We start from the raw sequence: 62,038 nt of genomic DNA on the forward strand, positions 1-62,038 counted from the left end.
AACTCCATCTCTTAACACATATTCGTCATCTTACTTTAGACAAAACAACAGATCTCTCTTTAGATCAAAGACTTTGACTAATCATGGGGTATATGTAGGCCTCACTTTCGTTAGAGCGCCTAAGCCGATTGATGAAAAATCATCATCAATACAGTCATCGAGTGCCTTATCGAGACCGTGTCTTCCCAATATCTTTTTCTTTGGATGTTGATACATATTGGCATCTCTTGATCCATCAAGAGTCCATGTAAATCCGGAATGAACACGCAAATGCATAATTCACCATATCCCCTCCAAATCAAATAGAGTCCATTTGCGTTTCAATACATTTAGCAAACGCGTGCTCCTGTGGTCTGGAGCCACTTGATTCAGATGAATGAAATCTGTTTAAGACTTTCATGTATATCTCTGATCCCGTAGAGATGATATTATGACCACATTCATAGGCTGCATGTTCAGTTATTCGGAAACTACCAAACTGACAAAGTAGTGGAGTGCAATGACATCCATTACGAGAGCATATCTCATCGTAGTCGATCCCAGTGCGTGTTAGTGAGAGACTTTGCGCCATAAGGTGAGTCTAAACTTTTGTTCTCACTACGTTATCTAACAAAGACATAGTTGATAGGGTTTAGCTTGCGGTGTCGGCATCACCTGCCTAATGACCTATCTCTTTGTTAATACTGGATCACATCTTTCCATTAGGCCAATCAACTAAGTTGATATCCATCAACGAAGGGTGGTTCGATAGTAGACTAATTATCCTACGTCTTCATGTACACTAGTGTAATACTTGTAGAGATCTCTATATGGATTGGATTTGACATTGAGGCGTCCCCCAACGATAATCACAATTCAGACTTCATGAGACGAATTTGAGTATCACTGATCAATGGATCAGGTTGTGCCAAGCTCGCTTTCTTCCTAGTGCGAGAAAGTATCAAACCTAAGGGCCTCCCTCCTTTTGGGGAGCCACACGGCCTTGTGACACTAATTTTGCCACTATATGACGTCACTATATCACCATCCATGGTGATGGCATCAAGACCAACACCTTTTGGTCGCTCCATGTCCTCTTGATGGGACATCAATCCTTGCAGACATATTTGCAGCATGTGATCTCGTCACTTTAACATTTTAAGCATTTGGGATCAAGATGAGACTTAGTGGGGACAAACCACGATAATTCACGTCGTTCCACTTGAACATTTTGTGTTCTTATCTCCCCCTAACGACGAGAATATTGTCTCATCAAAGTGACCATCCGTAATATAGCGGTGAAAGAGATTGCCTGACAAGGTTTCTACATATGCGGATTATAGGTGGAGGTTCACATCCAACCTAAATACTTATTCATCTCAAATGACCCATCATTGTACGTAGTGGTAATGCGATTTGACACCTAGAAATAACATTTAGCCGAGCTCAAGGATTTGAGATTCGTTTCAATCTTGTTTGAGCTCAAGGATTGCAATCCTGGTACACAGTCACGAGCTGTAGTACAAAAATATTCAATGATGGTGGTCGTAAAAGAATAGTAAAGCTGCATGCAAATATTGCATAACCCCAAGACGCAATAGAAAGATTGGTGCACATCAATAATGTTCGAGCGACAAGCTAAAGTTGCTTAGTCGTAGCCTCGGTGAGACCGTATTGCGTATGAACGTGGGGTACAGGACATTTCAACTTACATCCTAATAAACTTCTTTAAAGAATGGGTAGTGAGCCCGTAGAAATATAAGCAGCATAAGCAGTAGATAATAGTGTAACACGTAACCAGTGTGTTAACACTTCAACCAACACCATAAAGCATAAAAAGGTGTCCGCAAGTTGGTTGTATCTATCTACATAATTTGATGTAAGAATGGAATGTTCTCTTTTGTGTCATTTAGCGTAGGAGGGTCTCACTCCTAATTTAGTTAAAAATAGGCTTTCAAAATGAGCAATGAGCATTGTAAGGGGCCAATGCGATATCGAGGGAAGGCTGGTGCACCTCAATTGCTTGAGGAATTAACCGGATGACCTCCAGGAAGTTAGAGTTGTGTTCGGGTGACGTCAATGTCCCCCGGGTCACCACCATGCTTCATGGTGATGCTAGATCTCGAATGTCTTCGTTTTGAGCGGAAGAATGGATGTCCATGAGAATTTCTCAAAATTTGGACCATTATATCTCTTCCAGGTTGACCAATTTGGTCAAACCAAAGCCTATATGAGTCGGTGTCCCAAATATTATATTTGGCGACAACATGAGATTCGATATTCGAATCGTAGTGACATACAGTCCACTAGATTGACTCATAAATTTATCTAAGATGCATTTCAGTCCGCATTCATGAGAAGGTATACACAAAAGAATTCTTGTTCATTCTCACAATTTGTTTTCAAATGAAAACTATTAGCAGGAATGTCTTTAAAGCTCAATATGGTTCGATTGCCTCTCAATGCATAGAAGGTATCTGTAACATTGATCATGGTGCCATGAGGCATCAAGATTCAAGCTAAACCGCGTCCCTGAATGACCGGTATGATTCAATCATTGTAGTCACTAAAGATTTACAAAGGCACAAAATCTAAAGATAGTTGTCGGTTCCTTGGAATATTGTGGATAGTTCCACTGTCTGCGAAGCACTCAATGTCCCTATGAGACATATCTACAAAAAGGAGTAGATAGACGAGTAAATAGTTCCACTTGAACCATTTAGAAGGATTGAAGGAAGCTACAAAAAGATGCAATCCCGAGTGCATAAAAATTTCCGCGCAGAATGACCTTTGCGCACTAAAACAGCCATAATTTCTTCGTTAAAATAGATATGGACAAACCGTGAAAAGTTCTGAAAACTAGACTCGTAGAGCTTTCCAATGATATAAAGCTCACTGTCTGGTTCATCCGGAGCTGTTCACAAAGCTCAAACGAAGTTGACTGTCCAGAAGGGACAGATTACTGTTTTTCGCAGAATTGGCATGTGCGAAGCTGTGAAGTTTTCAGGTGGTGTGTAGGCTTTTGCCTTAGCCAAAAGTGACGTGTGTATGATCAAAATCAAGTCCATTCAGTCGTTTCAAGGTCGTAAACTCCATGACTAGTTAGCAAAAGCTCCCTGACATGGACAAAAACTAACTCAGAGGACCTAGAGGATTCGATCATGATGATAATTTTTCGGTTTTGATAAGTCTTCAACATCTTTTGTAAGACGGCAATTGGTTTAATAGCGTAGGGGGATCCAGAATCAAAAGCTTTCTGTAACTCCAAGTCAGTATGACTAGGCATGTCCGTGGAGGATCGGTAGTGCGAGGCACACTTGAAACCACTATCTCCTTAATTTCGGACAATTCTAAGACATCACACTGAGCTTGGATAAGCCTAGTTGAACAATTGATGATGGAAAATCCGCTATAGGGTAGAAGACTTAACCGGAAACACGTTAGCGATCCTTCTTGAGGATGCAAGGCCGTGCGTCATCTTCACTTGGAAGAGACCAAAACTGCACAATCTAACCATGTAGATTGTAAATATGCCATGCTTCTAAGGACGATGTAAAAATGTACATCTTGTTTGTAAATCAATACGAACCATAAGGGGAGAATAGTTTCATAACTTCGAAAAAATTCTCAAGGCATTCATTATTGCTAATGTGAGTACATCGAGGTCTCAAATAAACGAAGGACGTCGATACAACGCCTTAGTACATATAGCTTAGAACGAAACTCAATATCTAGCCGATGACGTCAAAGTCATGGGTAGCTAGAGCAAGATCCGAATCTTTGAAATTCGTGATCATGAGGATGACGTTCTTGTCCTCATATTGATTTTTCGTACCTTAATGTATGCATTCACAATTTGAAGGAGCTGGACAATCTTGAACCAGTGATCCGAAGATCCACAACGGTTGTATTGTCATAAGCTGACGTGAGTAGTTTTGACAAAATGGTGTCTAAACCGGAAGTGTCTCTATTAGAGCCGGTGACACCTCCCCCTCTTTTCTAGACATCAGCACAACGTTTTCTGCCGTTGCCATGACCCATATTATTGTCCCCACATTAGGGGATAATCCCAAATAAGTTTATCACATTAGCGTATATACAATTTCAGTTTGTATGATCAAAATCAAGTCTCGTTGGTAATTCCAAACCAACTTGGAAGACCTAGAGAATTTGATGATGATCGAATCCGCTAAAGATTATGGATCATGATGCCACAAAAGATCATCGACAATATGTATCAATTAAGGTGGTAAGTAATCCACTTGACTAATAACTCAACAAGTATAGTTATATGAACGTTTCGAGAAACGCTCTATGAGTGCATTCCACAGTACTTTGTGGTCATTACTTTTTGCACAGATTGTCATTGAAGGCTTTTATCGATGTGGCGCTTCAAAGACTTTGAGCACATGAGATGTGAAATCTCGGCATCTAGGCTTGTTAGTCTGGGGGTCAAAACATGTGGTTTAATTCTTTCCAATGAAAGGTTCCACAGATACCAAGCAAAGATTCGCCTTAGGCATCGAGTACGTCAAAACTCAAAGGAGCAAAATATTACATTGCTCTTGCATATAAAACCAAACTGTTATGAGACTCGATAAAGGTCACAAACAATACTTTTAATGGTTTGTCTTTCGGATTGATCACACATAATCTGGAAAAGCCGCGAATTGATCAAACACAATCCAGAAAATGCCTCGGATTGATTAAACACAATTCGGTGATAGGTCGGGGTTGATCATACACAACCCGGACAAGGAAACAAGAGTGATCAAATACATTCTTGACCCGCGAATAAAATTTTGGGATTTTTGATACCTGCATATACACCGACACAAGCATAGAATGAAGTAGAAGAATGGGAGAAAGCACTTTATCTCCCCCGAGGTTATTGAACTTGGAAGAGTTTTAGGGTTGTAAAATAAACATACCGTAAACACTTGGATGCTTGATCAGATGAAAAGAAAGCAGCGGAGTGGACGGCCGGGAAGCGACGGCGGCAGCGGCGGCGGCCGAGGCAGGGCCGAGAACCTCCGGTTTTGGCTTTTAGGTTTTGGAAAAAAAATGGTGGGCTATTAGTTCTAGGGTTAGAACAAAGTGCATGATAACGTGATGAAGTATAAAGTGTAGAGAAAGAGAGATAGCAAGAGAATCATCATCTTATTCATTGATAGGAGCCCTTTATATAGGGAATACACAATACCGATATGGTAAAGATATGAATACATAGATCTAGTCAAACTACATATCCTATTGGCATAAGGCCAAGACACACATAGAGAATATCTAGAAAGATACATAATTTCCTAGTACAGAGAAATTTTATTCACACATGACTAAATACTAAATACACATCTCACGCTTAATACACCATCAAATAACTTTATAATATTAACATTTAATTAGATACACATCTTTAAACTTCATAAACTACCCTCATTCAAAATATATCGATACTGCCATATATATTTTCTAAATACACATTCATTCCTTTTTTATATCATCTCGACGTGGAAAGAAAATAAAAACTTTTTATCTCCTTGCTAAACAAGAGAAATTTTTAAATGCTACGGGAGGACCACGTGACAGTCTGACGTGGTCCTACGTTCCAATCAAATTTAGAAATGTGGATTTTTTACAACTAAAATATAAACAAATATTTTCTATTTTTTGTGAAATGACATTCATGAGTATTTAGCAAGTTCAAACTAGGGTCTAGGGTATAGAGTTTAAAGTTTAGGGTTAGGGTCTAGGGTCTAGGGTCTAGGGTCTAGGGTTTAGGGTCTAGGGTTTAGGGTTTAGGGTATCGGGTTTAGGGTATAGGGTTTAGGGTTTGGGGTTTAGGGCTTAGGGTTTAGTATTAAAAAAAACAACAGAAAACCTAAAATGGTCTTTGACAAAATAGCTGAAATAATTTTTCGTGAAGAAAATCTACATGTCTAAATTTGATTGGAAAGTAGGACAACGTCAGACTGCCACGTGGTCCTCCCGTAGCATTGAAAAATTTCTCGCTAAACAACGAGAAGACTATTTTTTCTCAAAAGCATTCAAACTGATCCACCATAATTAATCAATATATGTAGAATTCTTTGACATATTCATTATTTTGGACGTTTTGCACCCAAACATGTTTTAGATCATTGCAAAACAGATGTCAAACTAGATCATCAGTCTCTTTTGCATGGATACTTCACTTGTTTGTAGGATAGACAATACCATTCTAAGTCGAAGCCAACCAAAAACCTTCATTTGCTTGTGGGAATCCATTATTATGAATCATTAAGCTCTTGCCCATGAGACCATGATTAATCCTCGATCAATTCGGTTAAAAATATGTTTATTGTTAAGTTTTAAGATTTAAATTTTATTCATGTAAAGAGAATAAAACGTTAAAGTGAGATGTATTTCAAGTTTTCACTAATATTATCTAATTAATATATACATTTTTTGGTAATTTAATATGCTTAAACTTTTTTGATGTTAAATATATTAAAAAAGGTATGTGCATTTAGTATTTAGGAGTATGTGAATAAAATTTCTCTGTTATAACTGAACGTTTTTATTTTATTTTTAGAAAGATGTACTTATGATTCAAAGTTGTGTTCATGTCAATGTCTAGGTTTTGTACCTAGGGTTATTGTGTTTACTACATTTGAAATCGATTTCTACGCACACTTTACAGTTATCGTTTCAAGTACTAAATGGTTGAGCCAAAACGAGCATCAAAAACATGACTCGTATACTAGATCCAGTTTCAAAAGGTCTCAATAAGCTTGGCTTGGTCATCTTTGTTCAAGATCTAGCTCGGGTTGTTCAATAGCAATCTTTGTATCTCTTCGAGCAACTCTAGCGGAACTGCCACCAGAAGGCCTAACGGTAACAAATTCTCAAACTGACAGTCTAATCCCTGACATTGGGAAATTTCCTGTCTTCTGTTCTTGTGTGTTTCTCTCTCATTCTCCCTCTTTCCTTCTCTTATTTCTCTTCCTACTAGACCAAAATGTTAATCTTCATAACACTTTTCTCCTACCCAGATTCAATTCTCTTCTCTCACCTATCTTTTGGACTGAATCAAAATCAAAATAGTATGTTAACCAACAAAAGATAATTAGCAAATTATTATCTCGGGTTCATGACATCCTTCATCAAGTTAAGCTTTTGAACAAAGCAAGCCAAAACATTCAACAGAACACGAACATCATCTTTTCACAGACCAAAACATGGCCCATGTTTAAATGTTTTGGGCCTGACGAGCTGGGTTAGATTATAGTTTTTAGCCCATGTCTTACGGAAGAGACAAAATATAACCGAACCATTAACCATTTCGGCCGTTACAGTTGACACAAGAAACGTACAGAAAAAGGAATTGGTTGAAACCGATCCAGACAAGCTTCACTACATCAGATTCTCAGTCTACTTCAACTTTCAACCGTCCCTTCCCTAGGTTTCCAATCTCCTTTTGGCCCACCACTATGAAAATTTTCTTGAAGAAGGTAAGAACAAATTAAACGAAGCAACCCCGAAGATTCTTTGCTGTGCAAACATCAACATTGCTCCAAAAGAGACTTGGTTACGCGTCAATCTTTGTAAACGAGCCGGTGTGAGTGGAATGTGTTCGATAATTTGTCTCAAAAAGTTTATATGACTCTTTTTTTTATGGGACCAAAGTATATATCGAATAACATAACTAATCGAAACTCTCATTTTCATTTCTGCGAATCAAACAAAACCTTAATGACCGGTGCTGTTACGTTTTTTTATGATAATCTCTTGTTCTCCTTCGAGCCTACATAAGCATGTTTTGGTTTATTAATCACCATAGACAAGGCCATATTTGACTAGGATCCGGTAACAACCTATGTCTCTTGTGGTGAAAATTCAAACACATGAAAAGTAATGTTGGCTTCATTTGCAGCTCCAGTCCAACTGAGAAAGAAAAACAGTACGGAAAGATTTGCTAGTCCTTGTCTGATGGGATAGGGATTCTGGGATTAACTGTATTTAAGTCAAAAATATAGGTGAGGTCTTTACCAAGCATACAATCTTCACAGTTTAAGTTCCACACGGCAGATCTTCTAAGATAGCAACCCTCTGGTCGATCATGGTTTTCTGATTTGAGGGAGTGGTGCCAACATTTAAAGGTTGGTCTCTGTCTACTTCAGTGTTTTCTTTATTTCAACAACCTTAATCATCTCTTCAAGAACACATGGTCGAGTTAAGTGAGTGCAACTCAAGTTTTCCATATAATACATCTCAAAAATAGATCCGGATTCAACTCATCTCCGATCAATCATGTGTTATTGTATATAACTAGATTGGAAAATGAGAATACATAATCACAATTTCAATGCTAAATTACACTCAATCGCGGAAACAAGTCACTGCCGAACAATGATCGATTATTTGGCGTGCCATCGATTTCCCCTAAGCTCATCCATCACTTCATAACTCCAATTCAGCACTCCAAAGCTAGGTTAAAGTATACCTAGATACAAATGAAAGTAAAAAGATCTTACACTGATGATCCCATTTGATTCTTTCCTAGTGCTTCTCCTAAAATGCAATCTTGCTTTAGTACTGGTGAGTACTCATCTGCCGATCTACAAAACTAGCTCTTACCCACAGTTCCTTTTATGCATGAGTTGGGTGACACGTTATGTATGTAGCTTTGTATGGAAAAAGTGATATCAACCTCATAATTGGGTAAGAGCTCACTCAACAACCTAATTGGGCCTCCTCTTGCTCAGAAAAGCTCATACATCTTAGGTGTCTACCATTTGAGCTCGTAAAAGAAGAGGGACTACTAAGACTCCACCCAGATTGAAAGAGATAAGCATTGCAGGCGGCTTCTCCAGAGTCCTACTTTTACCATTGAGGCTTTCACAAGTGACAAAACAAAGCTGAAAACTGAATTATGAATTCTATTTTTTTTTTTCCTTTTTCTGTTTGATAAGAACATGGAATTGAATTACTCACCAACCTCATGCATCAATGATATGGGATCTAATATAAAACCTTGGCCAACCATTGATGATTTCCACATGCTGATCGTGAGATGCTTTCATCCAGTCTTCTTTGGCTAACTTTCTGCGTCTTGTACTAGACTACTAATACTCGTTTAAGCAAAGTTTTGATTCTATGTCATTGTTATATTATCGACCGACAAATTAATTCCGTCTAAATCAGTTCTTACATAGTCAGAACTTCTCACTATGTTTTAATGAAATAAAATGACTTTTGTTCATGCTTCAAGTTTTATTGTCTGTTTTTATGTTGTGGAAGTTATCTAGCTAAACGAGATTCATACCTAATACTAAACGGATTTCTTTCCAAAACTGAAGAAGGATCCAGGAATACAGCTAATGCGCATTTCTGCATGATTTGATGTATGGAATTTTCATTCTTGCTTTCACATTTTCCGATCCAAAATAAGTTTGCCTCTTTCCCTCAGTTTCTTTATTCCCAAGTAAACAAGGCAAAAGCACAAGACAAAGGTCGAAATCGCTCCGTAATGCTCACCACCGAGACGCTAGACCCCACTCTCATTTCCGTACCATGGCCCGGACACTTAAGTGTACTCTTTACACGTACCCAGCTCCCCCCTCTATTTCATTTTATAAAAACCCTCCCTCCCTCCCTCCTTTCCCATTCCCAAAAACCCAACTCTCCTTTCCCTTCTTCTTCTTTTTCTTACCTCATCCTCCTCACACATGAGTGAAGGAAGAAGCGGCTCGTCATCTTCATCTTCGTCGTCGTCGTTGTTGTTTTCTTTGTTGGGTTTAAGGGATGGAGAGCCAGAATCTTTCGCCGCCGCACGTGGATGCCTCTCGTCCGTCCTTGGGGTTCCCTCTCGGCACCGCGCTCCTCCTCATCATCATCTTCAGCTTGAGCGGCGTCTTCTCCTGCTGCTACCACTGGGATAAGCTCAGATCACTCCGCAGGTCGTTCGCCGAAGACTCCAACCCCGAAGCCTCTGACGACATCGAAGGCCAGCCTCCCTCCAAATCTAAACCCGCTCATCTGGTAATTAATTTTGCTAATTCTCTCGAGATATATATGGACAGTCTAACATTTAGCTGACATTGACGTCTTTCGGTTTTTCTTAGGACATGAAGCAGACCCAAAAGCAAAGCGTGCCGGTGATAATGCCCGGAGATCAGATTCCGAAGTTTATGGCATTGCCATGTCCATGTGAGCCGCCGAGGGAGGAGAAGATAGTTGTCAAAGTTCAAAAACCGCCCAAGCCACCTCGCTTTCCTGTACCTCTGTATTGAGCAATTTCACTGTGTACATAGTAAATGTAATTAATATCAATTCAATTATATTTTAGTCAGTTAAATCTATAAAACAAAGATTTCCACCAGTGTTGATGCTTCTTCTGGGAATATATCAAACTGTTCCTAAAAGAGGTTAGGGGTCTGAAGATCTTCATTTTTTTATTTATTTTTGTTAATAAATTTTAAAATTTCTCTTGTGACAAAGTGAAGAACTGAATTATGATCAAACACTCAGTCGGTGCAATAATTATGGATGCCAAATTCAGACACCTGGATTGCCATTTGGAGTGACTTTGGACGGCCAGCTTTTAGAGAAGAGCATCTGTGAGTGTTTGTTCTTATTTGATACCAAATTAGGATTTTGGAGGATAGCAAAGTATGGTTTTTACTTTTAGCTTGAACCATACGAGTGAACTATATTTTTCCAGGAAATGTACAGTAATGATTTGCTCTTTCCAATTTAGGAAAAAACACAGATTGCTACGGGAAATGTACTCCATGTAATTTGTTGTGTTTACTCGTGGAGTTATGGTGAATGATTTAGGGATGAATGAAGAAACCTCTGAAAGGTATGAGAATCAAGTACCTACCACATCATGTAATCGAATCTTTGACACAATAAGAAAACTTATCAGATTCAAGTGTATTTTTCATTATTTTGTGTATGTAAAAGTGCGGGAATACTCTGATTATTTTACGTAAATAAACGTGTCATATCTCATCATTTGTGTGTTTGTATAAACACAAAAGTAGCGTTTCATTGATGATTGTAGAGTTTATATGAACATGTTTGATGTTATTGATATTAGACATATCTATCGTGAAACAAATGGTGTTGTTTATAAATTGGCATACTTTGCTAGCCTAGGTTACTGTGTTGATGGGTGTCTTTGAGACCCCCCTGATTTTCTTCAAGATATACTCTATGAGGACATATGTAACGCTTTTAGTGATGACCGGGGTCAAGGTATTATGTCTCCCTCAGTCAATCACTAATTTATTTATATAAATAATGGAAGTTGAGATGAGCCTCGTATGTAGGTAAGTTTCCTCTACCCGATTAAAAATAAATAAAAAATAAACACATAAGCAGCGTATTCGAATATTCTTTTGGCTTTAATTTGTCAAATAAGCCGGTGTACATGTCCTGTTTCTCATAATGTAACGCTTCCACTTTAAGCACAAATAAAAAAATAGAAAATGTATAGAAAGAGATGTGAGCTAGAATGAAAACCGATGAAAAATGGTATACAACAATCACCTCTAACAAATTAAACGAGGATAGTTTTGTCTATTGAAGGATTTGAAAGCAGACAAAGGAAGGAACTTGGGTGCCAAGTGACAAGCCCTTGTCACCTTGTCACCTCTAGGTGACTGATGACATGCATATGTTGTTTTAGACTTGTCAGTAAAAGAGGCTCAACATTGCTAACAGAGAGTTAAGTGGAACATGGATGTAATCTGTTAGTGAGAATTACAGACTAGCAAATCTCAGAATTCTTGCCTCATGCTATCATATATTGATTGCTGGAAACTAATGTCACGACACTAAATTTTCATGGCTCAATCATACCTACCCATCAATTTGTAATTCAGGACCCTTCGGTGTCACTCAATACCAAGTCGGGGATCGAGTCGATCGAACTAGGATCGAGAGAGAGACATGAGAAGGAGGGGGAGCAGATCGGTGAACGCAAGGGGTTTGTCTCTATTCCTCGATTTTTTGGCGAGGAATTTGAGAAAGGAGAGTTTGCCTCTACGGAAGTGATGGTTTGGGTCTATGAGAAATTTGAGAACAAATAGTTGGATTCCGCTTACCTCTCCCTCTAACAATTGTAAGCTTTTCTTCTTTACTTTTTTCTATGTCTAAAAATAACAGATGTCGTCTTCTTATTGATGTTGGTCACCTAGAGGTGACAAGGCCTAGAGGTGACAATGACTTGTCACCCAAGTTCTATCCACAAAGGAATTGGCAAGAGCGTTTGTAGCTCTCTTTTCTTGTTGTCCTACATGCAATGTGATATGAATTCATATCTTCTGTTGGTGAAGATTAAGATTAATGTTCACTTAGCATTATTCTAAGATTAATCATTTCTTATGGGCAATTCTAAGATTTTACTAATAAAATGCCTATTTAGGGAAACAAACCCGAATTTAGAGAACTTTAAACAGTTAAAATTTACATATAACTGAAGCAAATTAAGGAAAAAAAAAAACTTGAAAGATAAAAACATTTGTATATATGCTTCACTTTCAAGCATATATATTGGGTTTGCTGATGATGGGTGAGTGGGTGACAGGTACATGAAATCTTTCAAATTACCATATGGGCATGCATGGTTGTTTCTACACAGAAAATCCTATTAGCTGGTGCTGTGTAAGAGTCTTACATAAAGTGCAGAAGACAGTAGTTTCACTCTTTAGCGATCAACTACTCAAAAGCTTCCAGATGTGTTTATGGATTCACCGTGACTCGATCTGTGGACAGCTACCCAAATATTTTGGTGGAAAAAGTGTCTTGCGTGTTAAAACCATGGCATAGTACCAAATCAAGACCAACAAGTACCATTGCAATTTTTCCATAAACAAAATGAGTGCACAGTTTTGTGCATTACAGAACATAAAGCCGCCCACAAAATGATAATGATCATCATCAGCATCCTGGTAACTTCCCACGGTACTCCTCCACTTTCCCTTGTTCTGTCTAAATCAATTAGGTATGGAAATGCAATCAGTTTTGACGACTGACGGCTCCATCAGTTTATTATTCTTTCCTTGGTCACAGAAGAAGTCTAATTTCCGATTTTACTTAGTCTTAATATATAGATAACATGTCTTCATTCACTCGCTAGTAGATCATGGAATTAGTCTTGTAAGCAATCATTTTAGTTCATCCTCAAAGGTTTGTTAGGCTTAGAAACTAATATGTGTCAGGAGATCATGTCAGAAAATTTTATCTTTATTGGTCACCAAGAATTGATTGGAATTTAACTCCAATCAACGTTGATAGCAAGATTCGAACCTGCTGAGTATGAGGATTCCACACTCTTAATTACTAACCCGACCACATGTTTGAAATTTCTCTCGATGAGTTATTTTGATGATGAATTAAACTATACATCAAAATATCAATACTTTTAAATTGTTTCTTTAGTAGCTAGCTAGGCGTCCATTATGATTATTAACCATTAATTTAATTTGACTCCGCTGTTGATTAACAGAGAAGAATCATACACACGGCTTATCCGCGCATTGCTTTTTTCTATAGTTTTAGTTTGATGCTGGTGTTTTTTTTTCTCTTTTTCCAAAATGCAGAATCCATAAAACCCCAACAACCAAAAGATATTTGTAACCAAAAAAAAAAGATATTTGAAAACAGCGGGAAACAGATAATGGTATGATAATGACATGTTGCAGAAAGCAAGAAGTTTTCATAATCAAAACCTTTAAAAAGATTTTAGCCGATTAATTTGACGTCATGGAAAAGTGAACTAGCTTGATCATCATGGCCAACAAAGACGACGCTCTTCCTTCTTCAACTACAAGTCTCTCTCTCTCTCTCTTCATGGCTAGAGAGAGAGAGAGCGCCTTCATATTCATGTCCTAACTTCACTGTTTCGATGGACCCTGTTGGTGCTGATCGCTTTAAACTTCAAAGCCACTACTATGATGATTTCATCACCACTTTCTTTCTATTCTTTCGCACTCTCTATCTCTCTTGAGTTTAATTTCAGTACTCGATCAGCTTTCCTCATGTAGTCCAGCTTGATCTTGTTGCCCTATAATCACTTTTCCAGTTCCATCATCACGTACCCTTATTCTTAATTTGTTTTCGTCAACAGTGCCTTCGATCGATCAATTCCTCCAAATTTTAGGTGGTGGTGTTCTGAAATATACCCTTAATCACATTCTTGAGTGACACACAATCTAAGGATATGATCATTCATAGAAGGACAATCAAAATATCTTTCCACTACAAATATCTTTCTACTACTCTTGCCGCTTACAAGGAAATCACATTTTCTATTTCTTTTCTAAATATTTTTGAAATGTCATAGACTCGGACTTTCTGTCCTCTCGCTTTTCGTAAGGACGGATTTAATGGTCTCCATAGCTAGAATATGGCTCTTCTTGACATATCAACACATTAAGCGTACGTTGCCTATGAATCTGAAGGCTTACACATCAACGTTTATGTAATCTTATAAGTATTTATAGCTAGCTGAAACATAATCACTTTAGAAGTAAGAAACATGTTATAGTATTGTTGCCTAAAACTAACTAAAACTAAAAGTTACTCCATATATAGGTGCTTTCTATCTTCCATTTGTGCTTTCCAGTTTCATTCAGGAGAAGCATTTATAAGGACTTAACTTATATGGTAGCAGCACTTCTAACAAAAGACTCGTATATTTAGAAGCTAAAGTAAATCACTAAACATGTCAACATTTTGGTTTTAATTTTGAAGAAATTAAACCACTTGGATTATGGTCATATATCATAATCAAAACTCACCTCAGTACAAGATTCCTGCATATATTTACACAGTAGTTACTTGTAAGCACACTTTTCACCACGATGATCCAAGTGACTTTGAATTTTCCAATTCAAGTATGCTATACATATAAGCACAATTTAGTCATTGCTTGATTATTATGATATATACAACCCAACTGCCCAACTGAATTTTTCTTACTAGCTCTCATTGGAAATTTTGGAGTCTTTGTATGCCATCAACTCCATTACAAATTAAGCAGCAGCCTCTCTCTGCTTACCTAATTTGTTTCCCAAGAAATTCAAAGAAGAAAATCAAGTGAAAAGTAGATTTGGCAAAACGTACGGATGATAAGCAAGCAAGCAAGAGCTGTGTATCAAATGGGGTCTCAAGTGCACTAAAAATCACATGGCATGGAGACAGAGATGGACAACTGCTAGTGGAATCCATAGTGTTCTTATCTCAACAATGCTTGCTGATGTAACTTGCAGTTTTGTTCTTAGGCTTATTAGCTTGACGAGCCAAAGAGATAATGTTAAGTAAGGGACTAATTATATGTCATCCTAATTAATCAAAGATTGTTTGATTAAGATTGTCTTGATTTACTGCTTTAACAGTGGTGGGGTTAAGCATAATTCACGGATATGTAAGAGGAGTGGTTGATATCATATTCTTGGATCTTGATGATCTGCTATACTACTATAATATCACCACAAGAATCAACAATGAATCTAAGCATGAATCTAATAGGCAATGGAAAGAGCTGCATATATTGCTCCTAGCCTTTAAGGCTTTAAGCTCGAGCAGTGCATTGCTGATATGTATTAATGTATTTAAACGCTTTCATGTTTCTTGCAGAACCTTATTTTACACACACACAGGGGGGGGGGGGTTTCATTTTTTTATTAAGTCATATTGTTATCTAATTTGTCAGTTGAAATGTGATGTTGGCACTATTTTAACTATTCTAACTAATTAAAGAAAATTTTAGCATATATTAATTACAACAATCAATTTGGACAGAGGAATGTTCAACTCCTCACGTGTGTTTGTTACGTGTGGTTCTCTTATTTTTTTTTTAATATAGGTTTCTAATCCGAATCAATAATTGATTACATCTCCCTTTAATATTACAATTAAAACATATTCCTAGTCTTTTTTTTTTGTCTTTTTAATTAATATATTTTCCTAATCAATCAATTATTGTGATTGATTTCTCGTGCACCTCTATATAAACAGTTTTAGTCGCTTATTTACGTATTTCTTTTTGTTATCCTTCAATAAATTTTTTCATGTCGTCGACAACCTTCATAATTAAAAACTTGCAATTATGGATGTTTTAGTTTTATTTGAAAAGTATCGTAAGATAAAAACAGCAGAACAGTCGACTCCATCTGAAGCTCCTCCAAAATTTCAAAATATGAGCAATCGTCGAGGACGATTATAATTACTTTAGTGAGATTTGTTATTTTATTTAGCTTTTGTTTTCAAAGTATTCTAATGATTTATATTTATATTATTCAATAAAAATTATATTTTATTTTGTGTGGCATTATTGTTTAAACTCTTGACCATTCTACTTGTGGTTTCTGGCTACGCCACTGCGCACACACACATATATATTATACAATTAGTAACAAAAGTAAAGACTTACATAAAATATGGGTACATAGATCACAGATTTAGATATTTTGTACTGTTCGTATGAAAAAACGATAGAGATCGAGACCATTCACTCGTCTTTTGCCCTGGTATGAATCCGAAACATACTGTAGAAAACCAGCCATTAGTAACAGTAATAATTAACAAGGGACATCAGTCCGGCTACTTAATCAGAATCTAGCTAGCATATATATATTGAAACATTCTCAGACAAAAGTTTCTTCAGTAGAATGTAGCATGGAATAAGAAGATAACAATATTCTTAATCTCAGCACACAGTTTTTGTAGCTTAGATTCGGAATACTTTGATATAACATTATTCTTAATCTCAACTATATTAAAGTCATACTCAATTTTTTTAGTTTTTTTTTATATCGAATACGTTAGAGAACTTTATTGAAAAAATCACCGATTACACGGAGGGGATGCAAGCAAACCCTGTAACTCCCCAGGAGGGGCACCGACCCAACGGGAAGGAGAAGAGCAACTAAGAGCCAAACGAGCTAGCTTATGCGCTACCAAGTTGGACTCCCTGAAAACATGACTAAAAGAAGAAGAATTAAGAGACAACAGATCATGTTTAATATCCTCAACGATCATGCCGAAAGCAGAATCCTCCACATCAGACTGAGTAGCCTTAACCAGATTGAGACAGTCTGACTCCAAGACTAAAAGAAAAGGCTGTAACTCCCTAGCCATCTCACAAGCCAATCTACCAGCATAAGCCTCCACTAAGTCAGGGGAAGTAACATTAGCAACTCTCCCATAGTATCCACCCACAACAACTGATTCATGATCGCGAAATATAATACCAATTCCACCACTACGAGAAGAGCTATCAAAGGCACCATCAAAGTTGGCCTTCAGCCACCCCTGCGGGGGAGGAACCCACGGTTTGAACTGTCTCCTACCACGGCCATGTCTTGATCGACAAGAACGCAAAAGAGCCACCTGAGTCCGAACTTGATAAAAGAGTTGGGAAACCGGTCGTGCTTTCCCCTCCCACAACCTCAAATTTCTTTCCTTCCAAACCGCCCAAAGAATGACCAGAAGAACAGCAAAACTCTCCTTAGACACACACTCCAAACATAACACCAACCACTCCATCATAGACATTGGGTGAGAAACAACCTGAAGGACAGCATGAAGCTCAGGAAACATCATCACTAAATCCCGAAAATAACAACAACCACGACACACATGCGTAGTACTTTTTTTAGTTAAAAGTACAATTAGCATCAAATTATATAGAGAGAACTCTAGTATTCCCTCACACGGTTTGCTATCGTTAATCTACTGGCCATAAATATTAATGCACATTTAATTTCAATGTAATTTCGCTATATGCATGATCGATCATGAGAATATTTCAAACAAAGTTGATTTTCATAAGGGCCATGATTTCGATTTTGGAAAAACTATAACAAATCTCATCAGAACACAATGCAATCATATCATGAAGAAGGCAACCCAACATTAGCAGATGGGAAGGTTAGGTCTTTGCTGTTGAAGCCAATGACTCGAAGCTCGCTGATGTTGATATTAGTGGGGTTAGTATTAGTAACCAGGCACAAGAAACCCATCAAGTGCATAATCTATCCCAGGATTAAGTTAGTGGAATCCCTGTAGGAAGTTAGGTTTAAATCATAAAAAGAACTTAAACTATGGGTCTTGAGCATTTTCCTTTTGACCTTTTCTCATCACCCGGCTTCTTTCTTCTTCCATTTCTAGTGGTGCTGCTGATGCAAATATAGTACGTTCTTTGTTCTTGCAACCAACCAAAACGCTCTCTCCTAGTATATCCAATGAGTATATACATATATGGATATCTTATAGTACTCTTATCTTATACTTAAATGGCCATTTAGGTTTTGATTTCAGATCATATGGGGTTGCCTAGCCAATCATAAAGCTAAGCAGATAAGTGTCATATTCTCATCAAGTATTTTATAACAAGATTTCAACAAGTTGTATGAGTGGGATACTACTTGATGCACTAGCTATACAGATATATACAATATATATACTTCAATAATAATAATAAAAATGTTGGGTAGGTTCTGTGACTTCTGTCGATCTGTATATTTCTTCTTGTATTGGCTTTGCTTGACATGAAGATGGAACTAGCTTGTTCTTGCATGCATGCCAAATCTTACGACTTGATCGATCAATTCAACAAGTATATACAAATCCACAAGCTGTTGCGAGCTACTGAGATAATTGGCATGCTGAGCATCAAAATATATATGTTTACCCAAAAATATGTAAAGGTAAGAAATACATGTTACCAAAAAATGATGCTGCATCAACAAGAATTGATTCTAATCTCAAAAGCCTCTCATTCCAAAACTTATCAAGAAGCTATTTTTGTTTAAGACTTAATAGCTACACTAGGCATGTATAAGAAGATTTTGATTAATTTGCTCCATTGATGTTAAAGTTCTCCAGCTTTTGATTTTGTACCGAGTAGTGTTCACCTGGTCAGTTAATCACCAAGAGATTTATGGTCAATCACTCTTGTATGTAAATACAAGGGTCGGGAGAATTATTTGTTTTTAAAATTTTCTCTTTTAATGACTTAAATTTTGTTTTTTTGTGATGTGTTACCTGTAAAAAAATTAAAAAAAAAGATTGTGGATTTCACATAGAAATTAACACTTTAATAAGCCTTTGATGGTTTTTGGTCCACTCACTATTTTTATACAAATGGACCTTGTACAGAAAAGCCCACTTTCCACAATTTAAATTTTTGAATATCAAATCAGATCCAATTTCCCTCTTGCTGTTATATGAGGAACGCCCACCAAGTGTTTGTGAAAATGCCTGGGAGAGTCTCAGTGGCCTCCACACCCCAACCATGCACAATTCTCCGCAGATCTCCCAGATTTCTTTACCCCACCACCACTCCAGAGCCACAGAGACTCTCCACACCGTCCCGGAAGCCTCGGAGAAACACCGCTGCTGAATTCGAAAACCCGAAAACCCCCAAATCCAAATCCGAGCAGCCGGCCACGATTCTCCGAAAGTCGCGGCGGCTTGTGGAACTGAAGGAGAGAGCTGAGCAGTTGGGAAACCATGTAAGCCCCAAATCCAAATCTAGAAGCAACAATGCGGTAAGGTGTTTGAAGCTTTCGAGTGAATCGAAGAAATTGAGTAAAGAAAATGGTGGGTGCAGAGAATCTAGGGTTTTGAATGAGGATTCCACACCGGAGAGAGTGTCGAAGAAATTGGGGGTTTCTGGTTGTGGGTCAGAGAATTGCGAGAAATCGAGGTCTGGGTCGAGAAAAGCTCGAAGATTGGACAATGTGAGTACTGGGTTTCGGACTCCTAGACGATCTTCGAGGTTGGTTGGTAAGCAAAATGTGGTTGAGAAACAAACTGATAAGGCAAATTGTGGTGGATCGAAGAGTAAGTCCAAAATTTCTTTGGATAAAGAGAAGGTCTCTGGTGCTGGTAAAGATGGAGCTTGTGTGGATTCAGGTGGAATCGTTTCGGAAAAGAGCAAAAGGGTGAGTAAGAAAAGTTCAGTTGGTGGTGTTGAAACAGTTAGTGTGGAATGTGGAGAAGGCAAAGGTCAGGAGTCGGATTGCGGAGATAAGAAAGTTCCGGTTAGGAGGAAGAGAAAGAGAGGTGAGGAAGATGTTAAGGTGGCTGAAGGCTGGACAAAGGAACAGGAATTGGCCTTGCAGAGAGCTTATTTGCTAGCAAAACCGACGTCCGGTTTCTGGAAGCAGGTTGCTAAACTGGTATGCTTTTGTTCCTTTTCTGATCCTTTAATTCTAAAAGATTGTTTTTATGTCAAGCTGCATATAGGATTCTTGCATGTTAATAAGAAGAATAAGCTTTGATACATTTTAGAGTTCTTATAGTTTTGCCTCAATTTCCCTTTTTCTTTTCTAAGTCATTGTTATAGTCTGCTAGTATTCCTTCACATTGTTTGAGAAAAGGATGAACTGTTCCTCTATTTTATCGAGTGGAAACCTAATGTGACAGAGCTATGGCATCAGGCTATGATGAAATGTCAATTAGACTGTGTTTTGATTACTTTGTTAACCAATGTGACAAAAAGGCAAACATGGACCAATTTAAAGAGTATTAGGATCAGAAGTACAGTTTTAGCCTAAGTAGAATATGACTTATGTAAAGCTCGAGATCTATATCATCTCATTTATGAATATGCCAAACTTTTGTCATTGGCTTGACAATGATTTTCCTGTTTTATGATATGCTGGGGCTCGAGTGTTCCTGTTGCTTTCAGTTGTTTACTCCAGCAATTATAACAAACCGAAAGCCACTGTACTGCAGCCAAATATTGTAGTGCATGTGAAAACTCATATATCAAACATCATAGAAGGTAATTCTGACTCCTGGAATGAGACTTGTAAGATGTGTCATGTAGGGACATAATCTTTCCGGTTTCTTACAGGGAGTTTTCCTTGACACTTCTGCTCAATATAGTCTGATCTCTTATTGGTTAGACATTTGATTTGGAGGTGGTAGGATGAACTTGATAGTATTGCTAAGGAATGGTAGTCCCTCGCAGCTTAACGGATGGGGTTACCTAACTGACCGGACCACATACTATTCACTCCTAAGCTTTAGATATTTGTTTGTTTTGGAGTTGTTCATGAGACCTAGTCTGACAAGTCCGATATATACTGTTTGTATTTCATAGAACCTGGAATGATTTCGAGTGGATTACATCAGGTAGCATAGTGATTTCTATCCAGGACCTAGTAGTAGAGATTAGAGTTCATGTTGGCTTTGCCCAAGAGTAGGTCCTGCTTCCGAATTCCAGACACCACATTGCCACATTGATTGAGTGAGAGTTTGTTGACAATTTTTCTTAGAAGAAAAATCATAAATCACAAAAGGTGTAGGAAATAATTTTTTCTTTTCATAAATATAATGTGATGTAAGACCAGACAGGGAGAAAATTACTATAGTTAAGAAGGGAGTTATCCAGTAATCAAGTATTTCCACTTAATCTATAAGCTTCATATCTGCACCGCCTAAATGACTCCTGGACATACGAATTTAAAAATCGTGTTCCAATCAGCTGTAATTAAAGTTTCCAGCTATTGGTTTTTGTTAATTGAGACTTGCTGTAGTAACAGACATCTTTTCCTGTGACATACCATTGCTTATTCAAATACTGCAACTTATGTTTCCATACAAACTCAATCTCAGGTTCCTGGAAAAACTGCACAGGATTGCTTTGATAGGATACATTCTGACCATATAACCCCTCCTCACCCTCTTCCTCGGTCGAGGGCAAAGATAACAACAAACTCATCCCCCCTCGGAGGATTTTCACTCTCTGCAAGTAAACTGCTTAATCCCATCGAGTCAAAGGCTAAAAGACAAGGTTGCAATAAACAGAGAAGCCATCTTGCACAGAAAACCGTCAGAGCGTTATTACACAAGCATTATCAAGTGCACCAAGAGTTTGAGGCAGATCTATTTTCAGTACTTGAGCCTAGTGTAGGTCCATCTACTGAAACTTCTGAGCCTAGTGTTATACCTTCTACTCCAACAAACTCACAAGTGAAGCAGGGATTTCTTCACAAGAGCAGTCAAATATCACCTGCAGGTCAGAAGAAGCCCCTTTCAAGGTTTAGTAACCCATCTGACACATCTCTTGTTAGTCCTCCGGTATTAAAGAAGGTCAAGAACAAGATCTTGCATGAGAAATATATTGACCAATTGCAAATCAGGGAAGCTAAGAGAAAAACTTTAGCCAAGAATGCTAAAAAATCCACTGGTGGAATCAATGAAATAAAAATGAGCCATATTCAAGAAGTGGATCTGAGATCTGCAAAAATTGCCCTAGTTTCTGATGCAAGAGAAGCTATCAATAAGCTCAAACATCTTGAGGAAAATTCTTCAGAGTCAGATGATGATGGAATTGCAAGGGACGATGAGGAAGATGAAGATGAGACTTTGTAATGTTTTCCTCCTCTCCTTCTCTTAGAGATGTATACCATTCACCAACATGTAGAATTTGTATCCCTGTAATTGTAGTTGCTAACTTAGCTGCTGACTCTGGACCCTTTCTTGGTTGTGTAATCATCCAAATGGATAAAATGGGAATAGAGGTTGTAGCTCTAAATCTCATTGTATTACTCTTTCTCTGTTGGTAGACTGTCACAAATCTCTGTTTCTTTTTCTGTGGCAAATATCATATTTCCTTGATATGGAATATTGTTCGATTAATGTCTCAAATATGCTTGAGCAAACAGCTTTGGAGTCTTACTGCTTCCCTATGGAAAAATGAAATTCCTAGATCGATCATTCTGCTTCTTATCATTAGGGTCATCACATTTGAGTATCTTCACATTTGAACTAGAGAAGTGCAGAAATGGAAGTAGATTTTGCATTGTTAATATAAAATATAGATTCTAATCTGGTTGGAGGAATTTGTTATTCGTTTTCATATACTTATGCAATGCATTCAAAACTCATCTGTTTGCATCTTGATGTGATTCTAAGAACCTGAATTTCATGTCGGGTTCAAAAAGAGTGGCTGAATGTTTGCTGCAAGTTCCTCATCCAAACTCACTGTATGTCTCAGGAAGTCAGAATGTCTTTCTTATTGGTAGAGGTTAAACATGGAAGATCGAACTTGGGCCTTAGGTGTGGAGGTAAATGCTTCATACCAGTTCTAGTTATGTGTTCTAAATTAGCTAGAGGTTTGCATCCCACAGATTGATCAGAAGCACAAATCTAGCTCAAACTAGTTCTGGTCCTACAAAAAAAAAAAAAAAAAACTTCTGGTGATTTGATGGAGCTTAAAATCTTAAATCAAGCTTTTTACTTCATCGAACATGTACTTTCACTTCTTCACAACATAATGATCTGCATCTAATCAAGAGAACTGCAGATTAAGGAGGCTTCTTTGGCCCAGTTAAAATATTAATCTGGGGGTAAAATCAGAGAAAATGAGAAATTGCTTTGGCTTGAAGGGACATGGAGGTAAAAGAATATTTTGATTACTACCTGTCAGCAAAGATATGTCTATTCAATTTTGCATTGTTTTCTCGGTGAATGAATTCCTCTTGTTGCTGTCAATGGTTTCTGTGTAATTTGTTTTTTCTGGTGTTTCAGATATTCTTCATAGATTTTGTGACAAGAGGTCTGCATCTGTATTCCTAAATTCAACTAAAATTATTCACAAATTCTGAGCGTCACACATGAAAAATGAAGAACAATATAAAAAAATTAAAAATTAAAAACAAGAAGAAGAAATCTTTATTATCTATCTGATATCAGCTTTGTTAGATAAGGAAGTAGTGACCCTTCTGGAAGACATATATTTTCCCAAATTTGAGAGTTTATGATACAAAATTAGGCTAAGCGATGGATCTGATAAGGGCACGATTATTTATCAAAGACAATGTTATTACAACTTCTAACTTGGAAATTCCTCTTCATTTTTCCTACTAGCATCTCCCTCCATACCCTGCATTTCTGAATAGTGCTTGCTTTATTTCCTCAGAATTAATCATTGTTCTCTGCTCTGCATCCTGAAGCCATGAAAGAAACACAAGGCAAATTAAGCATGCACATTACTTAAAAATAAATTTGACTAACCAACTGAGTTGTATGCATACCTCTGAACATGAAGCTTGCAATGAAAAATCATTGAAGCAGCTTATAACACACTGTTGAATCTCAAGGCCAAGTGCTTCTATAGTGCTCACTGTTGAAAGCAACAATCCTGGCTTCGCTGCACAGCAGATGTCTATTCTGGTGCCCATGTCTCTCCTCTCCACATCAAACTGCATATATGGGCAATGAGGCCAAAATCAAAAGGGATTTTGGTTTTGAGGTCATAACATGCAAAATGGAACATCAATTTTAGTATTTTACCTTGGGAGAATTTCTCACCAAGACCTCACTTGAGTTTAGGTCCTTGTTGATGCCCAATAAGCTTAACTGATTTGTATTCTCCTCAATTTTCTCTTCTTGCAACTTATTGATTCTTTCCAAAAGCTCTTTCATGTAGTCTATTGTGTCTCCAAGTATAGATGTTCTGTCCATCTGCCAGTATTTTCACATCAAATTGTTCAATAAATCCTCATAACTAAGAAAAGAAAGGAAATTTGAACAAATGCACAACATAACTCACCTTGCTAATCTTGGGGACAATTGATCTGAGCATAGAAAGGCGGTCATTCAAGCGCTTCCTTCTTCTCCTCTCTGCCATTAGATTCTTTGAAGGCTGCCCTTCTATCTTCTTAGACTTGCTGCTGCAGTTTCTCTTTCCACCACACAATCCCATATTGAAAGCCACAGGAATGTCACCATGATCTGAAGTGATAGCAATGCCTTGTTGCTCCATCTCAACTTTGCAAGTACTGTTCTTGCTCTCTTCCATCTCCAAACAGCTGCTCTGGTTTTCACTCCCAAGGAAATTACCAAACTCCTCATCCTCCACCATTGAAGGGTAGTCTTGATCTTGAGGTGGGAATGGAGGGGTGTTGCTGTCATTGTTGTTGGTGTATGAGGAATCAATCTCAGATGGGACTGTGAGCACTCCACCTCCATCAACAAAAGGGAAGGATGAGCCTTGTTGCTCAGTGAGTAACGGGCATTCAAAGGTTGACTCAGCTTGTGTAGAGAACCCACCAAATTGAGGGTTTGATGAGGAAACCAGAGCTGGGTTCTCTTCAAAATTGGAATCAAAGCTCCACCCATTATTCATAGGAAAGAACTCATTAAACCCAGAAGAGTATGTGTTCCAACTCTCTCTTCTAATTGGAGCTAGTAGCTCCTCCAAGAACCCAAGTTGAGTAAGCTCCATCTCTCTCTTCTCTCTTCTCTCTTCTCTCTTCTCTCTACTACTGTTTAATGAAGAAGGCTTGTTTTTCTTGAAGAAACTCAAAGCAAGAGAAGCATTATAGGAAGCAATAGAGTGTTGTGTATGTTGTGTGTGAAGCAGCAGAACCTAAAAGAGGAGGTAAGCAGAGCTACACCACCCTAACAATGAAAAAAGGAATCTGCTTTTACATCTCATTTCTCTTTCTCTCTCTCAATCTCAAGGTGAATTTATGTCTTTTTCACCCAAATTATTAAACCAGACAAACTTGTAATTTTTAATATCAAAACCTTGAAAAAGCTTTGACCCACGAATCTGTCTGAACCCAAAAACTGATGCACTTAAAAGACTGTCAGGTATATTTTGTTTACTAATTTTCTTTCACTAATTTTCCTGCAACTTCTTGAATCTAACCGGATGAAAATAAGTCGGTAAGCAGTGATTTGATTGATTAAGGTTTTTAACTAACAATTTTGAGGTTATGGGTTTAAATCTTACTGACATACATATGTAAAGTGTGTGAATTATTAATAAAAAAGATTAAAAATAAAAAATAAAAATAAAAAAACTGGATGAACATGCAGAAATCATGCACTCTCTTTCAACCTTTCTACCTCACTCTAATCACTTAGCTAGAAAAGACTAGGTAGGCGTGGATAAATACGCCTTAAGTTGTCTCTACGTGGGATTAACAATGTGCTAATCTAATTTGTTCTATGTGATTAGTGCATGTAATCTGATTAATTAATTCTCATTTCCTGAAAAGGAATATTCAAGGAACAGAAAACAAATTCCTATTACGGAAGCTAATAATCTAATATTTTATCGTTTCTCTCACTTTTGGAATTTCTTGCAACTGTTGGATCATATCATGTGAAGGTGGTATTTCTCTAAGAATACAAGTACATTCCCACATAGAATCATATTAGTCTAATCCAAGATAGAATCATACTAATCTAATCCAGAAAAGCTTATCATTAATTTACAATAAAAAAATCTTTGGCACCGATAATTGTCACCATTTTCTCTAAAAATTCTAACCGTATATGTTAATTCTGAAATTTTAATGTTATGTGTTGAAGTTGTTCGTGTTCTTCAATACAAGAGGATGCAAACACATTTGACCTCCCATAATTTTAAGTCTATAATTTTATACATATTTAAGTGACTAAGTTGGACGACAACAAAAATTATAGCAAGATTTACTAACGAGTCGCCGTATCATAGAAAGTTAGTTCTAAATCATAATGTGTTGTCATGTCAAACATTTTCTCACGGGGAATGATCCTTCGTTACATGTTTTCTTCGACTATAGAACACCTAAAAATTGCATATAATTTACAGCAAGCTAAGCACATGCCAAAAATGTACTACATGCTAAAGAATAATAATCTTTACATGCGTTACCTGGAGAAACTTTTTATATTTATTGGACAAAGCTGCAGGTTCGATTCCTGATGTGATTAATTAAGTAATAATTAATCTGGTATTAGAGTCAAACAATTAATTCTCTAGGGCGCATCTTGTCTTATGTTTGTCTCAATTGAAAATGAGATGATTATGTCCTTTGTAATATGTTGGAAGGACCATTAATAAATTGTTAATCAACCTCAACGTACTGCATGTATGACGAGACTAATAACAATTAGTATATATATATGTTGTTCTTTTTTGTTTAGAGAAAGGTCCGTGTGAATGTGTCTTTAAATCTTGATTAGTGAAACAACATAATATAAAAGGAGACATACATATATAAAATCCTTAATGCAAGTACTACAAACATTAAAATAACGTCTACAAATAAGATTAGAAATCGATCCAATTAACGTGTTGCATGTAAGATTAGAAATCGATCCAATTAACGTGTTGCATGATGAACCTAAATTTAGTGCCGACGTACTACTCTAATATTAGAAAAATTCATTTGTTCGTTAAATTAAAGTTCTGCGCAATTGAATAATGTGAATCAAATATGTATAAGAAGGTTGAGACAAATTAAGATTACCTTAGAGTTTTTTTTGTTTTTTGGTGGCATTTCGTCCTACATGCCCGAGATTCCGGCCACCTTTATTTTATATTGTTGATAATATCACCGATTTGATGAATTATATTCCTGCTGAATTATGAGGATATTGCTTACGGGGATAAATGTCTTGAAAGAAAGAAGACTGATTATGGGTTGTTTTGGTCTTACACATTCGCGGTTCAACATCGATGATGGATCATTGGCACAACATCATTAGTGTTGAGAGTGACTGATGATATATACACTCTTGTTATTGCCTGTCATAATAACGTAGATAAATATATTTCATTAGCTTGCCAAACAGTGACAAAAATACGAGCTCATGTTTCTTAGTTGTATTCAACATTGATTGCTCATCATGTTATCAAAATACGGGTGTGTTTGATTGTTCATTCACTTTGCTTCTTTTCTTCTTTAGAAGATTTTAATCATTTTGTTTCGTTTCATTAGATGATCCATAGCTAAATGATGTGTACTTGATGACATTTCACCGTCACGAACAAATGAACATGCATCATCACCATCAAGCTAACATTATTCACTCATCCGAGTAATGATTTTAACACGTACGTTCGCATGCTCTAGTCCATTCTTCTTAAAATCGTAAAGTGAATTATAACCTTTCGTACTCTCTGTGACTAGAACCAACGGCTTTGTACTAGGATGATAACAACGTGGCCATGGCTGTAGGGTGGGGAGGTAGGACTTGACGTCTGGACGGAGGAGGAAAACAACGGCGGTGGCTGTGGCTGACGACGCCAAAAGATAAGCGGTTTTCGCAGATTCTGATGGTGACGAGATAAAGAAAATGACCTAGCTCGTTCACCTTACTGGTTAGTGGTATTCGTATGTACCCTAAACTTCGATGGGAATATATAAAACAGGTAGCAGCGGATCCAGTTTTGTCGACCAGTAAGGATCGGTGGTCATAGAGACCATCCAATCGACTCTTTCTCTCTTTCTCTCCCTCTCTCTTCTCTCTCTTGGATGGTCTTCATGACCATCAGATTGCATCCAATCAACTCTCTCTCTCTATTTTTCTCCCTCTCTCTTCTCTTCTCTTTCTCTCTCTCTTGATCGGATGGTCACGTCTTCTCTTTCTCTTTCTCTCTTGATTGGATGGTCTCCGTGACCACCAGGTTTCTGGTCGGCAAAACTAGATCCGGTAGCAGCCGAGTCTGATTGAGATAACCTCACCAGGTCCCTGAAACCCCGCCCACAATATTTTACCTCTCTGTCTCTCTCTCTCACTCTGAAACCAAACCGCTCTAGCTTTCTTTTCTATACGAACCCGTCTTTTCCAATCTCGCTTTCCCAATCTCTGTCCTTTCCCCAGATTTGACCAAGACCCCACTCCAGACCCCCTCGATTATCAGCTGCACTTTTGCATGAGACGAGCAGCTCAGTCAGTACCAGTAGATCAATCACTTATTTCCAGATTTACCCTTGCCATAGACACACATCTCTCTCTCATTAGTCCTTGGTTCCAACTTCCAACAGATCCAAAAAAAATGTATTAGAAAAAAAAAAAAACAAAGATCCAATTATCAGAGACACTGCTTTGAGATGTTGTACTGATCCAACTTTCTATCTCTTTCTCTTCTTCTTGGTGAAGATGGTTCACTTTTTTTATTTTTTGAATCTACCATCCTCTGGTTACAAAAAAATATCAAATCCTATAGATAAGAAAGAAAGCAGAAGAAAGTTCTAAGATGCGGGACGTTTAGGTTCTTTTACGACGTGGTTCATGAATTATGATGGTTCAATTCTAAGATCTGATGCGTGATCTTTTACAGATCGAGCAAGGTTGGTTCTAAACAGAGGAGGACAAGGAGAGACGAGAGAGAGAGCTAGGTCTCATGATTTGCGTTAACGACGTGGTGGACTGCGTGTGTACGTTAGCATTGCCCGGCCCCGTGGGGTTTTGGCCACCCCGTCGTTGTCGGAATTGTTTAATACGGATACTTATTCACTTTGATTCGAAACAAATGCGCCCGGACGTCAGTTTCCGGTTGCCGGGAAAAAGCTATATAAGTTTAATGATCTGTTTAGTTATTTAAGGCAGGTTATTGGGACAATGCCGGCATCCGGCATCGTAAGGCCGCCTGCCGGGAGGCGGGGATGCGTATGTCAAAGCTTGCAATTGCATGTGATAAGGATTAAAAAGGATCATATATGTCATTGTGCAGCAAAGTTGGGTCAGAAAAAGGCAGGCATATGTGTGTTCTCACTGACGATCGAGTGATTCGAGTCTAATCAGCACAAGAAAACTAGGGAAAGCCAAGACGACTACTGCTCGATCACCATAGAGCGGAGCCCTAGCTTTGCTAGCTTCATCAAAAGACGTGTAATTTGACAAACCTTCACTAGTCACAGTTATTCTTTCTAACAGTAAACACTAGTACACTACCACCTCATTTCTCATCAACTTCATTATCCACTCAGACCAAAAACTTGAGTGCTCTTTTTTTATTGAACTTCAGTGCTCTTGTTTCTAAACCATCTCGTCATTCTCGTGTAATTTATTCCCAAAAAATAAAAAACACCATCGTGTAAAGGTAGTCGCGATCGTATGGTGCTACACTGTTACCTTGTATGTGGCCAATCTAGGTGTTACCTTGTATGTATTTAGTATATTGTATATATAGTAGCAGTTTCACGGTAATCTTTTAAACGTCATGAACTTTAAACAAAATTTAGAGTCATAACGTTTAATTTGCTTCCGAAAATGTCATAAAAACAACATACAATGACTTTATCGGATAAATGTTATAAAATTGTTGTCATTAAAACCTTTTCTATAGTAGAGATCGAATCAAAGTTCATTTTCCACTGTATATATCGGTTTGTATGTGTCCGTACACAACTTCAACAACACTAAAGAAGAGATGCATATATATATATATACACACACACACACGGAGCCGTTCGAGAGTGGATGTCCGCACTCGGCTTAAAGTGTGGACATCTCTCCGTTTTCCACTGTCCGGCACTGACGAGGGCGCACCTCCACCCCAGCGAAAACTGGAATTCGGCGAACTCGCCGGGGAGAGAAAATGGTCGGGGATGCTGCTGGAGTCCGCTGGGGTAGAGGCACGCCCTCCCCGGTGCCGTACGGTGGCGAACGGAGGGACGTCTGCACTTTAGGGCCGATGCGAACGTGCGCCTCTGATCCAGCCTATATATATATATATATCGATCTTAATTATTATTCACTTTTACAGGATCTGTTTTCTGAAGCTAGCTCCCCTTGATCATTGAAGTGTTTAACAAGGAGATTCTATCTGGTACGCAAAAGTTAAGCACATGTGACAAGAATTGGAAGATGAAGACATGTACTATATACTAAGTTGTTACTCTGGCTTTGATAATGACATAACACTTGATCCAGATTTGGATTGTAATTTTGCAACATCACGCCATATCCATCATTAAGATATTGCTGCCTTGCCTATATATTTTTGCAAGTGACCATTTGCTTATGGTCAATAATTCAGCTATATATGGAAATATAAAAGAGAAAGCTAGCAGCTAGTTTCAATAATTGAGACACACGTATTAGAAAATGATGCTATTAATTCTGTATTATTAGCTGAATTTGGATTAAGCAACAAACACCGGCTGCATTAGCTTGGTTGGTTGGTATGAACATCAGAAAAGGACAATGGTATTATAGACTTTTAGGGAAAGATACTGTTTCCCGCAACATCTAAAATTCTAAATCAACTGGAATGTCCATGATAATAATTTTGTTTAATCAGATTAATTTGCACCGAAATATTTTAGTTTCTAGCTAGTTAGACCTGTTTTCTGGAAAAACATTGTCCCTACGTACGTGCCTTGCGGAGCAAATTACTCACAAGACAATATAACTAATGAGACTGATCGAAGAGAAGGAGGTGAATGGTTGTAAGCAAACTTGAAGCTTCAATTCAGCAGTGTGAATGATCGATACATAATTGGCTCATATGTGTCGAGAGACTGAAAAGGGACAGGACAGTTCATCGTAGATATCCAATGAAAAATTGTTGTCCCAGTATAATGTATACGTTTCTGTATATAGCATGCAGATCCAAAGAATGATTATAATGTATGTTACGAGAGTGAAGACAATTACTTATACTGATATACATTGTTGGATGCAGTATCGATCATCATCATTCAAGCTATTGCTTTTGGGTGAAGCAATCAAATTATACATGAACTTTACTTGTCAATCACTCACTAATTAAAAGTCAAATGGTAAAATCATGTATATATACAGCATGCCCTTCGATCTGGGTTAATGATGATGAATCATATCAAATCGTCTTAACATTCACATTTCCAACTGGGTTTTTGTTCCTGGCTAGGAATATATAGTTATCTCTGTTACTCGTAAAGTTTATATATCTAGCGGTGGAAATTTACCTAGCTAGGGTTTGTAGCACACTTGAAACCTATCTTAACTTTATCGAATCTAATTGAAATTTCCATGTCTTCTAATGTTTTACATTCACGTGTCAAAGTTACCAGATATATTCTGATCATCATTGCCATGAGTTTTGTCAAATTCATTATTATGAATTCACGATTCTTTTGCAGCCGATCAATAAGGATGGACAATGTTCCACAAAGGAAACCACACAATCCTATCAAGCACATAAAGTTGGATGTTAAAAGGTACGGAAAATGAGAGCAATATTGAGATATAAATCCTACGTTGAGAAAATGAGACATTGTGTGTGAGTTTATATATAAGAGTTTAGACAACTTCATTCATTACCGATTGGTTTTTAATATAAACCCTAAATTACTTCATCATGGTATCAGAGTCAGGTTACCTACGTCCACGTGTGAAGCCTAATAACCACACGAACGCCACGTCATCAAAAAAGTTGTCAACTTGTATGTCTTGAGAATTCATCACACATACGGAGACATGTTGAGATATGAATCATACATCATGAAAATAAGATATTGCTTGTGGGTTGGCGTCACCAAGAGCAATCCCTAGACCAAAATGAGATCTAGGAGCTCTGGCCGTCGCAAACTCTGTCACCTCTAAGCTGACCCTCGACGACTTAAAGATGTCAAGAATCGCAACCTCAAGATCGAAAAAGGCTGGAACAAGTTGCTGACCTGACTCGAGCTAGAGTCTCCCCTCAAGACCACCACACTCACCGAATACCGCCGCATTCGTATATCAAACTCAGGTCTAATCTGACACCTTAAAAACTGCAACCTCGACTAATGTAAAACAACAACAACTAGAGCTTCCCGGATCATAAGCCACCACAAACGAAAACGAAGCCTGCAGACGCGCCATACTCCCTCGTCGTCGTCCTCCCACTGCTGATCCTCTACCTAATCGGGGGACCGCAAGGTTACAGTCACTAGCTACCGAAACCTAGGTTTCACATCTTGAGGTCGATCCGATTGTAACTTCGAATATGAAATTCAAAGGGATCAAATAGGAAATGATGTATCTTAAGCACAAGGGCTATAACTCAGTTAGGTAGAGCTCTTATACGGTTGGGTGCCAACCTTAAGCCTGCTCAATATTGTTCCACTAGTTTTCTTTCTAGTGTTTGGAAACTAATCGGAAAATGTATTATACTTTCATCTCTTACGGTAAAATTTTTAGTAAATTAACTGAAAGTTTAAAATAAAGTAACTAATTTTACTCCCTCATCCTCCTTTTTATTTTCCCTTCAATATTCATTTGGATTAAATTCATTTTACCCCATAAGGTTTGAGATTAACTTCATTTCAGTCTCCGTTCTCTCAATTTTGAAAATTTACCCCCTAAATTTTCTAGAAAAAAATTCAGTTTACCCCCTAAATCTTTGGTGTCAAAATCAGTTCAGTCCTGATTTTTTTAAAAAAATCAGTTCGCCCCTTTAACTTTCGTAAACATATCAGTTGGTCTAATTTTTGAATTCCCCTTGAAATGTGACGTCACATAAGCCGTTGGAACTGACAAAGGGACCCATAATTCAGCCTTATCCTCTCATTTTTAATGAAATGTCTGAAATACCCTAAGTGTTTTTTATTCATTTTGCCAAATAGATGCTTTTTTTTATATTCTTTGATAATATTTTGTCAAATTAGCTATTTTACCCTTCTAAAAAGGGATAAAGATGAATTACAGGTCCCTTTGTCAGTTCCAACAGCTTTGGTGACATCATATTTCAAGGAGAATTCAAAAATTGGACCCGACTGATGTGTTTACGAAAGTTAAAGGGACGGACTAATTTAAAAAAAAGTTGCGGGACTGAACTGATTTTGGAACCAAAGATTTAGAGGGTAAACTGAATTTAATCCAATTTTATAATTTTCATCAGCTTTGTCGATTTATTAAAAGTCCGTCAAATTTGAACGTTAATTTTGACTTTATGGCTCACTTTAAGGTCTAAAATAGTCATTTAATGACAAAAGACACACTTTAGAGTCCATTTTCTAAGATTTCATGTTAGCATGTAGCGTCCAATTGGACGGAATCTTAGCAAATAGGCACGATTGATGAAAATTGAAAAATTCAAGAGGTAAATTTTCAAAATTGAGAGAATGAGACTGAAATAAAGTTAACCTTAAACCTCAAGGGGTAAATTGAATTTAACCCTATTAATTTATTCTTTAGAGGATCTACCTAACATCTTTTTGTGTGTTTTTGTCAAGTTTTCTCTATATTATTCAAGATATTTCAAATATATGATATATAAATTTATATCTAGGTAAAATAGTGACTTCCATATGATCGTTCACAACTTCATAATGTTCATTGATCCATTCTAAATTTTAAAGGTTACTTATTTGAACACAACTTCATTTTCATATATGGTTATGATGATGTGTAATTGAATTCAAATATTCATCATGAGAATATATGTGTCATTTTAATAATTAATAATAAATTTAAATGCCAATATGGTCAAGTAAGGCTGCAATGGTACCTTGTTATATATAAAGAACTGTCGTGTTGAAAAGAGATTTTAGAACATGAAAAAGTACCAGCATGTCAGAAACCCGGGGTGGAGAAGTTTGTCCATAGCGTTTGTATTCATTCTCCCAAAGGCCTTGTTTGTTTGCAAAGACAGTGTGATTGGAATATAATCCAAATTACCATATTAAAATGGTATTATATACTTTAAATTTCGGATAATTACTCATTAGTTGGTCATGAACACAAAATTTCAAACATTAGACTATACTTGGGCAGAGTTGAATGTGTCAAGTGGAATTGGCTTAATGTTTACATTTTTTTTTTTATCAAAATTTGTATCCGCCGTCGACCAAAAAAAAAAGGTGACAATGCAGTTTTATAATTTTGTTTTCGGACTGGTGAATCGGCTAAAGAGTTGGATTATGGATCGAGTGTATGTGTCTTTGTGCTTGTTCTGCCTATTTGTGAGATGCTGTCAAAAATTTCAGTTGTTCAAAAAAAACTTAATTCTGTTTTTTTCTTTTCTTTTCCTTGAAAGCATATGATCTTCTTTTGATCAAACACGGACAGCTAACAGAGGCATGACGAGAGTGAAGAGACTGAGCTAGGCTCAGGTGCTGTTTTATGAAAGCAGGCCCAAATTGATTATGGCCCAAATATATAACCGGCCCACAACTATGGGTCATGTAATTTCTGCCTCTGGAAAAAGAAAGTGCAATGAAAAATATACTCACAACCCATCACTGTATTATTTTCTCTGCATATCATAAACACAACCAATTACTCAACATCAAAATCTATCTTGAAATGCAGACATCAAATCATCAAATGTGTAGAGCATCTCCATATATTTTCATTTCTGGTTCGCTTCTCCTGTTCTAATGTAGAATTCCTTTGATGTATCAAACGATCAAGTGAACTCCATAAAAGAAATTATTCGTAAACCAATATTCTGGAAGCAAAAAGATTGTTCATCTAAATCAAGTAATCAACTAATGGTCTAATGCATTTAAGCCATTGATATTTGATACTTTGCTTGCCACATTGCATTCCTCTACACAGTTGAGCTTGAAGTTTTCCATAGTGGTGTGGGATGATTTACCAGAAATAGGAGCGGTATGGTCTCCTGCCCATTACTGTGTTATGGTTATTATAACAAGTCCATCCGCTGAGGCAAGCAAGTCCATCACCCACCCCAATGACCCCATGATAATGATTCTGAAAGGCAATATATTCCTATGTTTATTCATCTTTTGTAATTCTTAAGTTACACTGAGAGAGAAATCCTAGCAACATTATTTACCAGTTTTTCTTCGGTTCATTTAGTTCTGAAAATTAGCATGATCGAACCATCTACGTTTTACATTACTATCTGGAAACCATTAAATAAAAATACAATCTAGTTAAAATAGATCATAAAGCTTCACCGTCAAAAGCAATGAAAAACACTAATAAAATTGATCAACAAAGTTAGAAAAGAAAGTTGTTGATACACCTCGACTAGTTAATGTTATGTTCATAACTTATTTTTCAGCATTATTACTCTGAGCTTTCCTGGTTGGTAGTCTCCATGTCCTGCTAATCTTCTTGGTTTTATGTTTCTGTTGGCTTTAAGCTTCGTTCCTTCTCCATCCCCTTGTGTTTTGTTACAACTCGTTTTGTATCCTTGTACAAAACAATTCAAAGTTTCAAACCCTTCCAAAATTGTAATATATATAAGTAAAAATATGCAAAGCGGATCAGCTACTGGTCTTCTCTCTTCTGAGATGTCTCCTAACAACTGGAGACCATCATCATCCCTCTTCCTCCTCCTCCTCCAATTTATCATATCATCATCAAATTCACACCCTCAGTTCCCATGCAGCCAACCCCACCACAACACCCTGTACCCTTTCTGCAACACCTCTCTCCCAACCTCCACCAGAGCCCAGTCTCTAGTTTCCCTCCTCACCCTCAATGAGAAAATCCAGCAGCTCTCCAACTCTGCCTCTGGAATCCCCAGACTTGGAATCCCACCTTATGAGTGGTGGTCTGAGTCCCTCCATGGAATTGCCACTAATGGCCCTGGTGTCTCCTTCAATGGCTCCATCGCTTCTGCCACAAGCTTCCCACAAGTGATTGTCACTGCAGCTGCTTTCAATAGGACTCTGTGGAACCTCATTGGGTCTGCCATTGCTGTTGAGGCCAGAGCTATGTACAACTTTGGGCAGGCTGGATTGACATTTTGGGCACCTAATATTAATATCTTTAGGGACCCAAGATGGGGGAGAGGCCAGGAGACCCCTGGGGAAGATCCCATGGTTGCTTCTGCTTATGCTGTTGAGTTTGTCAAGGGGTTTCAAGGTGGGAGTTGGGGAGGTGGGAGTGGTGTTAGGAATGGGTTTGGAGGGAGAAGAGTGTTGGAGGAGAGTGATGGGCTAATGCTCTCTGCTTGTTGCAAGCATTTCACTGCTTATGACTTGGAGATGTGGGGGAAGTATAGTAGATATAGCTTCAATGCAGTGGTAAGTCTTCTTCCAACTTCAGTTTTTCAATGATCATATGTATATTGTTAGCCAACATCTATCAGAATGTTTAAGTAGCTTCTTTCCTAGCCAATGCAAGTCAAATTTTAGTACTCATTTAGAATGTTAGCCAATATGTTAATAGTAGCTCAGTTCATATTTCAATAGGTTTCAGAACAAGATTTGGAGGACACATATCAGCCGCCTTTTCGTAGTTGCATACAACAAGGCAAAGCTAGCTGTTTGATGTGTTCCTACAATGCAGTAAATGGGGTTCCAGCATGTGCAGACAAGGATTTGTTGGACAAAGTTCGAGAGGAATGGGGCTTTAAAGGGTAAAAGTTCAATATGCTCATCTAGCTGAATAGAATTTCTTAATTTTGATAGATTGATAAGACTTATACTTATGCATACCACTTGGTGTTAACAGGTATATCACCTCAGACTGTGATGCTGTGGCCACAGTTTTTGAATATCAGAATTATACAAAAACTATTGAAGATGCAGTTGCTGATGTTCTTAAAGCAGGTGCTTATGATTTTTAATTTTCAGCAACACATGAAAATTTTCTTGCAGTGTCTATGCGATAAATGTTGTGAATTAGTTTATGAAGTTGTAATTGAGTCAGTTATCTGTAGGGACGGATATTAATTGTGGTACATACTTGGTTCGAAATACTCTTTCTACAATCAAACAAGGAAAGGTGCAAGAGGAAGACATAGACAGGGCTCTTCTCAATCTTTTCTCCGTTCAACTCCGTCTTGGGCTGTTTGATGGAGATCCCATAAAAGGCCAATATGGAAGGTTGGGACCTCAAGACGTGTGTACATCAGAGCACAAAAATTTGGCACTCGAAGCAGCAAGGCAGGGAATTGTGCTTCTTAAAAATGATAAGAAGTTCTTGCCTTTGAATAAGGGTGTTGATTTTTCATTGGCTGTTATTGGTCCATTGGCAAACAATGCAAGTTTGCTGGGTGGGGGTTACACAGGTATGCTTTAGTATGCAGTTTCATATAAAATTTCTAAGGTCATATCACAGTCTTGCAGTTGAAGTCTTCTGAAAATGTTAATACTTGGTAGAGTCATGCCAACCACAAAACTAAAATCCTAGGTTCCCCACTGGTCATGGCATGTAAAAATGATATGTTCTTTATCAATGCTGTTGGCAATTTGATCAATTTAAGGGAGAATTTAGGAATCATTCACATATTTTCCCTGTTTAACCAATGTTACACTAAGTTTGAAGTGTTGACCTCAATAGTAATCATAGGGTTTCATGAGGGCTATTAAACAAAAGGTTTGTTGAATGTATAGGGATTCCCTGCAACCCAAAGACTCCTTTTGAGGGTCTTCAGGAGTACAGAAAAGGAACATCTTACACAGCTGGTTGCCATGATGTACCATGTGATTCTGATACTGGGTTCAAGGAAGCAATTCATGCTGCCAAGGAAGCTGATTTTTCTGTTATAGTTGTTGGTCTTGATGCGTCACAAGAAAGAGAAGATCATGACCGAGTTAGTCTTCTCCTACCTGGTAAGCAGATGGCCCTTGTATCTTCAGTAGCTGCTGCGAGTAAAAACCCAGTGATTCTAGTTCTTGCTGGTGGTGGACCACTTGATGTATCATTTGCCAAAAAAGACCCGCGAATTGCTAGCATTCTTTATATTGGATACCCTGGTGAAACTGGTGGGAGGGCACTATCAGAAATCATCTTTGGAGACTTTAATCCAAGTAGGTATATGACAACATGGAATACTATGAAGGTGTTTATATTTTTCATCATAAAAAGAAATCTAACATGGTATGGAAAGAGCCTACATTCTCAATGCTATGAGTTCTGTTTTCTGTAATGCTAATCAGAGTTCATTACATATCTGTTAGGCAGTCAAACACATGCATACCTTCAGTTTCAAATTTTTAGAGCTAAGCTTAACATGTTCTCTTTACAAATAAACAGGTGGAAGGCTGACTATGACTTGGTATTTTGAGTCATTCACAAACATCCCAATGAACGATATGAACATGAGGGCTGATCCTTCTCGCGGCTATCCAGGAAGAACCTACCGGTTCTACACAGGGAATAGGGTGTATGGATTTGGACATGGTTTGAGCTACACAAATTTCACATACAACATTGTTTCAGCTCCGACCAAATTAAGCATACAAACACCATTCAAGGTTTATTCAATCAAAAACGTACTTCATCAAGCAGGAGATGCAAATGGTTATTTACGCCTAGATGAGGTGAGCTCTTGTGATTCATTGAGATTCTCTGTTGAAATCGTTGTGATGAATGTAGGAGACATGGATGGAAGCCATACTGTGATGTTATACTCTCGAGTGCCAGAAATTATGAAAGGTGCTCCAAAACAACAGCTGATTGGTTTCAATCAAGTGCATACCATTTCATCTAAATCTACCCCAACAAGCATTTTGGTGGATCCTTGTACTCATCTTAGCTTTGCAAACGATTATGGCGAAAGGGTAATGCCATTGGGTGATCATATGTTAATGGTTGGAGATGCAACTCATTCTATTACAGTTGAAACTAATTGATGTTGTTCTACAGTACATTTGAAGTCTTAAGCCTATTTTTACAGATGTATTAGAATGACGTGCCTATTTTTTCACATTCTAATACACATTCTAAACACATGCATACCTTCAGTTTCTTTTTTACAGATGTATTAGAATGACGTGCCTATTTTTTTTTTGATTTATTTTTCTTAAGCCTAGTGGGGTGCCAGTATTCGATTTTTAACGGCAATTCGCCTGAATTTGACATCAATGAGAAAGGAAAGATTTAACCACAGATTAAAAAAAACAAAAACAAAATTCACATGGAAAATGTTTTTAGATTGGGCCTGGGCTGTATGATTTTAAGCCCAGCCCAGCCCAAGAAATCTTTTGGTCGACTATTTTCCGAAGTATAAACATTAGGTTTCCACTTCGCACTCGTTAAACGTTATCGTTGTTCAGAGCTCAGACCTAGTCGAAACCAGTCCTCACCGCCAGACCTTCGTCTACTCCGTCTCCGACGATACACCAGGTACTATCTCTCTCTGTCTCTCTCTGATTCTGAATCTGAAGCTAGGGCACCTTATGCGAGCCGATTCGTTGTTTTTTTTATTCTGTAAAATTGGGGACTCTGGTTGAAATTAGGGCTCTGATTATTGAGGACCGCCTGCGCTAGTCAAATTAGGTCTGTGAATGTGAATCGTAATTACTTACAGTTTCCGATTCACCGGAATATAAACCTTTGCCGGGATAATATGAGTTTGCATAACTTGTAGGCCAAAATTAAACATCTATATATATATATATATATATATTGATATCTCTGCTTCAGCTGAGCAAATCGGCTTGTAAGATAGTGAGTATTAGACATTGGAAAAAGTTCAGGGTCTATAAGTTAATAGGTTTTGTTTGGTTGATTCGTGTAAGTTTTGATGCGTGTTAGATTGATTTAGTTTCGCTTTGTTTTGCAGCAGCAATCATGGCAGACGATCAGAATGATGTGAAAGAAGAGGTGGCGCTGGCAGATGTATGTTAGAGATTTATTTATTATTATTTTTTTTAATCTTTCTGTGTTGCTATTGCACCTCATTTTGACAATTTGGTGGGTGGAAAATGTCGGAGATAATTGATATGATTTCATGGAGTTAGGTAGTTGGTAGTCTGTTAAATAAAATTATATGGTGTGATGTCTCGGTGATCTTGGCTAGGCCTAAGGATTGTGTCTCTTTTTGCAGGTTGCACCTTTTGATCCTAGTAAAAAGAAGAAGAAGAAGAAGGTTGTAATTGAGGATCCGGCTGATGATTCTGTGGATAAGTTGGCTGAGAAAACGGAAAGCCTGGCAGGTGATTTAGTTAAACAACCAATTGGTTACTGTTTGGTGTTTGCATTTCCAAGTGTGGGATATCGTTTTCAGGGGACTTAATTTTTTTTGTCATTGCAGTTTCTGAAGGCCAGGACAGTTCCTTTACTGGCTTGAAAAAGAAAAAGAAGAAGCCAGTAAGTTGTTATACTTTTCTACTGTCTACAAGCAATTTCTTTTACCTGGAAATTGACTTTTGATGGTTGGTTGATGTGATTACAGATCGAAACTAGCATTTTGAATGAGGAGACTGGTGATGTACCAGAGGATTTGGATGGTAAGGCATTGCTGGGCTTAGAAGATGTATGTGACATCATTATCTTTGAAACAAATAATATAACTCTTTTAATTCTTGGCCTTTTAGAGCACCCAGCCGAGGATGAAGAAGGAGAAGGCATTATACTTGGGGCCTCCAATCCTTGGGAGGGAAGCGACCGTGATTATGAATATGAGGAGGTGTGTTAATTGTCTCATTTTACTAGAGTTGCTTATATGTTATATGGTAGATTTGTTTAAAATTCATTCTTTGATGCAATATCTGCAGCTTCTTGGAAGGGTGTACAACATCCTTAGGGAGAATAATCCGGAGCTAGCTGGAGATAGGCGTAGGACAGTTATGAGGCCTCCACAAGTTCTGCGTGAGGGCACAAAGAAAACTGTCTTTGTCAATTTCATGGATCTGTGCAAGACGTAGGTTTTACTTCCCTTGTCTCACTAATATGTTTCTTTATTCCTGTAAATTTTGAGTATGTGTGGATATCTGTTAATCATAATGGCCCGTATAGATGACCATGGCCGGAGTGATTCCTAATAATACAGTTTTTGTAAATATATTTTCTGAAATTCTGATTTTATCTACTTGCTAAACAAAGCAACTGCTTTTTTGATCTATAATTCATCTTTGGTTGATCTACCTTAAAATTACAGGATGCATAGGCAACCAGAGCATGTCCAGAATTTCTTGTTGGCCGAACTGGGGACAAGTGGATCACTTGATGGACAACAGAGGTTAGTTGTGAAGGGAAGGTTTGCGCCAAAGAATTTTGAAGGGATACTGCGGCGATATGTCAGTAAGTACCTCGTTTTTGGTTTATTTTATATTCATTGCATTTGCTACTTTGGAATCATCTGTGGATTATGATTTGCAAACTGCCCAGGCTTGTGGTTTGATTTTATATTCATTGCATTTGCTACTTTGGAATCATCTGTGTGGATTGTGATTTGCATACTGCCCAGGCTTGGTGGTTCTGTCCTTGTGTATTATTCTTTGTTACTTTTTCACTATTTTATCGTTTTTTTTTCTTATGGAACTTCTTTTTGTCAGATGAATATGTGATCTGTCTTGGGTGCAAAAGCCCCGACACCATACTATCAAAGGAGAATCGCCTGTATTTCCTCAGATGCGAGAAGGTAACAATCATAATGTTGTTGGCATTTTCTAGCGTTGGTTCGCTATTTAATTGTAGGAAATGTATTCATACTTAAATTGGATTCTATACCAAAGACGGGTCGTTTTCTGCACATGTAAACTGTAAGCAGTCTTGGTGTGAGTGAATTAGAGAACGTTGTAGTTGTAGAACGACAAAGCACATTTTATTATGACAGTGCCGATAATCTCTAGCTTAAGGAGGCCTATGATGATGTAAAGTTTTGCCTACATTGTCTGATTCTTTCTTGCTCATGATGGAGTAACCTGAATACTTCTGAGGCCTGTTTGTGGAAAAGTTTTATCTTGCTTAGTGTGGAAGGGATCCTTACCTTCTTTAGGATCTGGTGCAGTTCTAATTCTTTTTGAACACGATTCTTCAGTCTCGACTTATTTTTCTCGTGTTTGGGGGTTAACATATTTTCTTATTCTTGCAGTGCGGTTCTGGACGATCTGTTGCTCAGATCAAACAAGGTTTTGTTGCTCGTGTTGGGCGCAGGAATGCTGGGGCATGATCCTGTTCTGCTTTTGGTTGTCTAAAGTCTGTATTAGGAGAAGAGAACTGTGGTTTACTAGTCAATGAATTTTGGATTTGCCTGTTTATTATTACTAGAACAACGTAGTAGTTGTGATATGTAGACACTGAGGTGATAACTCTGGCTATTTTGCTGTCATATACTCATCAATTGCTTCTTACGGCCCTTGTGTTTGAGTTCAGAAAACCTTTCCTTTCTATTAGCACATATATGTGATTGACCTCGTACTGAAAATTTTCCTGCTTGTATTTCATGTTAAGAATGAGTCTTACCTGTTTCTGCAATGGAGTTGGTATATGATGATGCATTCGCTCACATCACGGGTAACAAAATCTATGAAGTTCTCTCTTTTCCCGGGCTTCCTAAACCACCGAAGCCTTTGCTTTGGTCATTGTTTAACCACTCCTTTGGAAGCATACTAACCACTGCAGTTGCTATGTCATCTTGTCTTTTGTTCAATCATTGTGATTTTGCCACAGTTACAGGACTCTTCTCAATTTCACATTGAGATAGAATCGATTCTCTTGAAAGCAGATTGCAGTTCTGACGAAAACGCGTGACCGAAAGCAACCTGATTATTCTCCCTTTTCGACCATTATGACTGTATAAAGCAACAATTGACATGCCTAAACCAACAACTAGGGGTTTCCAAGGGAATAAACCACTCTATTTCACATCACAATTTATTCCTCTGATCCCAGTTTAAAATATTTCCTCCACATTCTTCGAGTCATCGAATAAAGCCTGCCGCCGGCATATTATGATAAAGGGCTCCGGTGTATTCATTTCATTCTTCGTAGTAGGAATATTAGCACATCGCTACTTCCATTGACAGTACGTCAGATTCTAGGATTAAGGTATTTTATTTCCTTCAACTCATGGTAAGCTTGATAGATACTGCAATCTTTTGATTTGGGCACCCCACTGTGTTTTTCTTTGACGTAAATTGATGGTAATTGGATGAATGTCCACACGTCTTTTAGCAGCTTCTCCACGATTCCGAGTTCGGCCACATGCTGAAGCCACACAACAAGATGCAGAGGCTTTTTTGTTTGGTTTTTGGCTAATGAAGAGAGCCTATTCGGCGCACCCGTCATCTCCATCGTTTATTTTTTTTTTTTTTTGACGGATCAAAATGGACGGTGGATACACCCGGGTGCGCGGCGCACCCGGGTGCGCTGTATAATTTTCATCTAATGAAACCAAACCCATTTAGTTTAGTGGCATATTAACATGCCTCACTTAAAAGTTGAAGAGCATGAGTTAGATTTTAGAACGACAGTTATTGTGTAATGTTGAATCAATCTGATAATCTAATAGAAAAATTTCTCCACCTCATCTCCAAGGCTAAAAATCCTAAAATACTAACATCCCTTTCCCCCTATCTTATCCACATCATTCGTTTATTACCAATATATCTTCCTTATATCACACCGTGTGATTCACACCGGAGCCCTATTAGTGGGAACACTAGGAAAAGGTGATAGAGATGAATGTTGAGTGTGGGGCAGAGGGTGTGATAAACGGCATTGAAAAGTGATGCATGCTGTTTATGTAAAATTTGAAATCAGCCAGAACTTTCTAGCTAAGCTTATTATTAGTATAAAAGCCATAGAAATCTGGAATTCCTCTTCCACATACACACCAAACTTGGAGCTTCAGAGTTCAGATTGAGTCTGTGTGCTTAGTTAGCAGAAGATGAGCGACCCAAAATATGGTTATCCCTACCCTGCTCAAGGCCAAGGTATTATTCTTAACCTCTGCAACTTCCTATTCTCTCTAACTCTTTCTAAACACTTCTTGTACCTCCTTGATTAACTTCCTCGCTCCTTGAAGTTCTTAAAGGTGAGATTCCCTTGTTCTTTTGGACAATTTGTACCAATCTTTAAGTTGTTTTATACTTTTAATTTACAGTAACAGGGACTGTAATAGTTTCTGGATTCAAGAGGTTTTCCCTTAATTTCCAAGTTGATTTTAGGTGACGAGTTCAATTAACTATCTTATTTTAAGTTCTGGTAATTATTTTTTGTTGGGTAATTGATCTTGTAGGTTATTATCAAGGCCCTCCAGTAATGGCACCTCCACAGTATGCTTATGCTCCAGCTCCTCCACCCAAGAGAGAACCAGGTTTCCTAGAGGGATGGTAAGTAACTTAAGAACCATACTTCAATTCAACATTTTCATTCTGTCATATAAAACTGCTGGAAATTATTGGGTTTTTGGGCTACTTGACTGATCTCTATTTGTGTCTGTGCTTGTGTGGATCGATGTGTTGTTGATCAGTCTTGCGGCTTTGTGTTGCTGTTGCCTTATTGACGAGTGTTGCTGCGACCCCTCTGTCCTCTTCATCTTCTGAATCATCATCGTTACCAATGATATGCAGATCGATTAGTTCAATGATATATCCCTGCGTACATATGCTTGGATTAGTTCAATTCCTCCTATTTATGTAATGTGAGATCTTGCTTGATATTGATTTCTCGTAGTTTTTTATGTACAAGACTCCTTAATTATTAATCGTCTCCATTGTCCCTGTATGATGTGATGTGCTATCTTCGACTTAGATTTTTCGTGTTGATTTTTTGCTTACTTGCAAGATGAACACGAAGGCGGTATACAAAATTCAAAATCAATCTCTTTACTTTCGTTTGGACTGGCATTTGAAATCAGTGACGAGATTTGGCCCACATTTTTGAAATTTGAATGAATTTTGAAGCAAAAGGTGACAGAGATAGAGACCTAGTTTTTTTCCCAGCAGATGTGGTGTGTAGACTGTAGAACTTTCCCAAAACCCAGAATAAAGGAAAGGAACAAGAAGACACGTCAACAATTTTGGTAAAGTACTTGATCGGAACGCGTTAAGCCGAGTGTGCCTCACCAACTTTCCCTTCAATTCCAACACGTCAACAATTTTAAACATACCAATATTCCAGTCGATTTCAGTTCCGAACCCAAAATACCAAAACCCCAAAACCCACCTAAAACATATGCAGCAATCCAAATAATCAAATAGCCAGAACTCACCAACCTGAGCTGAGAAGAAATCAAAACAAGAAAACAAGTAATCAATTAATAATCGAGCGAAAACTCGGCATCTTGGCGTCTTCGTCGTATCAATGGAGCTGACTCAGCTGAGAGTGACTCTCTCGTTCAGAAGAGAAGGCTGCATGCATGGCTGGTGATGCATGTCAGAATGTGTGGTTATTTGGTGCCGGTGTAGTACGTTCTCCAGGGCAGAGTACGCTATTACAGATTTACAGCAAAACCTGGGGTGAGAGCTAGGGCTGTGATCGATGTCTAAGTTTTTCGATCCCTCGGAACACATGGATCGGAAAACAATATAATCATGCCTATTTTATTGTAATCCTAGTTCATGTTAAATACAACTATCCAAGGATCAAAACACACTGGGAAGATGGAGCAGACACAGAATGTGATATATGCAGATATTTAACCGGTGATATTCACTTGGAACTATCCAAAGACTTTCATATTGTTACTGTATAGTTTTGTTTTTGAGTTTCGGGAAAGGGTCAGCTAATAAAATGTGGAGTTAGAGTGATTTATGCTTTTTGGCCAACTTTAGTTATGGTTTATATATATTGAACACTCCTAGTCTATATAAGATAGGGTTAAGGGTTTAGGAGATACGCAATGGATTAGGAACGGTATTCAATCCAAACAAGATTAGGTTTAATAAGGAGATAACTACGGTCATGGCATGACATTAACTTGTTCTTTCCTCCGGAAATTTTGTTGTTTTGGTATTTTGGTAAACAAGATTAATCATCACGAAAGTTTGCTAAAACCAGAAATAAAAACCCTTAAAATTCATCAAATCATGCAAACAAAATTTAAGTGGAAATTATGTATCCAGAAAAACTTAAGAGGAATTTTTTTTAATGACTTAATTACTATCCAAGTAAGTTTCTTACTTACGCGTTTACCAGCTGGTAACTAGTTTTTGGGTCGTAATAGGACTCCCGAAGCGATAAACTTTCTGCTTATTCCTTATTCATCAAGGAAGAATTTTTTTGGATAAGATTTAAAAGAAATATAAGTAACATCGGGTAGTTTCCATTTCCTATTGTGATACTGTTTCCTGATTTTGGCCGTACTATAATTAATCGCTCTATATAAGAAGCATAGTTGTTTAGGAACAAAACACAAAACACAAAACAATACCAACAAAACCCTAGAGAACCCTAATCATTCAAGTCTGATCAAGAAAGATGGCCATGACCACTTGTCCAAGAAGAACCAAGATCGAGAAGATCCAACATCTTAGTAGCAGGCAAGTCACCTTCTCCAAACGCCGAAAGGGGTTGGTTAACAAGGCATATGATTTTTCAGTTCGATGTGACGCAAAGGTTGCAGTCATAGTTTTCTCCAACACCAAAAAGCTGTACGAGTACTTCTCAAGCCCCAGCATGGAGAGATACATGAAGGAACGTGCCTGCGGCTCCGTAATGGAGTCTGCAGAAAAGAAGAGCCAACATGGGGAGCCGAGTTCATCATCTGATAGTTTGAGTGCAATAGCAGCGGTAATGCAGGAAGAAATTAAAGCCCTAAACTTGGATCGCTCGAGGTTGAAGGGTATGGAGTTGGATGGCATGAGTTTGAGAGAGCTGCATGAGCTAGAAAAACAAATAAGGGAAGGGATAGAATCAGTTGAGAAAAAGAAGATTGACGAGCGCGCTGTATACATGCTTGAAGATTCAGATTCAGATCGTGTGGATGGGAATTATAGCAATTTTTTCTCTGGAACAAGCTCAAGTGCCGTCTCAGATTGCATTGAATCAGAGCTAAGTGAACAGTTTATAGATACTTGTTTGCACTTGTGATCGGCATCAACAAATTGGTCGTACATAGCAAGAGGATTATGATCATATTCGAGTTGCTCCCATGTCTTTCCAGTTTTGGACGTTCTTACTGTTATTTGTTTATGGCCTAGAGCATTTTTGTTAATTTCTTGTTTCTTAATCTTTGTTTCGACTAGCTAGGTAATGTACACAGGGCCGGTCCTGACGAATTGAAGGTCCAGTGCGAAAAGAAAAGTTGGGCCCCTTAATTATGTCAAAGTATATAATTATTATTTTTATTTTATTCAAGACTAGTCATCTTTTTCTCTAACAATAACTAATAAATAATTGTTCATGCAGATGACTAAAATATCAAAATTATTGAAATATCAATATCAGAATATAATAATAAAATTTTCGACGGAAAATTCAAGAAAATATCGAGATTGATAAAACTTCAACAAAAACTATAGAGACTTGTAGAATAACTTTAAGTCTTTATATCTTAAAAAATGTCCATTAATTAGACCAACTATGTAATGTATTTCAAATAAAAATATGAAAAAAATATTGTTAGATGATAGGTATAGTGTAAGGTGAATTAGTACTTCCTCAAATTTAATTCGAAGAATATTCATTTCCTTTTTCTTGAACAAGATGAATAAGAGTAAATGGTTAATTGATGTAAAGAAAAAAAATGCCATTGAGAAGAAATCCTAAGAAAAAATAATGAGATTTAGTAATAAATAAAACAATACGAAGACAATCAACAATTCTCCTTGTAGTAGAGATGGTTATGTTGTTTTCCTTATATCTGGACAACCGCAGTTTGAATCTCATAAGGTATATTTTTCCCATTTTCATTAATTTTGTGCGTGAAATGCATGTGTTGATGGGCCCCCTTTCTACTTGGGTCTAGTGCGGTCGCACACCTAGTACTGGGCTAGGGCCGGACCTGAATGTACACTCTTCAATTATATGTAAACATGCTAATAACCTTGACCAACAAGTTTTATCTTGTCAATTTTACGATTTAGGTTTTCACAGTACTCTTTGGAGATTTGTTTATAAACGAATCCTCCCATGATAGATTTGTGATCGATCTTGTGCAAATTTCTGCTGCGTTCCTCCCATCATTATGAGTCTGGGATTAAACAAAACTTTCGTTTAAGATTGCATTGTCACCACTAAATCATATCTTTTACACCCAAATTTCACACAAAGGAATGCATTCCGCCCCTAGTATATATATATGAAGAGGAATACATTCAACAAAAATAAGATCCCATCTAGGGTCAAGAGGCTAGAGCTAGGGTTCAGAGGTTTTCACTCCCAGGGTTGAGATAACTATACTATTCTCAATGTTTGCACATCTCGCTCTATTGAGAGTGTGGTTACCAACAAATTGAGTGCCATACTAGGCTGGAAACCTAGCATTTTCAAGGGGACAAAAGCAATACCATAAACTTGTAAAGTTACACCACCAACAAACATCCAAGATGCTAACATACACGAATTCAACTTGTTATAGGGCTCTTTGAGCTTTTGAATGTTCAATTCAATACATACTCCCATGCAATACAATCAAGAGGAACTTATTCCACAACACAAACCATTCTGTACATGAAACGGAAGGTAAATGCAATACTTACATTGAGCAAGAGAGACAACTAAATGCAATACACAATACAACAGATGGAAGCTATACTTGGTGGAGTAGCTTTTATTTTAGGCACACTCTGCATACAAGTACTGGGGCTATACAACTCTAATCTGAAGCATTATCCACAGATATCAAACAACTACTGCCTTTGGGCTGTCTTCGGCACATGAGTTACCAGATGTATTTTCATATAAACCATTGCCCTTGAATAAGCTTCCACACCCACCACCACAACCACCGCTACCACCACAGCCACCACTCTTCAGCATGTTTCCACAGCCACCACCACAGCCGCCGCCACACCCACCACAGCCACCACTCTTCAGTATGTTTCCACACCCACCTCCACAGCCAGCACCACACCCTCCACAACCGCCACTCTGCACCAAATTTCCACATCCTCCACCACAGCCACTGCCGCAACCACTACTTTTCTCCATGGTTCCACATCCTCCACCACAACCACTTCCACATCCACCAGAGCCAGCAGAGCCAGCAGTCCTTGTGGCATTTCCACACCCACTGCCACATGCTCCACCACAGCCTCCGCCTTTTTGAGACGTCACTACATTTCCTTCAACCACCTCAGATTTAAGCTTAACCTCACTTGCTCCGGAAGAGCTCAAGTTGGTTTCTTTGCCTTCCTCAGGGTTCTCATTAATTTCTTCCTCTACGCTACCCTTCTCCGCAGCATTAACCGCAAATCCACCATATCTTTCCTTCTTTAGCTTATTCGACAGCATAAAAGCCATTATGATCCCAGGGACTGTTATTGATTCTTCCTTTACCTGTTCATTAATCAGATGTTATAAAAGAAATTGAAGAGTTTACAGAACTGCAACAACATAAGTGAAGACAACACATGGTACCTTGATGCATCCAGATTTTAAGTCAAGCAATGCCACTGCTTTGCCATAAGGATCTTCAGCTGAGAATTCAACCAAGGTCATGAAGTGTTGTTGAGTTTTATTTTCACTTGTTAATTTCTCACATTGCTTAGGTTCATAATCCAGCTTTCTCCCTGGGAAGAATTTGACCTGTACCATGAAGATAAATTTAGGCAACTCAGGCTATGACCTCTTTTAAGTACATGTCCGTAGGATGCACACTATCACTGCTGCAGCCCATCAAATCTTACCCAACAAAAGACATACTGTTTTAAGGCTACAACAACTTAAAACACAGTCTATGCACTCACTCAAGTAATTGCAAAATCTATGACAATGGTTTTCTTTAAAGAATAAATAAAGGCTTTTGAAATGTTAAATGTAAGCATGGTTCCGGTAGGTGAAGCAAATTTATTAACATAATATATTACACTATTTGCACATGAAAATATGTACACATATCAAGAATTTAGTTCTGCTCTCCCATGGTGTCGTAAGACATTGTATGAAGTTTTGTCTGGTTGAAGAGGCAGTGAAAAAGAGAAGTAAATTGACGTATGAAAGGTGGGGAAAACTTATGCCAAACATTTGAAGTGCATGGATGCTTACCATCTTTTTTCCCTTTAGCAGAAAGAGGTGTCCCTCAGAATTTTTCTCACGATGAAGGGACCAGTGGGAATCTATCAAAGACCAACCAGTACCCACACATTCTGCAAGAGTGCATATTTTCCCAGACTTGGTAATTCCAACCACCTCTTTTTTTGGGACGCTGATTCCCTTTACCTTTTCCATTTCTGCATCCCTGTAAATAGAATTCAAGCTAACCCAACTTCAGAATACATATGAAAAAACATTGACATAAGAATTCAGGACACAGTTCCATAGCACTACAGCATGTTAAGTCTCAGTTTACATATCTCTTGTGGTAAGTTGCAATTGTTCATAATAATTGTATTAACCAGGTAGGAGTATACCTCATTTGCAAGCGGAGGACCTCTGTCCCAGTTTCATCAATCACTTGTGTCCAACTCTTGGCATCTTGATTCTTCCCAGCAAAGGGGAAAAAGCAAGAACTTTTTGAAAATAGTCGAGAACGAACTATGTGAAGTGTGTGCTGTGCTATGGCCGGAATAGTAAAAGACATAGCGAACCGCAGGTAGATTGGTTTTAGGTTCCCAACTTCAGAGCTTGGCACCATCTCCAACCATTTTTCTACATATAATTTAGAAGGTGGGAGTAGACAGTCTTGAAGAGAGAATGAAGCGGAACCTAATGTTTTATATGTTCGTTTCATTGGTATCTGTGAAGGTGAATGGGACATGAGTTCAAAAAGCAGCTCTCCAGTAGGTTCACACTGGAAAGAAGCAACCTGTTTCTCTCCAAACTCAGAGAAAATGCTGAGTCGCCGCTTAGCATTGAAAAATATATCCTGTGTGGTCTTATTGAATGAGGCAAAGAGCATCCCTTTGTGTCCTTCTGGTAAGTTCTTAACTTCCAGAAACTCCAAAAGGACCTGAAAAACAAATAGAGAAACAACTTAAGCAGGACTGCAGGACTGCAGGAGGCAGTATGTGTCCCTATTTAAATATCTTTGAGAACAAATATCAAAAGGACTAGACACTATATCTATGACCAGTAAAACATACTGCGGAAGAGAAAGCCAGTCAGGGGGTCATATATTTCTACAAACACTATAATTTGATTAAACTACCTCAATTCTCAATCTTTATTGATGGCTAAAGTTTCAGTCTATATGTATGACTCATCCACTGAAATAATGAAACATTCTAGTCCTTATATAAGTTTTTTAAGACAGTATTCAGCAAGTACACCTTGAAAATCCTGGTGTGGCTTTATGAAGACAACACTTAAGGTGATGAACTACAAGTCAAAGACATTCCTTTAGTCATCAACATAGAATTTTCCTATTTTGTGAGATATAAAACGGGGAGAAGAAAACGTAGAAGTGATAGATATTACCTCCACAGCTTTCACCTCTGGTAGCTCAATCACTTTCTGAAGATCAGGATGGGCAGTTACATCCTTGCTAATGACGTTAGACTGATATGGAGTGGTTGTGAGAGGAGACGGAGCACTGCCTCTATACATTGCTCCTGCTCTCCAATACCTGGTACCAAATGCCTCTTCCCATTGCTTGGTGGTTCCAGAGAACCCAGTATCCAGCTTCTTCCCTTTAGTTCGGTCTGAGTCCATGTCGTCATGCTCCAATACCTTTCCCAGTAGTTCATGCAGATCTTTACAATATGATACAGGATGCAACTGGTGAGTATGCCAGATGAGATCAATGTCATATGTTGGAACGCAGAAACGTCGTAGAGACTTCTCATTATTGCTCTTGATTAAATGAAGAAACCCTTTATATCTAGACACAGCTGCTTCAAGATACAGATCATGGTTCATATGGGGTGAAGATACCTGTTGAAACACAGAAAGAAGATAAGCCAAAAAGGAACACAGAAACCAACGGGAAGAATTATAAGAGAGAATCTTCTGCTAGGTCTGATCATTCGACTCCCCAGTATATTAGGTGCGAGCTCATATTACCTGGTAAAAGAAAGGATACTGTCTTTTAACAGCTGAAACCAGATCATATTTGGTGCAATTGTCAAGTTTGGAATTCCTTTCAGATATATCCTCAGACAATGCCTTTTGTAAGTTGAAGTTGTATGGTTCTTCTGGATACAGACAATTCCAAATTTCTTCAGTTTTACTTTTGCATGAACCTTGAACAGAGGACACAACATTCGAGTTGTCAAGAATCTTTCCATAAAGTTCCTCACAGTCAGTCTTGTATCGAACCTGAAAGATAAACCCAGCCCACAAAGGTCATTAATTCAACACATAATCCAATAAAAGAAAAGCAGGAATAAAAGGTAAAAAAGAGCAATGAAGATAATCCTACCGGGTTGAGCCTGTGACAGTGCCAAATCCATTCACAATCAAGAGGCACAACCAAAGGACCCTCAAAAACCTGGGACTCAGAATGTTTGGCAAGCAATGGAAGCCAACAAGCATTGTACCTGAAATTAGCATTTTCAACAGTGATACATAAAGATCAAGTGGCCACCAGAAAACTTAAATTAAAAACATAAGAACACCTAGTTCACAATGCAAGATATCATAAACAATAAAAACTAAACTTCAGAGGCAAAACCGAACCATAAAATATGATTTGATACCACCCAAGTCTCCATTGAACCCGAAACACATAAACCAAACCATAACTACAAACTTCAAAACAATCAAATCAACACTATACTTATGCCATACCTATAGATAGCCCTCTGAAGAGCCTTCCCTTCGTACAAATACCGATTCCTATCAACAGCAGCAAGAAACTGAAGCTGCTGCTTTGCTGCAGCCACAAGGTCCACACTTATTCCAATGCCCTGCGCTTTACTCCACTCAAGCTCCTGCTCCTTCTCCATCTCTATCTTCATCTAACCAAAAAACCAAAACCCAATTCCATCAATTTCACATTTCAAGATTTTTCCTTTTTACCCCCAATTTGTTACTCTATTTTCAAAGAATCCTTGATCATCAAAAGCAAGCCACACAGAATCAACCATGTTCATATCCACATAAACAAGAATCTTTTTTTCCAATTTCAATATACTCAACTAGTAAACACAAAATTGAGCCCACGAATTTAAAGCTTCAAGCTTTCAAATGCAAAGATTCAAACTCATTCCAGAAACCAAGAGGAGTTGAAAGACCGATTCTTGGGTTTTAGAATCGGCAAGTTTGAAAAGTCAAAGAAAGATTCAGATACAGCGGAATGCTTGGGATTACCAGGAATGATCGGAAACTTAAAGTATGAAAGACTCGCCGGAAAGTTTGAACGTACCTGAGAACAGTTCCGACGACGATTTAAGGTGGGGTCTGAGAGATTGAAGCTTCAATCATTCTGGTTCTGAAATTTATAGCGGGGGATCTTGACATTGTCCTAAGTTGAAAAGTACTGAACACTCTCTGCTTTCTAAACGTCTTTTCCCTTAAATGACTAAACTACCCATTTTTTATTTTTTTAGAGGATCAATTTTTTAATTTCACTTGAGGATCTTTCAAGGAAAATAAATGTATAAACTTCAAGTGTTGACGTATTGTGAAACTGCTGTAGTACGAAGCTGGTTTACCTAAGTTGATTTAGGATAGTGTTCGAGATGCATTACTATCTTAGTATCATGGCCCTTTTAATGAAGGATCCTTATTTTTGTTCATTTATAGGGATAGGTCCACACCATTAGATCTGTTTCTTAATGGGCTTAATGGGCTTGAATGGTTGAGATTAAAACAAAAAACTTAACGCTTATGTCAAACCTACACCGTTTAAGATTATTAAAAATAAATCTCTCATTTGGATGACTTAACGATCACCAAATTTTTTGAAAATTTAAAAAAATGATCTACTCATATAGCCCAATAAACTGAATGGTGGAGATTTGATTTTGTGATCGAAAAGTTCGTCAAATGATCTATCCCTAGAAATGAAAAAAAAAAATATCCCTCATTGGAAGGGTCATGATATATATTGTAACTTCGTAAGCAAAGATAAATATGTTGAATTTATGTACTTGACTTGGTAATGAAGGTGATATAGCAGCGTGTGTGCTAATCATAAATGAGTAATACTGAATTACGGCTACAAGAAAGAGTCATTGTTTGATTAATTGCTAATCGAGTTATACTTATAGACATTTATACATTCAGCCCCCTTCTATTGAGGGATCCCTATTTTTAGCCACTTTCTAGGGATAGGGCATTACACCACTTCCCAATTGAATTTTTACATCTCCACCGTTCATATCTTAGGTCTATATGAGTAGATCACCTCTACAAAATTTCATATGATTTGGTGATCGTTTAAGACTTTCAAAAGTTTGATTTAGTTTTAATGATTTTGAACGGTCCAGCTTATGTCAAACTAAAACCGTTGAAGGTCATTAAAACTAAATTGAACTTTTGAAAGCCTTAACGATCACCAAATCATATGAAATTTTATAGAGGTGATCTACTCATATAGACCTAAGATATGAACGGTGGAGATGTAAAATTATAATCGGGAAGTTGGTGTAATGCCCTATCCCTATAAATGGCTTAAAATAGGGATCCCTCATTGAAAGGGCCCTGTTTATACATTATTTAATAATTTAAATTCACGAACCATTAATTAAATTAATGTGATTATTCTTTTTTGTCGTAAGAACTTAGCATTTTTGTGTCATTTTACTCATTTCACTAATACTCAAACTTCCTCTTACATCATCTTCCATGGCCCAGCTCAATTATGTAATCTTGCTATTTTTTCCAAGTGCCAAATTGAATGACCTTAAAAGACATGGTGGTTAGCGATGGCTTAACCTTATCCCATCCCTAATGTATGAACAGACAATAGCAACCCCTCACGCTATTCATGACCTCCTTGTTGTTTGTCCCATTGCCTTGTACGAAACGATCTGAGATCCTTTGGTGTAGTACAAGCTGCAAGCAGAAATGGCAGTACAAGAACAATAGGTGCAATACAACTTCTATATGACTCACATGTCATGAGAAGCAAACCAGAATATGTGCAGAAGCCAAACAAGATGAGCTCCTCATCTTCTAACTTTTACTAAAGTAGACAAACAGAAAGTGTTTTTTTCTTCGTTTTAAGACTCCAAAAGCATGAGTTCGATGTATAATACTCGAAATACATGAGGTGTGCACTTAACAGAACACGATTTGGGGGTTACTTGAGTACAAGAAAAGAAGGCCTTCACATATTTGCCCTGAAGAAAAGAATGTCATGTAAAAATTTCTTATGCTTGCTCCAAGGGCCAGGTTATTGTGGCGTATAAGAACTGATAAGTTGAAATATGGATGAAACCAGAGTTTACAGCTCAGCTTCATTGCAGCATTAAGATTCTTATACAACAAGGTAAAAAGATTCAATGAATACTGGTGGCACTTCATAACTTCTCTGATTTCAAAATCCTCCAAATGAGACTCATGATCGCGGTTTATACCAAATATTCCTCTTCAACTGCTTTATTTGATGAACTGTTGTCTCTTTTCTAACAAAGGGTTGAGTTTCTTACAAGTCTTGGTGAGCTTCATGTTTGCAAATTCCAGAATCTCCTTCTTCCACAACCTTTACCTTAGCACCACAGCAGCTCTTCCTAACATGTCTTTGTGCTTCAAAGTCTTTCTCATTACGAATGACATCTTTTCTCTCAAAATCCAACCTCCGGTTCAAGAACTCAGAATTCTCCTTCCAAACCTCTCCATTAGCATAGACCTCCTTCTTCCATATTGGAACTGATGCCTTTATCTCATCGATTATAAACTTACAAGCATCTAATGAATCAACTCGATGAACAGATGAGACCGCAATGAAAACGCTCGTTTTACCAACAGGAACTGGGCCAAGGCGGTGGGCAACTGCAATGGAGACAAGATTCCAGGAGGATCTAGCCGATGAACAAATGGATTTCATGCAGCGTATTGCCATAGGAACGTATGCTTCATATCTCAACTCCAAAACTGTTTTGCCATCAAAGGTGTCGCGCGTGGTACCAGAAAACGTTGAAATAGCACCTGCCTCTGGGGCACTTACATAATTGATATATTTCGCAATGTCAACTTCGTTATGCTCCTCCAAGATTTCCACTAGGTTTCTATCCTCATCGGCCATCATTGTTTAGCACTTCAGCACTGAACCTTCAATGACTATGTAACTTCTCTCTCCAATTACTCTAAACTTCCAGGCTTTTTGCTGACATTTCAAACTCGTGTCGAGATTCAAGAACAATCTTTCATTGCTCAATCGGGGCTGACTTAAGGCCCTAAATCCTCCTAGCAATAAAACAGTATATTCAAATAATTCAGTTGACTATCACAACTAACCATTAACAAACACATGAACCGTTTAAGAAATTCTCAAAAATCTATTCACATATCAATCATCCCTACATTCCCATTACTTGCTGGTTTTATGAATCAATTATATTGAATATGCAGCAGTCCCACTGATAATCCTTATCCCTTATATTATGCTTACAAACCTATAACTGCTAATATTGGATTACTTCAAGCACATATGACCATTCTCAACACACCATGAATCAGAGAAAAGGCATGAAAATCAATAGACCCAAAAGATAATAATTCAACTGAAGAAAGATTGAGAAGCCAAAAAAACCTAGAAATTAAAAAAGAAGGGGAAGAATGAAAAACGAAGAGGAATGATTATTGGGTTCAATTACCTGATTCCTGCAGCTAGAATGATGGCTTAATATTATACCGATAAGAAACCTTCAGAAGAAAAGGTGAAGGTAGAGTCAACCAGACCAGAACGGCTGAAAGGAGGAGGTAGAGATGGTCAAAAGGGATATTGTAGTCATTTGAAACAGAAAAATATGAATCTCAACCAATAAGCTCATGCCACGTCACATGACAGATCTGGATATTTCATTTAGTTATTTAGAAAATATAATAATTATTACAAAAAAATAAAATAAAATTTTATCATGCATACATATGCCCTTTTTGTCTAATGACATAATCTTTTTCTATAAGTGAAAGATTGTGAGTCGAACTCACAATAAGCTAGTTGTAGCATATGAGCTGTTACCAGGGTCATCTTATATATGTATGGGTACAATTTGAAGAGTAAACTAAGAATGATCCCTGTCTCCTGATGTCAACAAACAAACAGCTTTTCAATATATTTGTGAAATTACATAATTCTAGCCATCAACAACATGTCCCTTGAGACAAATGCAATCAACAAATACATGTGCCCTCATTACAAAATGGCATAAACGGTACTTCTACAGTTTTACTTCCTCTCAATATCAATACAGTGTCAATATCAGAAGCTGAAAGATGCCACAGTTCACAACTCAGCTTAGTCGCAAAACTAGGATCTATATTCTGCATCAACAGGAAGTGACATTGGGAGATCAATCTGTCAAGGAATATGGGCGGTACTTCAGAACTCCTCTGATTTGTTTTCCTCTGTTTGAGACTCCGGAGATGTGCTTTTTTCCAAATATTCCTCTTCAATAGTTTCCTTGAGAATGAACAGTCTTTGTATAACCACAGGCTGAGTCATCTGCTTGGCTTCCCTAAGGTCAGTTTCTTCTGCATTTAAATGGTATGCATCGAGCATGATCTTAATCCACTTGTGAAGCTCTTTAGGGGTACTACTCAGTCACCAAGCAGAAAGGGATAAAATGGATGTTAGATTTGCACTAGTGTAACTGGTTTTTTACATTTCCAAAATATATATTATGCCCTAAAGAAGCAGTGCACTTTCTTACCTGTACACAGCTTTGGGGTCTTTGGCTTCATTATCATCACCAGGGCAGAAAGCTGTTGCCAGTGCTGAGAATCGCTCTTCAGGATCTGTTATGTTCAGCAAATGTTTGAGCAGCTTTATTTCTTTCGGTACAATACTCCGTAGACTGCTTTTTGTGGCTTTGTACAAACGATACATTATGTCTTTAACCTGCACTCAAATGCACAATCTTCAGGGACAAGGAAGATCAAGCATGTGAGCACGTCAAGGGATGCATAGTATTACAATAGAGACTTCTTTGAAGGGAAAATGGTGTTATTGAAATCATGGTTTCTTGAGATTCAAGAGAGCAACAATGGGAAAAATAAGATATGTGGTAATTATGACTAACCAACACATGCATCTAAACATTTCTTGGACACTAACATTTCCTTTCTTCAAAGGATACCATGCAAAAGGAACCCTCATGAGCCATCTATATTGATAGTTGACAAAGTAATGTTTTTTTTGTTTGTGTGAAGAGCTTCTGGTTAGATGACACCTTTCAAAAGAATTTACAACAAAGATTGATGCAAGATTGCTGATTATACCTCATTTTTCATCGTTGTGGATTCCTTTGCTGAAGCCCAGGCACTGTTTATCAATAATACCAATGAAGAATCCAGTTCCTTTGCCTTGGCAAGGCTTTTAATTTTCTCACATGCTACATCGATTGAAGGTGAATTTAGGATATCATCAAATTTCGCCTGGGCTGTATCTAATGTGTCCACATATTCAAGCGTGTTATCATAAGCACTAACAGCAGACAAACATCTAGCCCCAAGCCTAGCCATTGCTGCTTGAAAAAAAAAAAAAAAAAAAGAAGAAGAAGAAGAAGAAAAGAGAGTGAGACAATTATATAAGGTAAGTTAACATGCTACAAAATGGATAAAAATATGAGCTACAGCTCACTGTAAATGATTGAAGTTCAAGAGGGTGACTTCCCCTCCAAAGGTACTTGTGTTACCTCTAAAAGTGAGTCAAAATCAAGTCATCCCAATTCACAAAAAGAATCCAAATATAAGCATTTAAGAAGATTCGGCAATTACCATCACGATCCTCCAAACCATCATAAACTTCTGAAAGTAGGTTGAGGTGCCGAAAAAATTCATCTGTGAAGTCTGTACGCCTTCGTGCAACTATTGCATTGATGTCAGTTGGGTTATCCTGTATCTCCTTGAGAAGTTCATTGTGTCTTTCCATTTCATCATCAATCTGCAATGCTCACTCCTCATCAAACAGAACCAGAAAAGAGCTGTAAACTCAAAAACTCAAACTAGCATCTATTTACATGAATCATTACACATCTAAAAGATGCAATCTTTTACTCTCTTTTTTTAGTCTCATTAACTTGATTATATAGGACTGAAAACTAGAATGGCCATTCAATCAATTCCAGAGCGTTTTGCAGTTTTTGTTTGATCTACCTAACACCAAAAGGCATAGCTTCCAAATTTTCTCATCTCAAATTCCCAAAACACTTCAGAAACAAAACAAATAGAACCAACAGAACAAGATAGAGCATTTCCATACCTTCTTCACCTTTCTCCCCATAGAAACCAATTTTGCTTTCACAGTTGCATCACTCTCGGCATCTGCCCGATTCCTACACCTATTATAAAAGCAATCTCTATATTTCTTCCACTCCTCCCTAAACACCAGATATCTTCTCCACTCTTTTACCCTAGGCTTCTCATTCAAGAAAACATCAATTATCTTATCACAAAATTGAGTGACGGTGTACCCCTCAGCAACTTCAACCTCCATTTGCTCCTCCACTTCAACATGAGCACCTGAACATCATTTAACCTCTTATATTTCCTTTTTACACAGAACCCACAAAAGATAAAGACAAATTCATGTAGTCAAACAAACCAACTATAATCATGAGGTCTTGTTTCTTATTATGTTCTTATCTTTCAACATTTTCTCAAACAACAAAGTAAGACAAGAAACTGAATAGTTGAAGCCCTGAAATAGTTTAACAAAGATGATAACGTTACTCACTGATAGTGGGGCTTGAGTGGGCAGCATGGGTTTTGAAGCATTGAGTTGGTCTTGTGTTTCTTTTGTGGTTGGAAGTGAGAGAGGCAGAGGATATGAGAGGGATAAGGGTAGTTGGGGAAATGATTTCATTGAAAGTTGGGAAGAAGTCAAATGAGGTTGAAGTGTTGAGGAAGATGGAGTGGTGGGTTGTGGAGGTGGAGAGGTCTAGTCCCAGTAGATTGTTCATGGCGATGGAGCAGAGAAGAAGAAGAGGATGAGTAGTAATAACTGGGTGCTGCTGACAAGTGATGGAATTGATGATTAAAGTCGAGTTCAGTTGTTTCTGTAGATAAAAACAATACGACGTCGTTGGGCAAGCATTAAGACAATTTTTAACGTTTATTTCCTTTGTTTACAAAATATTAATTTCAATTGTTAAAATAAACCAAAACTAAACGCGCAGCTCCGAAAAATCTGGGCTTTGCTCAATTTGGGGTCGTTGCCGAACGGGTGATGGAATTATTGGGGATCGTGGATGCGGTTTGCTCGGGGTTCGATTGTTGTTTTGGCATCAGGTTTTGTGATGACAGCTCTTGGAATGGAGGGTGGAGGTTGTACAGTGGCGGCGTTCTCATCGTGGCCTCCCAATTTCAGCGGCGGAGAGGGCCTTGGTTCTCTGTGGCGGTAGCATGGAGTTCGGCGGTGCGGATTTGTGATCGGTGGAGTCTGCGGTGCTGTACAGTGGGAGATGTATGCGAGCCTGGGTCAACAACATTGGGCTTTGAGCTGGGCCTTATTCATGTGTCCTTGGGCTAGGGTTTCTCTTAGTCCAATTATTTATTTCTTTATTTTGTTATTATTTAGTTTGTCTAATACTACTCTCCTTGGAGGGTGGAGTGGGTTTTTGTCCTGTATTACTTGCTCTTTTAGTCGACGTTATACGGTTAACCCAATTGCACCAGTATTGATGTACACCGTGTGGGTCTTCAGGCGGATATACTGATGGGTTAAGTTTGTAACTTCTACTAGTTCAAGGTGTTTAAATCTAGGCTAGATAAGAACCTTGGTTGGGAGTCCTGGTTTCATGTGCAGTCAGTGCACTACCTGAGCAGTTGATGTATTAGATGATATTCAGATCATTTAGATTGAGCGAGAGAGCTCAAGTATGATTTTTCGATCAATGAAGTTTTTTCCACTCCCCTAAAAAAAATATGAGGTGAACAAAGTGGTTTGTGAAAGTGCAATAGACGCACCCTAAAACTTTAGGTCTATCTTTCAAAAAAAATGAAAATATTTGTGGGGGATTCTTTCATACTTAAAAATAGGAAAATACAAAATCAAAAGATATAAGAAAAATAACATTTCAAGTAACTTAAATCCTCATAAAGGGAGGAAATTTATTGATGAACCAAAACATCGAGAATAACAAAGAGAGAGCGCGAACTTGAAAGCCAAAACTCATGGTAACGAAGATAAACAAAATAGAACGTTAACGAAAATCGATCAACAATAGCAATGACACACGTGGCCAGAGCCAACTTGTTTGCAGAATCCTCCTTTAGTACAGTCTGAGACGCAAAACACCCAGCATTTTCCATCTTGATTAGGGTCATCATCTTTGCCAGGCACACAACTTCCGACCTTGGGATGATTGGCGCAACACTTTGATTGAGCACTTGCTGCTGTATCAAAAGAAGAATATATTAGTTCTATCTCCGAACATAACAGATGCAGTAGTCTTTACCTGCGAACGAAAGCTTTGGAAACTAGGGTTACATTAAACGGAAAAAAAATATAATATATATATATATATATATATATATATATATG

At 37.8% G+C, this 62,038-nt stretch overlaps 9 protein-coding genes and 1 non-coding gene across 10 annotated transcripts; 6 read left to right on the forward strand and 4 right to left on the reverse strand.

Annotated features, from left to right (window-relative positions):
* Positions 1-9,626: 9,626 nt before the first annotated feature.
* On the forward strand, positions 9,627-10,895 carry LOC101305697 (uncharacterized protein At5g65660-like). Its single transcript, XM_004288263.1, has 3 exons — positions 9,627-10,002; positions 10,086-10,279; positions 10,462-10,895. The coding sequence occupies exons 1-2, from the start codon at positions 9,766-9,768 to the stop codon at positions 10,251-10,253; spliced, it is 405 nt and encodes a 134-aa protein (XP_004288311.1). The 5' UTR covers positions 9,627-9,765; the 3' UTR covers positions 10,254-10,279; positions 10,462-10,895.
* Positions 10,896-19,232: 8,337 nt separating this feature from the next.
* On the forward strand, positions 19,233-22,362 carry LOC101306678. The gene is made up of 2 exons (XM_004289340.1): positions 19,233-20,159; positions 21,604-22,362. The coding sequence occupies exons 1-2, from the start codon at positions 19,233-19,235 to the stop codon at positions 22,360-22,362; spliced, it is 1,686 nt and encodes a 561-aa protein (XP_004289388.1).
* Positions 22,363-23,714: 1,352 nt separating this feature from the next.
* Positions 23,715-25,278, reverse strand: LOC101305982 (transcription factor bHLH93-like). The gene is made up of 4 exons (XM_004288264.1): positions 24,545-25,278; positions 24,286-24,456; positions 24,027-24,194; positions 23,715-23,939 (listed from the first exon to the last, which is right to left on the reverse strand). The coding sequence occupies exons 1-4, from the start codon at positions 25,217-25,219 to the stop codon at positions 23,856-23,858; spliced, it is 1,098 nt and encodes a 365-aa protein (XP_004288312.1). The 5' UTR covers positions 25,220-25,278; the 3' UTR covers positions 23,715-23,855.
* Positions 25,279-36,029: 10,751 nt separating this feature from the next.
* LOC101306273 (probable beta-D-xylosidase 6-like) lies at positions 36,030-39,280 on the forward strand (the record flags this gene model as incomplete). Its single annotated transcript, XM_004288265.1, has 6 exons — positions 36,030-36,689; positions 36,858-37,024; positions 37,120-37,217; positions 37,328-37,678; positions 38,004-38,420; positions 38,647-39,280. Coding segments are annotated over 6 exons (2,292 nt in total), but the record flags the coding sequence as incomplete, so codon positions are not given.
* Positions 39,281-39,655: 375 nt separating this feature from the next.
* Positions 39,656-42,733, forward strand: LOC101306562 (eukaryotic translation initiation factor 2 subunit beta-like). Its single transcript, XM_004288266.1, has 10 exons — positions 39,656-39,738; positions 40,178-40,233; positions 40,442-40,550; positions 40,649-40,704; positions 40,790-40,844; positions 40,932-41,023; positions 41,112-41,257; positions 41,495-41,637; positions 41,892-41,977; positions 42,431-42,733. The coding sequence occupies exons 2-10, from the start codon at positions 40,186-40,188 to the stop codon at positions 42,506-42,508; spliced, it is 813 nt and encodes a 270-aa protein (XP_004288314.1). The 5' UTR covers positions 39,656-39,738; positions 40,178-40,185; the 3' UTR covers positions 42,509-42,733.
* Positions 42,734-43,963: 1,230 nt separating this feature from the next.
* On the forward strand, positions 43,964-45,166 carry LOC101306857. The gene is made up of 3 exons (XR_183748.1): positions 43,964-44,273; positions 44,579-44,672; positions 44,813-45,166. It is a non-coding gene; the product is annotated as an uncharacterized LOC101306857 (transcript).
* A 1,595-nt stretch (positions 45,167-46,761) lies between these two features.
* Positions 46,762-47,373, forward strand: LOC101306967 (agamous-like MADS-box protein AGL18-like). Its single transcript, XM_004289341.1, has one exon. It carries the CDS (start codon positions 46,762-46,764, stop codon positions 47,371-47,373), a length of 612 nt encoding a protein of 203 aa, XP_004289389.1.
* A 1,467-nt stretch (positions 47,374-48,840) lies between these two features.
* LOC101307152 lies at positions 48,841-53,850 on the reverse strand. The gene is made up of 9 exons (XM_004288267.1): positions 53,750-53,850; positions 53,173-53,342; positions 52,805-52,922; positions 52,447-52,701; positions 51,862-52,317; positions 50,856-51,394; positions 50,491-50,683; positions 49,864-50,031; positions 48,841-49,782 (listed from the first exon to the last, which is right to left on the reverse strand). Exons 2-9 carry the CDS (start codon positions 53,340-53,342, stop codon positions 49,126-49,128), a joined length of 2,556 nt encoding a protein of 851 aa, XP_004288315.1. The 5' UTR covers positions 53,750-53,850; the 3' UTR covers positions 48,841-49,125.
* A 1,628-nt stretch (positions 53,851-55,478) lies between these two features.
* LOC101307434 (molybdopterin synthase catalytic subunit-like) lies at positions 55,479-57,237 on the reverse strand. Its single transcript, XM_004288268.1, has 2 exons — positions 57,147-57,237; positions 55,479-56,736 (listed from the first exon to the last, which is right to left on the reverse strand). The coding sequence occupies exon 2, from the start codon at positions 56,576-56,578 to the stop codon at positions 55,976-55,978; it is 603 nt and encodes a 200-aa protein (XP_004288316.1). The 5' UTR covers positions 56,579-56,736; positions 57,147-57,237; the 3' UTR covers positions 55,479-55,975.
* A 366-nt stretch (positions 57,238-57,603) lies between these two features.
* Positions 57,604-60,455, reverse strand: LOC101307256 (uncharacterized protein At4g37920, chloroplastic-like). Its single transcript, XM_004289342.1, has 6 exons — positions 60,230-60,455; positions 59,756-60,015; positions 59,272-59,437; positions 58,774-59,018; positions 58,206-58,393; positions 57,604-58,088 (listed from the first exon to the last, which is right to left on the reverse strand). The coding sequence occupies exons 1-6, from the start codon at positions 60,453-60,455 to the stop codon at positions 57,875-57,877; spliced, it is 1,299 nt and encodes a 432-aa protein (XP_004289390.1). The 3' UTR covers positions 57,604-57,874.
* Between the last annotated feature and the right edge of the window lie 1,583 nt (positions 60,456-62,038).

The sequence above is a fragment of the Fragaria vesca genome, linkage group LG1, assembly GCF_000184155.1.
Source record: "Fragaria vesca subsp. vesca linkage group LG1, FraVesHawaii_1.0, whole genome shotgun sequence".
Classification (NCBI taxonomy): Eukaryota; Viridiplantae; Streptophyta; class Magnoliopsida; order Rosales; family Rosaceae; genus Fragaria; species Fragaria vesca.

Excerpts from the sequence above, each read along its gene's own strand:
- LOC101306678 (XM_004289340.1), top strand. The coding sequence starts at position 19,233 with ATGCCTGGGAGAGTCTCAGTGGCCTCCACACCCCAACCATGCACAATT. Across the intron at positions 20,160-21,603 it reads GGAAGCAGGTTGCTAAACTG|GTTCCTGGAAAAACTGCACA; the intron begins GTATGCTTTTGT and ends ACTCAATCTCAG.
- LOC101307152 (XM_004288267.1), bottom strand. The coding sequence starts at position 53,342 with ATGAAGATAGAGATGGAGAAGGAGCAGGAGCTTGAGTGGAGTAAAGCG. Across the intron at positions 52,318-52,446 it reads AGTATCCTTTCTTTTACCAG|GTATCTTCACCCCATATGAA; the intron begins GTAATATGAGCT and ends GTGTTTCAACAG. Across the intron at positions 51,395-51,861 it reads CAGAGGTGAAAGCTGTGGAG|GTCCTTTTGGAGTTTCTGGA; the intron begins GTAATATCTATC and ends TTTGTTTTTCAG.
- LOC101307434 (XM_004288268.1), bottom strand. The coding sequence starts at position 56,578 with ATGATGGCCGATGAGGATAGAAACCTAGTGGAAATCTTGGAGGAGCAT.
- LOC101306967 (XM_004289341.1), top strand. The coding sequence starts at position 46,762 with ATGGCCATGACCACTTGTCCAAGAAGAACCAAGATCGAGAAGATCCAA.
- LOC101305982 (XM_004288264.1), bottom strand. The coding sequence starts at position 25,219 with ATGGAGCTTACTCAACTTGGGTTCTTGGAGGAGCTACTAGCTCCAATT. Across the intron at positions 24,195-24,285 it reads TGGTGAGAAATTCTCCCAAG|TTTGATGTGGAGAGGAGAGA; the intron begins GTAAAATACTAA and ends CCATATATGCAG. Across the intron at positions 23,940-24,026 it reads TGCAAGCTTCATGTTCAGAG|GATGCAGAGCAGAGAACAAT; the intron begins GTATGCATACAA and ends TCATGGCTTCAG.
- LOC101307256 (XM_004289342.1), bottom strand. The coding sequence starts at position 60,455 with ATGAACAATCTACTGGGACTAGACCTCTCCACCTCCACAACCCACCAC. Across the intron at positions 60,016-60,229 it reads CCACTCAAGCCCCACTATCA|GTGCTCATGTTGAAGTGGAG; the intron begins GTGAGTAACGTT and ends AATGATGTTCAG. Across the intron at positions 59,438-59,755 it reads TGGGGAGAAAGGTGAAGAAG|ATTGATGATGAAATGGAAAG; the intron begins GTATGGAAATGC and ends TGAGCATTGCAG.
- LOC101305697 (XM_004288263.1), top strand. The coding sequence starts at position 9,766 with ATGGAGAGCCAGAATCTTTCGCCGCCGCACGTGGATGCCTCTCGTCCG. Across the intron at positions 10,003-10,085 it reads AATCTAAACCCGCTCATCTG|GACATGAAGCAGACCCAAAA; the intron begins GTAATTAATTTT and ends GGTTTTTCTTAG.
- LOC101306562 (XM_004288266.1), top strand. The coding sequence starts at position 40,186 with ATGGCAGACGATCAGAATGATGTGAAAGAAGAGGTGGCGCTGGCAGAT. Across the intron at positions 40,234-40,441 it reads AAGAGGTGGCGCTGGCAGAT|GTTGCACCTTTTGATCCTAG; the intron begins GTATGTTAGAGA and ends CTCTTTTTGCAG. Across the intron at positions 41,978-42,430 it reads ATTTCCTCAGATGCGAGAAG|TGCGGTTCTGGACGATCTGT; the intron begins GTAACAATCATA and ends TTATTCTTGCAG.